The sequence below is a fragment of the Glycine max genome, chromosome 6 (genome assembly GCF_000004515.6).
Source record: "Glycine max cultivar Williams 82 chromosome 6, Glycine_max_v4.0, whole genome shotgun sequence".
In the NCBI taxonomy this organism is placed as follows: domain Eukaryota; kingdom Viridiplantae; phylum Streptophyta; class Magnoliopsida; order Fabales; family Fabaceae; genus Glycine; species Glycine max.
Window position 1 is genome coordinate 3,436,927 of NC_038242.2, and position 69,768 is coordinate 3,506,694.

The 69,768-nt window shown below is 33.3% G+C and overlaps 9 protein-coding genes and 1 pseudogene across 11 annotated transcripts; 8 read left to right on the forward strand and 2 right to left on the reverse strand.

Annotated features, from left to right (window-relative positions):
• Positions 1 to 2,767: 2,767 nt before the first annotated feature.
• SCTF-1 (zinc finger protein ZAT10) lies at positions 2,768 to 3,863 on the reverse strand. Its single transcript, XM_003525880.5, has one exon. It carries the CDS (start codon positions 3,652 to 3,654, stop codon positions 2,953 to 2,955), a length of 702 nt encoding a protein of 233 aa, XP_003525928.1. The 5' UTR covers positions 3,655 to 3,863; the 3' UTR covers positions 2,768 to 2,952.
• Positions 3,864 to 8,260: 4,397 nt separating this feature from the next.
• On the forward strand, positions 8,261 to 12,970 carry LOC100777103 (adenine phosphoribosyltransferase 1). The gene is made up of 7 exons (XM_003525881.5): positions 8,261 to 8,447; positions 8,546 to 8,647; positions 8,743 to 8,853; positions 9,671 to 9,763; positions 9,993 to 10,142; positions 10,647 to 10,705; positions 12,634 to 12,970. Exons 1-7 carry the CDS (start codon positions 8,312 to 8,314, stop codon positions 12,688 to 12,690), a joined length of 708 nt encoding a protein of 235 aa, XP_003525929.1. The 5' UTR covers positions 8,261 to 8,311; the 3' UTR covers positions 12,691 to 12,970.
• A 1,726-nt stretch (positions 12,971 to 14,696) lies between these two features.
• On the forward strand, positions 14,697 to 22,379 carry LOC100798202 (activating signal cointegrator 1 complex subunit 2). Its single transcript, XM_003527686.5, has 9 exons — positions 14,697 to 15,204; positions 15,386 to 15,545; positions 15,636 to 15,697; positions 16,284 to 16,378; positions 17,766 to 17,879; positions 18,920 to 18,985; positions 19,789 to 19,886; positions 20,143 to 20,561; positions 20,834 to 22,379. Exons 1-9 carry the CDS (start codon positions 14,847 to 14,849, stop codon positions 22,009 to 22,011), a joined length of 2,550 nt encoding a protein of 849 aa, XP_003527734.1. The 5' UTR covers positions 14,697 to 14,846; the 3' UTR covers positions 22,012 to 22,379.
• A 1,443-nt stretch (positions 22,380 to 23,822) lies between these two features.
• Positions 23,823 to 25,407, forward strand: LOC100779761 (F-box/kelch-repeat protein At5g43190). Its single transcript, XM_014777255.3, has one exon. The coding sequence runs from the start codon at positions 23,846 to 23,848 to the stop codon at positions 24,851 to 24,853; it is 1,008 nt and encodes a 335-aa protein (XP_014632741.3). The 5' UTR covers positions 23,823 to 23,845; the 3' UTR covers positions 24,854 to 25,407.
• Positions 25,408 to 27,167: 1,760 nt separating this feature from the next.
• LOC102668645 (transcription factor RSL3-like) lies at positions 27,168 to 28,825 on the forward strand (annotated as a pseudogene).
• Positions 28,826 to 29,774: 949 nt separating this feature from the next.
• LOC100782449 (U-box domain-containing protein 4) lies at positions 29,775 to 31,267 on the forward strand. Its single transcript, XM_003525887.5, has 2 exons — positions 29,775 to 30,974; positions 31,051 to 31,267. The coding sequence occupies exons 1-2, from the start codon at positions 30,078 to 30,080 to the stop codon at positions 31,135 to 31,137; spliced, it is 984 nt and encodes a 327-aa protein (XP_003525935.1). The 5' UTR covers positions 29,775 to 30,077; the 3' UTR covers positions 31,138 to 31,267.
• Positions 31,268 to 36,375: 5,108 nt separating this feature from the next.
• SCA2 (plasma membrane Ca2+-ATPase) lies at positions 36,376 to 43,830 on the forward strand. Of its 2 annotated transcripts, XR_001388589.3 has the most exons (9): positions 36,376 to 36,923; positions 38,019 to 38,073; positions 38,156 to 40,104; positions 40,513 to 40,671; positions 41,124 to 41,295; positions 41,417 to 41,715; positions 42,211 to 42,479; positions 43,280 to 43,353; positions 43,437 to 43,830. XR_001388589.3 is itself a non-coding variant. In NM_001250255.2 (8 exons), exons 1-7 carry the CDS (start codon positions 36,747 to 36,749, stop codon positions 42,457 to 42,459), a joined length of 3,060 nt encoding a protein of 1,019 aa, NP_001237184.2. In that variant the 5' UTR covers positions 36,427 to 36,746; the 3' UTR covers positions 42,460 to 42,479; positions 43,437 to 43,830. The 2 variants fall into 2 exon arrangements, 1 of the variants encoding a protein (NP_001237184.2); NM_001250255.2 differs by lacking the exon at positions 43,280 to 43,353 and having other exon boundaries at positions 36,427 to 36,923.
• A 1,454-nt stretch (positions 43,831 to 45,284) lies between these two features.
• Positions 45,285 to 47,719, reverse strand: LOC100798728 (cyclin-D5-1). 2 transcript variants are annotated; one of them, XM_003527687.5, is made up of 5 exons: positions 47,122 to 47,716; positions 46,913 to 46,999; positions 46,502 to 46,793; positions 46,245 to 46,378; positions 45,285 to 46,129 (listed from the first exon to the last, which is right to left on the reverse strand). In XM_003527687.5, exons 1-5 carry the CDS (start codon positions 47,362 to 47,364, stop codon positions 45,941 to 45,943), a joined length of 945 nt encoding a protein of 314 aa, XP_003527735.1. In that variant the 5' UTR covers positions 47,365 to 47,716; the 3' UTR covers positions 45,285 to 45,940. The 2 variants fall into 2 exon arrangements, with proteins under 2 accessions (XP_003527735.1, XP_006581265.1); XM_006581202.4 differs by lacking the exon at positions 46,913 to 46,999 and having other exon boundaries at positions 47,122 to 47,719.
• An 11,579-nt stretch (positions 47,720 to 59,298) lies between these two features.
• Positions 59,299 to 64,337, forward strand: LOC100787252 (interferon-related developmental regulator 1). Its single transcript, XM_003525888.5, has 13 exons — positions 59,299 to 59,706; positions 59,810 to 59,978; positions 60,071 to 60,151; positions 60,597 to 60,691; positions 60,768 to 60,883; positions 60,971 to 61,081; positions 61,212 to 61,321; positions 62,702 to 63,008; positions 63,106 to 63,183; positions 63,264 to 63,314; positions 63,415 to 63,504; positions 63,627 to 63,704; positions 64,087 to 64,337. Exons 1-13 carry the CDS (start codon positions 59,697 to 59,699, stop codon positions 64,135 to 64,137), a joined length of 1,347 nt encoding a protein of 448 aa, XP_003525936.1. The 5' UTR covers positions 59,299 to 59,696; the 3' UTR covers positions 64,138 to 64,337.
• A 152-nt stretch (positions 64,338 to 64,489) lies between these two features.
• On the forward strand, positions 64,490 to 69,071 carry LOC100790433 (WD repeat-containing protein ATCSA-1). The gene is made up of 8 exons (XM_006581203.4): positions 64,490 to 65,759; positions 65,989 to 66,148; positions 66,715 to 66,893; positions 67,070 to 67,280; positions 67,482 to 67,636; positions 67,729 to 67,818; positions 68,658 to 68,729; positions 68,811 to 69,071. The coding sequence occupies exons 1-8, from the start codon at positions 65,325 to 65,327 to the stop codon at positions 68,850 to 68,852; spliced, it is 1,344 nt and encodes a 447-aa protein (XP_006581266.1). The 5' UTR covers positions 64,490 to 65,324; the 3' UTR covers positions 68,853 to 69,071.
• Positions 69,072 to 69,768: the final 697 nt, after the last annotated feature.

Genomic DNA, 69,768 nt, shown 5'->3' on the forward strand with positions numbered 1-69,768 from the left:
ACCAATCCATGAGTGTATTAAAGGATTATTAGAATATTTTTTTACATAATTATTTAAATATTTAATTTTAATAAATAATAATTTTTAAAAATATTTATTATTAATTTTATGAATAAAATTAGAAATATGATATACTACTAAAAAAATTTAAACAAATATCAACTCAAAAATTTAATTTTCTTATATTTTCCACTATTAATATTTTTTAATTTAAATTTTATTTTCTTGGTATATGTACACAAAGGATCTTAACGGAGGAGGGGTCAAAACCCCTTGGCCCGTTGGATCCATCCTCACAAATATTATATGTTAGTTTTTTAATACAATATTAAAGAGTTTATAATATTCATACATCTTATTTAATTATTTCTTGGTTAAATATATGTTAATGTTTCAGTCACCGGTGTTGGTGATGGTAATTTTTTATGATTTAAACTAACTTAATATTTATTAGGTTTAGTGGCTCATTATTCTAATTTAAGTTGAATTCGTAACATGTAAATATTTTTAAATTTTCACATTTTTTATAAAAAAAAATCATATGTTTCTGATGGAGATTGTTTAACATTAGAAAAATACCAACATGCATGTCATTGTTCGATTTTAAAATTGAATGGGTGATTTAAGAAATTTGATCCAAGTTTTGTCTTAAAAACAATCTAATTGCAAGTTAGGTGCTAGACCTACCCAGCAAAATCAAATTACATGGCTGATTTCTTATTCTTTATCTATCGAAAAATAATACTTCATAAAAATATTAATAAGTATATGTAAGATGAAGATTCTCAATTAGAAATACGAAGTTGTCAATCATAACGATGTATTATTCTAAAATAAGTTAACGCATAACATTATCGAATATCTTCGAATGAGTTGTCAATTAGAATTAGTTAACTATGGCATCGAACAATGATCATTCATTAATAACTCAGAGCCATATAAATATCTATACACATTTTGAACGCGAGCCTTGTTTGAATAATTTGCTCTTAATCTAAATTTACTCTTTAAAATAAAATTTATTTACAATTATAGTTTAATTTTAATATTGGGATATAAAAAATGCACCATCAATCAATAATAGGTTTTTTTCTTCTTCTGATAAACGGTCAATAATGTGTTATATATTAGCATTCGTGAAAAAGACCGCTCAAATATCAAATTCATTGCTGTAAAAAAGATATCAAATTCATTAAATTACGTATATATGATAATACATCACTAAATCTAAATGACAGTAAGACTGCTTTTATGGGCTTGTAAAATCATGTATTTAAATTTAATAAAAATATATAAATTTTAGGCTTAATTGTAATTTTTTATTACTAACTTTTTAATTTTGATAAATTTTATCCTACAAATTAATTTGACGCATTTTATTCTAATTTTTTTAAAAAATTTAAATTTTATCGTTTATCATTCTACTTCTAACACAATTATCCTTTTTACCTCAATTTTATTATTTTTTTGGTAAATTTTACCCATTTTTATACTTATTAATGAAAAAATGATTGAGATAAAATTTATAAATATTTTAAAAACTAGATTAAAATATGTCAAATTAAAAAGTTAAAATAAAATTCTGCAAAATTAAAAAATTAGAAATAAAAAATATAATTAAACCTACAAAATATCTGAGTCTAGAACAAACGCAATGATCACTCAAGTCAAGAGAAGTAAAAGCTGTCTAACGTGTGAAGTGTGTGAACCATAATTGGAAAAAAAAAAACGCGTTATGCACGAGTTAGTTGATTGCCAAAAAGATTGACATTCCAAATTTCCCGTATGAACACTGATAATGGGTCTCTTGGTGGACTTTTTTTCTCTAATGAAGACGCAAAGGGAGAAGGCATATATCCATAGAGTTGAAACTAGAAAACCAAAAATCCAAAATGGAATATGGTTCATTTAACGCGAATCTTCGAGTACTCCACCAGAGTTTGGTATAAAATTGGGCACCTCCTTGCCCAACTAAAAGACGAACTTTCTTTTACTAATTCTAATTTTGGGATACCGCGTGTAATTGCCGCATGACAATTGTGAATTGCGAGTGTGAACTCCATCTTAAAAGATAAGTATGGTAAAATACTAATTGACACGTACAATAAAACGAATCACACGGCAAGTTTACTACTTCTTACTCCTGCAAATTAAAGGAAGCTTCAACACTCATTTCTGTTCATGCTACTGTAAAACGTATCACACCAACTTTGGCATTCAGCGATCGTAGGACCATTCAATAACGCGTCACAAGACCAATCGAACACAATAGGAATGCTACGTTGCTTTCTTAAAAAATCCTATAAAACCATTACAATGTAAGGATAAGTAATTCACGTGTCGTTATCATCACAGCGTGTAAAAGGCCAATGCCTCGTTCTTATCCGCACATCAAACACGAAACATCCGGTGTGTTCATCCCATGTCATCCATCCACCCAGGCCAGCTACCAATTGCTCATTTAATCACTATTCACTCACAATCTTAATCATCAAAATTATAAAAAAAAATGTTCATTTATTTTCTTAAAAGGAAAATTCAAAAAATTAGAATCGTGGATCACCAACAGTAAAAACGGTCACACACCCAACAGAAAAGAAAAGAAAAAAAAACACGCGCAAGTGGCCTCAACTGAACTAAAACAAACTTGCCGCACCGTTCACGCGGTTCTGCTGTTTCATGATGTCTATTCCATTCCGAGGCATATTCTTCTGGATCAATCATACTACTACGCTATGATGATAAAAGGCAAAGTGAGAGGCATCGATTTCATTCTTACAAATAAAAATAAATGAATTGAATTGAATCACCACTGTCAAAAGTATACTACAATCTAAAAGCTAAAACTAGCGAATAAGGCCCAAGTACTATATATGTACAAGAACAAATTAATCCCAAATAACTTAAAAAAATATATAAAAAAACACTGAATAATTTTTTTGGATCTATGGATCAGTATTGAGGGATTTCAATCTTGGGTATGGTCAAATTGAAACGGGACTTCTTGGATGGATGAGGACTGGTAACCTCGTCATCGACGAAGAACCTTGCTGAGAAGTCCGGAAAAGCCGGGAGGTTGAGATCGAAATCGCGGTGGCTTCCTGTGTGAGTGGACCCCACTCCCTCAGAGGCGGTTACGGCGCTGTTACCGCCTTCGTAGTGACAACGTTTGTGTCCTCCCAAGGCCTGTCCTGTCGAAAACGTCTTGTGGCAGATGGAGCACTCGTGGGTCCTACCACCACCGTTCGACGCCGAACTCGTCGTCACGGCGGAGGAGGTCGGGTGGTTTTCTCCGGCGAGCTTCCGGTGGCTGGCCTTGTGTCCTCCGAGTGCTTGGTAAGAGGAGAAGGCTTTGTTGCAAACCGAACATTTGTAGCTCAGTTTGGCGGCGGATAGCGGCGCAGAATTGTTGTCGGAGACAGCGGGTTTGGCGGTGGAGACACTGCCGGCGCCGCCGCGAGCGAGCATGATGAGACAAAGAGCGAGGTACTCTTCCTCGGTGCATGAAGGGTGTTGCAGTTGTTGCTCCGTGCGGCTACGCTTAGAACGCTTTCCTTTCGTCCACGGTGTCTCTAAGTAACTGAGACTGGTTTCTTCAAAGGGACTAAACGATGGAGTGGCTGTGGTGGGTGATTGAAGAGCTTCCAAAGCCATTTGAAGTGTAAGCACTTGTGAAATCTGTAATAGAGTGTGAAAGGGAATTAGAGAAGTGCTTGTGCTTGTGCTTGTGCTTATGCTTGTGGTTAATTTTGAGTGAGAGTGAAGAATGGGGTTGAAGGGGATTTATATAAGGAGGGTGAGGAAATGAGGGAAGTTGCGTGACAATTGCTGAGAAAAGTAGGCGCAACGAAGTGTAATACTATAATACAGGTGGAAAAAGAGTGGAGCACGTGTTTTAATTAGTCATGAGAATAGTTTTCTTGGTGGCTAGTGGACCTCTAAGTCGGTCAAATTAATTGCTACTAACTGCGAGTATTTATTTATTTTTAGCAAAAAGAGAAATAAAAAACAAGACCAAGTGAACAGTTCCAATCCAAGTTCAAAAAGTCAAAATCCGCAAAAAAGTAAAAGAACAATTTTTCTATTTTTTTAATAAATAAAAAAACTTAAATAGAGTTCGTCCACAGCAGCCGGTAGGCAAGTGTAAGTAGCAAGCCACCAACGACTTTTCTCGGTCAATATCTTAGGGTGTGACTTGAAATCGAATAGTTGAACAACGACGAAAGTGAGTCATTCATGCATCATTCAGGGTGTGTATGCACTATCCACTATGCAATGCAAATTACCGAGGGAATTAAATTAAAAAAAAAAAATGAGAAGATAATTGGGGCACCGCCATTTGGTTTGTTACGAGGTTTTCTTTGTTGTTGTTGTGGTGGGGAAAACAAGTGGAGTGGGATGTTACCACTAATTTTCAATTCTATTTTTTCACGCCATTCAGACAAGTGGAGGCTGTGGAGCACATTATAGCTGTTCAAAGAAGGTTCAAGAATATATGCAGCAGAATTAATTTCTCAGCACAAGGAGCCCAGGATCATTTGAACTTGTGGCTATCGTACCTCCCGAACCGAGTTCGGATTCGTCCAGCTCCATCGCTCCACGTACATTGCTCGTAGTTTTGAGCTACATACACACAATTCAAACTTAGTTCAGCTAACTCAACTGAAGGTTTGTTTGGGTAATAATTGAATGGGAGTTTTAAAGTAAAATGATGCCTCAACAATAAGTGTTGAATCTAGCATTCGCGACAAGTTCTTATAACGTGGCGAATTACGTTTTAAATTTTTGTTAAAAGATGTATTTATATTCAATGTTTCATCATGCCTTCAATAAAATTGTTTCAAAAATAGATATTATGAAAAACAAAATAATGACTCATGAAATTTAGTTTGAACATGAATCTCAAACTTCAAAATACATAGTGGAATTCTCTCAAAACAAAAATTTATTTTCAATCAAGGGATATGCTAAACATAAAAACAAATCCTAAGTTTTTAGTGATTTTGAAAATCAGTTTGGACCTTTTAAATGAAAATTTTCACATTTTAAACTATGATAGATAGTTATTCCTTATCCTTTATCATAAAATTTACACATTTCATGTTGGGGAATGCCAAAAAGAAAGAATGAAAGATCCTAAGTTTAAAAACTTTGTATAAATATTTTTAATTCTGTCTAACCATGAATTTAAGGAGGGCATTATCCCCTCCTCTATTTAAATTGTGTGTCTTTCAATAAAAAATTTCATGTATGTTTCTTTCTGATTAGTCCTTAAGGTCACACATCTATGTACTTAGTTTTGTCAACTCTATACTCAAGTACTAAAGTGTATGAACACATTATTTTGCTTGTTTCACAAGTCACAAAACACAATGTATCTTTTAACATGTTACCGTGTTCCAATGGTTTGGTGGTTTTGTCAACTAGTGGTATAGAGTCCATCTAAAGAGTGTTATGAGGATTTGTGGTATTCTTTTCAAGAGGTACCTACACATTTCTTCTTGATTGATCAATATGTATATGTTTGTGCATTCACTGTTAGGAAGATTTTCGATATAAGGTCATCAATTCAAACTATCGACTCTGATATCAATTGTTAGGGAATTGAGAGGAATAAATATGGGAAAGATTTACATCAATGAGCAACCACGTAAGAAAACTTAATATCATACTTTAACCCAAAACTTTAAGACTCAGGTCTATAAATTTACTATTCACTTATATGATGTTTAATTTTTTTAGTTCTATTTAATATGAAGTTTCACCTCACATTACTCCAACATGAACTTATAAGTTATAATTGTTTAATCTCAACCCAATGATTCAAGTAAAGTCAATCTAAACTAAGTCAATTTTCATTACCAGAATTAAATAGCTTACACATAAAATTTTAAAAACATATGTGGAAAAATACTGTAAAAATGCTTTTCATTATTCATCATGTTGACTTGTTTTAGTAAGCAGAAAGGAAAGGAAGATGTTTGTGATTAATGTTATTAGAATTTGTGTCATTGATTATTTTTTCTTACCATTGAATGTTAATTTTCACGTGGATGAAAATTTAATCTTATTATTACTACTTGATGACAGAATTTTTGGAGGTAGGACGCAAGTGAAGAAGCTCAAATTTTTTTTTGGACGAGAGTTTTGTCATTTAATTTGACTTTTGAACCGCGTGCGTGTTAGTGTCAGTACAAGGCCGATTAACCAATTGGGTAACAAGGAACAACCACTGCTTTTGAAGTCCTTCGTTTAGACAAATATCTAGACCAGGAGTATAAACTATTGGATTGAGCAAGCAACGCGAAGCATTCAAATTCACACGTGCACTTGTCAAAACATTTTTCTATGGTTTCTAGATAAGAACCAAAATTAGTTTACCAAAGAACACTTGATATTCATGCACCAAAAGAGAAAACATTGAACATTGTACGTACTTTTGACTTTTTTTTCTTAACTAAAATATTCTAGTTCTGGTTAGTAGTACGTTTTTTGATCCATATTTAATTTAAGAATACACTTAAACTGTTAAAAGTGACAATTGTGCATGATGCAGAAAAAAAACTTTACAGAATACAAAGAGATACAACTTCATGGATTGTGTATTTGTTTTTTTTTTTTTTGGTACAGAGCATACATTGTGTATATTTCAGCACATCAAGTTTCATCAAAATTCGCAAATTTTGCATTTTTTAAAAGTAGTAAACTATTTTTTAAAATTATAATCCATTCTTAAATTTTAATTTTCAATAAAATTTATTTATGTTATAATTTAAACTTACAAGAAAAATGGCAGCGATACTCTATTTTTTTTTCAAAAATAAAGGTGGGATTGTGGATTTTCCAAAAATAAAATATACAGATGATTAATTATTTTATAACAACCGTGTGATAAATTTTTCTCTAGACTAAAAAAAATATTCGTGAAATAAATGCTGCCTAAGTATTTATAGAAAAATATGAGTTTGATTCATGCATAATATATCCTTCGGGAAAAGCAAGTAAGTTTAAGTATATCAAAGTCAAATATTAAGAATTAATCTTACAATCATCCTAAACGAGAGAATGTTATAAAATATATCAGAGTCTTATGTGAAGTTAAAAGCCCCGATTATAATGGTAAAATAAATGTTTTGTCTTCCATTATTGTTAAATTGAGTTCCTATCACAAATATACTAAAACTTCTAATTATAGTGGTAAAAAATAGGTGTTGAACTCGGCATAACTTAAATTCCTATCAAAAGTATTTTGCTGCTTGTATTAATAGGATAAAAATGAGGATTGGAAAGGAAATTTGTAGCTATGCTTTGGTGATTAGCGAGAATGGAGAAAGAAACAAAAAATAATTAGAAAAATTAGACTTTTAGTTTTAGGAATGACAAAGTAGGAGTCAATAATAAAAAAAGACAGGATATGTTAAGTAATTTAACCCATCAACCCGCTTGATCCGATGAGTTGGGGTGGGTTAATTGTTGGGCTGGCCCCTTTCCCATCAATTCATATATTTTTTTTTTTTTACATTTTTAAGGATTAATAATGTGTGGTTAGATTAATTTGTTTTTATGAATGTGTTTGTAATTAGTTAAAGTATTTGGTTTCTTAAAATATTATTATTTAATGTCTGTGTGTTAAGAAATGTCATTTTATTTTTAAATATCATTTTAATGTTTCCTTTTTATTCTTGTGTGCTAGTTGAATTTGCTTAGTATATCACATATGGCTATTTGATTAAAATTAAAATTACAGGAGTTTATGAGTATCAAGATGAATTTTTAATGGATTTTGGTGGGTCAACGCACTACTCTCTTCAGACTCATTTTTTTTCCTTGAAAGGAGTCTTCAGACTCAGATATAAACTAAAAAAAACGCACAAGTTTAGTGGAATAAAATAAAAATATAAATAAATTTTAACTAATTTAACTTTATTTATTGTCATTATTTCTCAAATAATTTTAAATTAATTTAAATGCTGCATCATCTTTAATAAATATAATTAAAGAGAGTTTAAAAATAACAAACTATATTTTTTTTTAAAATCCTAAATAAAATAACGTCATTTTCCCGAACATGCACCTCTCCTCACCACATCAAGGGCAAATTGGAGGAGTGAGTGGTAAAAACCAAAAGGGAAAGGGAACACTAGTAGCAGACTTGCGGTTGGACGAAATTGCCCTTTGGCAGATTATTTAATTTTATTTATATTTCAATAATAGAAAAACGAATAAAAAATAAAATAAAAGCCTTGGTGAGTATTATTACAATATTACCCAATTGTTTTGCGTTCCAATGGAAAAGTGAGAAGTGAAGAGAATGCGGGTTGTTTGTTGCTCCAATTCAGGCGTGAGTGCCACTCTTCCATCTTTCCCTTGTCCCAGATTCCCTCCACTCATTGCAATTTCTTCGATCCGCTTTCTAAATTCCACACCCCTCCGTTCCACTGCTTCGCGTAATCTTCAATCTTTAATCTTCAATCGCAACTATTATTCTCGTCTTTCTTCCAACATAATAAGATTTCTTTCTTTGTGTTTGTGTTTGGTTGCCCAGCGCGACAAGTTACAAGAATGGCTTCGAAGAATGCTCAACAAGACACGCGCTTAGCCAGAATCGCCTCTGCGATCCGAGTCATCCCCGACTTTCCTAAGCCAGGTCGCTACTCTCTTCTTCTCTGATCCGACGACGTCCTGCCCTCGTTTTCGTTGTACCATGTGCTTATGTTATGTTGCATTCCTTGTTTGTGTCAGGAATTTTGTTTCAGGACATAACCACGCTGCTTCTTGATACAAAGGCTTTCAAAGACACCGTTGACTTGTTTGTTGAGAGGTACAGAGATCAAAACATCAATGTTGTCGCAGGTACTCTACACTCCCACACTTCACTCACTCACTCGCTACTTCTATTCTATCCTTAATTTCATGCTTTGTTGCTCTTCGTCAATTATGTATTAATGCATACTTCTCATCAAATGAATTATGTGTATCTATATCACCTCACGATCTTTCATCTGCCTCGTGGAGCCAACTTATTTATTGCAAAATTGGGTATAGTGAGGGTGTGATAGTGATTTAAGGATTAAGACTTCATGTTACGAAAGAAAAAAGACATAATGGGCCCTTTTCCTATGTAAATCACGGTGGGTCTTACACCTCTTACCATTGTAGTTCTGCACCTTTCCCGTAACATGACATGACATTGTCATGTTCTTTATTAACTCGAGGACGTGATCCTATACCGTGAGTTTAGTGCTAGGTGAACAAGAGTTTTACTGTTATGTTCTTCAGCTTTTTATATTATAAGAATAAATGCCTTTTTTTTTTCCTTCCAATTCTAGGAATCTAGTCTGCAATTTGTGATGGATGGCGGCATTGTTTCCTTGTCTATGGTCACAAGTCATAATTATGTCTTTCTCTTGACCTGTTTCAAGTACAATGCCGATACTATTTACTGGAATGATCTCTTGAATAGCAAAAATTCATTAATTTACCGAGTTCCATACAAATTACTAAACTGGGTTTTTTTTTTAAACTCCCAACATCAGAAGATAGTGGAAGCATAATTAGATACCTATCAGCAATAATGTTGCTCCCATTCTGGATGGTTCATTTTCCTTTACTTTTCGTTAAAATGAGTTACTAATTTGTGTTTGATACCTGTATCTATGACCCAATGCAGGAGTTGAAGCAAGGGGCTTTATATTTGGTCCACCCATTGCATTAGCTATTGGAGCAAAATTTGTCCCCATGAGGAAACCCAATAAATTGCCTGGTATACATGTTTTGTATCTCTCTTTTGAAGTAATTGCATATAATACTGGCAGAATTTTCTACTTAGCTGATAATTATGATTTGAGATCTTTGAATTGCTGTGTTGTGTATGTTCCTCTAATTCTAAGTTTTGTACTTCTTCAATGTGGTCATTAAATGCTCTTAAAGTTTCTATGACAGAGAAGATGTTTTGATTTATTTGAATGGTCATGTTTCAATTATCTTTACAGGGGAGGTTATCTCAGAAGAGTATTCTTTGGAGTATGGAACAGACAAAATGGAGATGCATGTAGGGGCTGTACAACCTGGAGAACGAGCCTTAATCATAGATGATCTTATTGCCACTGGGGGAACGTTAGGTGCAGCAATTAAGCTTCTAGGTAAACTTGTCAATATTAATATTTTATGGGCTAGCAAAGAAAATCCTTTGAGTGAAAGTTAATGTTTCTGCCTTCTTAAAGCTATCCTTGAGTGGGTCCTGACTCCCATCCTAATCACACTTATTGGTTTCATATGATGTGCCTCTCTCCTTAAAAGTAAGAGCTGTAGTAAAGAGGCTTTGTTGTACCTTAGAAAGAACTTGTATTTTTTTGTTTATGAATTAAAAAAAAAGTCTTTAGAGGTTGTGCAAATGACCAAATCTGGACTTAGGACCTATTGAGCCACAAAAGAGATCATCCTATCAATGATTTTAGCATTCACGATTATCATTTTTCTTTCTATTTATTTATACATTCAGAAAAATAATGCATGCATGATGTACTATAATGGTGTTTTCAAGTGACTGTTTAACTTGGAAGCGTGTTTTGTAGTGTTTAATGCTTAACACTATCAGCATTTCAATACATTCTTTGTTGTTCTGTTTGTTACTCTCTTTATTGCAGAACGTGTTGGGGTGCATGTTGTGGAGTGTGCTTGTGTGATTGAATTACCAGAGTTAAAGGTACAGCCTTAACATATACTTATCCTCACCTTGGCTAATTGTTTGGCTTAATTTATTTCTTACATATATAATACATGTTGTAACTTTAAAAAGTTATCTTTGTAAGTTACAGTTTGCTTTTTAGGAACTCAAGCAACATTAGCAAAACTAAAGAATGTCAGTAAAAGTTGAATTATATGTTTGAAAATTTTGTTTTGAGATACATTAATCTAAAAAATTCTTGTGTAGGCACTGTGTGCAAAGTAATTTGTGTACTGAGCTAATGGATAATGACTTGATTTGAAATTTTCAAATTTAAGTACCACCTAATAGGACTTGTCAAATAAATTGGATTTTTTTTAAGGTAATGTTTGAATAAACTTCTCGACAAACACTTATAGGAGAAAAAAGTAAATAAGTAAAATAAATCAAATTTCTCTCTTAAGTTAAAAATCAACTTATGCACCACTTGAATCTTAATGCTTCATTTATATTTTATAGGGATATGTATGTGTATTTATACAAATGAGCATAAACCAAACTATAAAATAATTAATCCTATTATTTTGGATCAAATCATTGTCCTATTAATGATAATTTGGAAAGCTAATAAGAAAAATAAAAGCTGATAACAATCAATACTTCCCTTCAAACTGGAGCATATTTGTCAGATGCATCCAGCTTCTTACATATATAAGTTATCCTAGGACCATAAGGACTTTGTCAACATGTTAGCAAGTTGTTCCTTAGAGCTCACAAAAGTAGTCTTGAGCTCACTAAACATCTATATGTTTAGTCTTCTAATGAAAGATAGCATTTGAAATGCCATGAAGTCCATCTCCCAAAACTTCAACTCTTGAAGCATATGCTTTAACCACAGTAGTTCACAAGTTGTATTAGCCACCGCCCAATACTCTTCTTCTGTACTTGATCTTGCAGCTTAAATTTGCTTCTTACTTTTCCTCAATATCAAGTCCCCACCAATAAGAACACAATAGCCTATCGTGGATATTCTATCACTAGCATCTCTTTCCCAATTTGCATTTGTATGTACAATGATGTTAGCCTTGTTCATATCAATAAGCCCTTTGCCAGGTAATCCTTTGATGCATCTCAGGATCTGAACAACTACATACCAATGACTATCACATGGTGCATTGAGAAATTGACTGACAGCATTAACATGAAAGGAAATGTATGTTATTATCATTGTGAGATAATTTAACTTTCCAACTTTTTTTTATATCTGCTAGGGCTCCCCCTAAGTTGGTAGAAACTTGTCATCTAGTTTCTCTAAAGATGAGAGAATTTCTACAAATTATTTTGTACATAAGATAATTTTCACTTATGGAGAAGATCATTTCATTTTTTTCTTCTCCTAGAAGTTCTTCTGGATAAGCTTATCCAAACAGGTCCTTCGGAGGTCATCAGTAGTCGTGTGGTGCCTTGATTTAACATGTTTGATTTTAAAATAATGCAAGTACAAATCTTGCTGGAGGCTCATAGAAAGTTCTGTCACCACTTGAATTCCTCTCTATTTTGGGAAAAATGTAAATTATATTAAACCCAAAATGATACAATAATAAACGGAACATACCCCGCTGTTAAAGAAAATCAAAAGTCTCCCTAATACAAGAAGACCTATATTGATTATATTCTACATGGTTTATTAGAGCTTCTGGACTCTGGTTCTGAAGTTTTGTAGGCACTAATGATTCTTAACGTACGTCCATGTAGGTGTTTTCTATTTTTTACTTATCAGAAATGCCATAACTTTCGCATTCTTTTGGTCTGGCTATTGACTAGTTTTAAAAATGTTTTGTTGTGCATTATATGCATTGGTTATAGTGTATTCTTTTTGCTGTGCATTGCATTGCTAATTTGAATACCGAATCTTAAAAAGAGTTGCGACAGAAAATTCATTTCTATAAACTATTTTTCCTTTTCAGGGGCGGGATAGGCTGGGAGACAAGTCGCTGTTTGTCTTGATTAAAGGGGGAGCCTGATTTTGTGTTTTTATTATTTTAGCTGGCTCTTGTTAGGAGCTTTATTGATGGCTGCTTAGATTTCCTCAAGATATATATTTTGATGCTGCGGAAACGGAAAGCTCAGTTCTGCTCAATTATTGTTATTATCATTATCTGTGACGATTGACGAATGAGAGAACGACGGCTATAATATAGGACTTGCTTGCCCCTTGGCAGCGGAAACTTAAATTTAATGACACATGTAAAAGGAACGGAACTCCATCTGATGCTCGTTTGGAGTGTGCTTCCTTAAAACTGATATGCTCATAACGTATAGCCACAGATATGCATCAAGTCACGATCAAATTAATTTAATTAATCACTTCGTGCTTAAATTTAAATATTGTAAAATCAATGGTAAATTGCACATAACTTCACTGTAGTTTCGACATTTTTTCAACTTCTGAATATTTTGTAATTCTTTTGTTGAAAAAAAAAATCTGTATCTTATTTCATTTTTATAGAGAATTTATTGGTAGAAGCTTTTAAAGAAATAAATCTATAAAATATTAAATAACAATAAAGTAACATATCAAATAAATCACAATCTTAATGGCATATTTGATCACTTAATCATTATTTTTCAAATTTTACCGAAGTTTTCTTTTTTTTTTTTTGTGAATTTTACCTGATAAGTTTTTAGTTCTTGTGTATTTTGTCATCTAAGTTTATTTTTCATGAATTTTATCATCCTAATTATTTAATTTATGTGCATTTTTATCATCATGTTGATAAAAAAATATTATTTTAGAAAAATTGGTAAAATGTACAAATTGAAAAGTTAAGTGATAAAATTTACATAATGATAAAAGTTTGATGGTAAAATGTGTAATTAAGCTTAAATCATAAATGAAAAAAATATTTTAAAATTCATAATTTAAAACTTTTACACGGATGTGTTTGACACAATTAACTTACAAACTAGGATGGTGATTAGGGTGGGTACCTTGGCATGTTCTCCTTTCTGGAAAAGTTATTGTAGTCACCAATAGATCTTACATTTATCACTTTTCACTTATCTTTTATCATATTAAATTTGGTCCTGGAAAAATAATTATCGACCTCCATAATATCAAATCTTTTGCAAACACCATATCATTGACAATCTCTCTTTTATGACCTTGTATCCAATCCTTTTTCCTAGTAATTGAAGGACAATAGAATCATGTTAGGATTGCAAAGTACCTTGAAGACACTATCCACCAAAAACACCTTTCAAAGTAACTTGTTATCTCCTTCATGTTTATGTGAATTAGCTTATGGGTAGAGGTGACAATATGTGTTGGATTAGTCGGACCAACCCAAACCCGTATGATAAAATATAGGACTTGGATTTAAAATTGAGGTTGAATTACATGTGGTCTTTTTAACCCGATTCAATCATGGCCTAATGCGGAATTAACTTGCAAACTTTCTTTAAAAGTCCATAAAATTGGACTTTTATAAAGTTTAAGCTTCATTTTAAAGACATGGGTTGAATTTATTTTTTGTCTGACTTATTATAGGCTACACCTCACATAATAATCTATTTTGTAAGCTTTACTTATGTTATGGGTGATAAGATTTATTTTCTATCTAATGGGACCACTTATTATTACTAGAAATTTTGTTTTGAGAAGAAACTTTTTTTCTTGGGACGTGCAAGACTGCAAGGTGATGGTTGTAAATAATTTTTTTAGCAAAAAAAAAAAAGAGATACCATCCACTAATTAGTTTCATTGTATGTTTATTTTTAAATGAATGATTCTAAATTATTATCTTGCAATACCAATTCCTTCTTAATTTGTCTACTTTCTAAAATATAGAAAACATTAAGTTATCATTTAGTTATGCTCAAATAGAGAAGAATTAATAAAAAAAATTCAAATTTTTGTGAAGTCTTAAATATTTTTTTTCTAACTCTCTTCTCTTTCATTCCTCACCACCAAACCATAGCAAAACGTTTATTTTTATGTTTTAAGATGTTAAAAAAATATACTGAAAGAACACTTAAAACTTTCATAAAAGGTTTTTGTCCAGTATGAACCCACCCTATGAACCCACAGTGACTTTCCATCGAGGAGTTTATAGACCCTGCCTGCCGCTTACTAGCAACTCTTGCGCCACTTTGGTCGATCGTTTCCTTTACGATTAAAATGTCGAATCGATCCAGTCAGGGTAGACACCATGACAACAACAATAACCATAACAAGGGTTTCTCCAAAACCCATAGTCAGAAGAAATTCGCCCCCAAAACTCAAAATCCCAATCCTAACCCCACTCCAACCCTCTCAACCTCCCTCAGACAAACACAATCATCTGTCTCTTCCACCAGTAGCAGAGGCCAGAATGGGAATTTCGTTAAATACTTGCCACAAGACGAGGCCGTGGCAGCGGGTCTCGGCGCCGAAGATGGAGCATTGGATCCCCTCGAATCTCAGAGAGTCGTTGATCTTTTGAACACACACTTGTCACTCTTGCTCAAGTTCAAACCCAAGGAATTCTGGACACAAGGTTACTACTTCCACACTCGTCTAATTATTCTTTTATTTATTCCTTTTTCAATCAAATCAAATCCCATATAATACTAATAATATTCAATTTGCTCTTTAATTTTGTAATGTACTACTGTTACGTTTGGAGTGCTTATTTATTTGTATAATCTCCGTGTTAATGTTGCTAATTGTATTTGCAGTGGCTACTGACACCTCCCTGCATGAGTTTTTGGACAGCTTCTTGCAGTTCAGGAGCAGGTGGTACGATTTCCCTCATCGCGGGGTGAGAGGGATTGTTGCCGGTGTTATTGTTGGAGAGCTCGAGTTGAGTCGCCGCGTTTTCATGGTATTGTATCGAATGTAAGTTTCTCATAAGTTGGAATCATGCTCTCTGCTTTGGACTCTCTTTTCTTTAATGATGTGTGATTTTTTGATGCGCGCGACTTGCAGTTCTTCAAATAAAGACCCCGGTGCTCGACCAGCTGATGCCCTCAGTTTGAGAGACCATGAAGGTGGGATATCCCTTATCCTTGTTTGTGTTCTGGACAATGGGATACATTTTTGTTTGAATCACTACTACAGCTTGTTACTGATTACCTGGAAAAACAGTGCATACTTTACGATGCATGCGCATGTGGGCTTCATTTGTATGCCTTGGCACAGGCAGCATTTGGGCTCACATTGGAACAACGTTTTCGTACATGTTCCATAAATGTTATGTGTATATAAGAAATAGGACGTGTCTGGAACTGCGCCTAGACTCTTGTTAATGCAAATCCTACAATGTATAACGTATGGTTTGAAACGTGTTTTTTTGCTTATAGACGCAATTCTATACACCCATATAATTGCTTGTAGTTGATAAAACTGGTCATTTACAGCCTTACAGGCAAAGGTGGTATTTTATTCTTAAAAAATGTGTTTGGACATATTGCTTACCTTATCAGCGGTGTGTGCATTTATTGGTATACTAATTAAACATCTTGCATTTATTGATGTTTGGGAAAATTATTTCCATTGCGGATTCATGTTAGGTAATTACCTCATATATTGTATTCTGTATTGTGATTCACCGTTGTTCTATAATTTTGCCTGTAGTTCTTTTGCAGGAGAAGAAGTTGCTTGAGTTGCCGAAGTTGTTGGATATATGTGCCATATACTATCATGAAAATGAAGAACTGACAAGATCACTGGTGAGAATTTCTATTTAATAGTGGATTACTTAGTATGAGGGCCAGCCCTGGCACAATGGTAAAGTTGCGCCTTAGTGACCTGTTGGCCATGGGTTCGAATCCGGAAACAGTCTCTTTTATATGCAAGGGGAAGGTTGCGTACAATAACTCCTTGTTATGTTCCTTTTCTGTAATTTCACTTTAATCTTTCATTTTTTGATTCATTACTATGTTCTTAACTTCTTATTGCTCCTTGATTGATGGTGATTTTATGTGTAAATTTTGACTTATTATTTATTATAAAATTCTTTAACTTTGCATTTTTTGTTTTTGAGCATCCATATATGTATATAATGTAGTATAAACTATTTAGTTTGTATTATAATATTTAAAATAACAGCCATCTCGCTTCCCACTATCTTGCTATAGCATTTTTGAGCTGGCCACTACGCACTACTATCTGAGAATGAGATTGATTACTATGTTTATAGGTATATATTATAACTTATGTTGGATTTATAATCCTTAGAATAGCTGCTGTCCCAATATTTGCTATAGTGCTTTTGGGACTAGCTTCTCTGCTGCTATCCAAGATTGATAACTGTGGTAATAGAAAAGGGAATTTGCATTATTTCACCTACAGGTGCATAATCAGCCAACTGATATGACATTTTCTGTGGAATGGACAGAATCATTATTATCATGGTGATGTTAATCAGTAGATCATTTTCCATGTGGCTTCCAGATGTTAATCTCTTAATAGAATTTTTCATTGCCTAGTATTGAGAATAAAACAGAGTAGAGATTTAAGGTTCTGTATGCAATACAATGAATTGTTTATTAGCATTGTCTATTTCTTGATGCCGATGGTTGTCATTCCAGTAATATGTAGAAATCTATAATAACTAATAATCACTTAAAACAACAAGTTAGATTCTGTTTTTTCTTTTTTGTCACAGGTGTCTTTGTTGCAAGTTTATATCTTTGATGCTTTTTTGGTTTTATTTTCACAAAATAATAGATGAAGTTCATTAAGATGTTTTCCCTTATTGTTGATTGTGAAATGGAATGCATGATAGTTTTTGGTGTTCCGTCTTCCTCTCTCCTGAATTGACCAGTCTATTTAATTCTGTTGCTCTCTGTTTTATTTTACTCTCAATCTTTGTGTTTTTTGGTTCAGTTGAGTTGTACCGTCTCTAGAAGGTCCTATTACTTTATTGGTCAAGAAAAATATAGAAGGATAATCCAACCTTGTAATTTTGTGTGCATTACACCCGTACACATATTATGTTTGTATAGCTATCTCAATCTAAGGGGTTGTTCTATGTAAACTTTGTTGTGGAATTGAACTGCTTCCTGCTGTGCATTTAACTTGCCTTGCTGACTTTTCTCTTTCTCTGTGTCTCAGGTTAGAAATTCTTTGAATGCTCAGCCTTGGATCCATAATAATCTGACTGCAGTAATATCGCATTTTCTAGGAATTGTCAGCAAAATGCATGAACGTTGTAGTTCGTCATTGGAGGTATTCTTGTAATTTGACTTCGTATAATTGAATATCCATAATGTTAATTACTTTCTATTTTGCTTTGAGTTTTTATACTGACTTTGGGTTAACTAGTTAAGTTTTTTGAGAAAATAAGTTTTGGTTGTTACTTGTTATTACAAGTAGATATTACATCATGAATCATATTATTGGTTAGATTGATAAGGTTAGTTTTGACGTTCAACAAACTGTTTTGTTTCATGAGAATTCTGAAAGTTACTTGATGGACATCTTCTCGATATTTCAATATTTCATCCCTTTTCTTTTGTTTGTTTAGGTGCTGTTATTTAATTTATTCATTCATTTGCAGATTAATGAAATATAATAGAAATTGTTTTTTCATATTTGTATGTTTGTGACCAATGCATTTCATAAGGAAATCATAATATAAAGTCCAACAACATTTTTTATGTCTTGCTGTTAGAATTTATATTATGCTGAAGAGCATTTCGATTTTATTGTTAGAATTTATACTTTGAACATAACAAAAAGATAATCTTGGACTCTGTCAAAAAAAAAAAAGAAGATAATCTTGGACAGGCACATGCCTCCACACATGCCAAAGAAAAGGAAATGGGACCTGTGGCAGAGACATACTTCACCAGACTTTGTTGGGTGATATGTGTTGAGAGAAACTTGTTTACAATATGTGCATACATTACTGTTTCTGTATTATTTGGATGTATGTAAAGAACATACATATTTTGATCTTATAAATTTAAATGATTAATTAATCATTTTTTGGTTAGAATAATATAGTATCTAAGTATGACTCCTTCACTTTTATCTTTTGAGTTCCCTTTGAACATCCTGTAGACCAATAATGTTCCTGATGTTCTTCTTTCCATAAAATATTTGACTTATTTAAAATGCATTGATGGATAGAAATGTCTTTCAGAAAACCGTTGATAATTGACCGCATGTCTAAATCTTGATAGAAAGTTCATGTGTATAATTATAGTATAAAGGAAACAATTACAATTAAAATTGACAACTTCCTTTTTGGGGATTATGTGCAGGTCTTATTTTCTTCTGGAAATCTCGATCACCATAATGCTGCTTTTCTTCAAGCTGATCTGCTGGAGGTGAGTCACTTTATTTTTTCCCCTCTCTTTGACATTGAATTGTAACCCAATCTTCTTTTATGGGGGTGATAAACCAGTATCTTTGTAACCTCCTAAAGTATGGGATAATTAATTGGCTTAGTTCCGCTAAGAAAGTTGATTGAATTTATATTCCCCATCTCTAATGGTCCATTTATTGGAAAAGAGCCAAGAGGGAAAATACATCTACAGAAAGGCAGCATACAAGTGCAACTTTAAGTGGACAGTATTTACAAGAAAAGTGGGAATTCCAGAGAGAATGACCATCTCATGTGCTCTTTAGCATTTGTGTTGAGCTTCCATGATTCTGGAATGACCACACTTTCTTTTCCAACCAGATACTCTCCATTGTACGGGTACACTAGTCTTAGCCATTTGTTTAACCTTGACTTGTGAAGTTACCTGCTACTGCAGCCAATCCCTCAAACTGTCTTGGGCATACTCCAGCTAACCCTAGACATTATACAATAGCTACATAAAGCTTTGAATATATGGCATTTACAGCAAATCAATCATAAGTAATATTTTCCCTATCTCACTTATAAAGCCCTATTTCTACAACCTCAGATATTTCATGTACAATAACTACTGCCCATATTTCAAGGTGATTGAAGTGTAATTTTGCTGAGGCAAATGACATGCCAGGGAATTGTGTATTGGCCCTGCCATAATTTTTTAAAAATAAGTAGCATTTAGTTTATTCACATTGAAAAATGTTGAGCCACAATTTATCTAGTTCTTCAACATATGCAGCATAATATTAATGCCATTTGTTTGTGTGATAGGTAATGGACTTTATAAATGATGCAATTGTATCAATGGACTCTTTTGTTAGTGCATACGAACCAGCAGCTGTTTTCTTCTCTTGCCCAGTTGAAATGAGGTATTTTTTAATTATTTTTTTTACTGCAAAATGAGGTATTCTTTACCACTGAAACTTTGTTTTTCATGATGAGTTAAGGCTGAATGCAATAAATTTCCATGGGAAAAATATGACTTACCAAACATTGCATTTGGTGTATCATGCGTTACATATTTGTGTTGATTGATTTATCTAAACAGAATCAATAATTAAGTTTTCTAATTGATTTTTTTTTTGGAAGACTTCAATGTTTTTTCTGTTCTGTATAATTGTGTAGTTATGGGAATGAGGAACTGCTGAGCCTCCTTGCCCGATTGCATGATTCACTTATTCCATCATTGCAAAAGGGATTCCGTATGATTTTTGCTGACAAACAAGATGGCACAGTATCTAATATCTTAGTAAGTTTGAAGATGTTAAAAATTAGATTGGTAAAGTTTGGTTGGCAACTATTGCACTTGTGCTATCTAAGTGATGAAGTGTTCAGAGATAGCATCCCTCTTCTAGCTGCCACAAAGATGTTTCCTGCCAATGTAGAGGACCCAGTCATCAGAGCTGATATTCTGGTTCAAACATTTAGAGAGATCAATTCAGTATCAGTACATTCTCAGGAAAGCCATCAGAAGGAAACATTTCTTCAAGATGTTGAAAGAAATTTCAATATACTAAGCAGGATTGAGAGATTAAAGGATAGCGGTAATGATCTTATTTGCACAGTAGTATAAATCATTACATGTGTTTGTAGCATAAATTGCCTGGCTTAGTATGGTTTATGGCGAAAAGCTTGATCCAACAAAGTTTTTTAGTTGGCTAATCCTTCATTCCCCTTTGAGATGTAAGGCATAATTACTTCTCTCTGATCCTTCAAAATTATACTGTACACTGTTGCACTTTTTCCATTAGTCATGGTTTGTTGTGTAACATATGCTTGCTCCTTTTCTTTTTCTAATCCAGTTGCTCTGATACAGGATGGATATTCATTGATGATGAACAGTTTCAATATATATCTGGGATGTTGAGTTCTGTTTATAAGGAGCTGTATTCTGCCACAACCCCTGCGCCAAACCAAACATTGCTGATGGATGAAAATGCTGCAATTACAGAGTCAAACATCAGTCAGATTAGGGACCTGTTCCCTGATTATGGTAAAGATTTTTTAGCTGCGTGTCTTGAGGTCTATGACCAGAAGCCAGAAGAGGTTATTCAAAGAATTTTAGAGGGAACCCTTCATGAAGATCTGCAGAAGCTGGACACCTCGCTAGAGACATTGCCTCCAGCCAAGGCTACCACTGTGGGTGGTAATGATAAAGGAAAAGGTAAATTAATTGATTCTACGTCAGCATCCTCAAATCCAGTTGTTAGGGGGAAACAACAGGCAGAGGGGACAGTGATGTCATCCTCTGCTTCACTAGGAAAATTTGTGAGGAAATCTAGAGCTAACTTGCCTGATCGCAGTATTCTGGATAAAAAGGATGAAAAAGATACATCAAAAACTGCTGCTATGATTTTACAATATGAATATGAAGATGAGTATGACGACTCTTTTGATGACTTGGGTCTAAGTGTAGCAGACTCTGGAGTAGAAGAAAATGAGACATTGAGCGACCAAATAAACGCAAAGTCAGGGAATTCGTGGGCAACAGGGGGTAACTCTGTCAAAAATGCCCCTGATTCAAAATGGGGCTCCAGGAAAAGACCGCAGTACTTTGTAAAGGATGGTAAGAATTACAGCTACAAAGTGGCTGGTGCAGTAGCAGTGGCAAATTCTGATGAAGCTTCGCTAGTAACGCAAGCTCAGAAAGAATTGATACATGGCCTTGGATGTGGAGGCAACCTTCCTCTTGGCGCGGTAAAGAAAGTGATGGATTCCTACAAGGAGGATGATAACCAATCCCAGTCTTCTGAAATGGAAGGGAGAGGGATTTCGGGCAATTCGTTTGGTAGGGGAAGGAAGGAAAGTGGAAAACAAATTGCATCTCATCAGCAGCAGGAGAAACAATCTGATGATTCCGAGGTGGATGGCAATAATCAAAGGGGGAGAGGGAGAGGAAGTGGCAGGGGAAGGGGGGGAGGAGGAGGAAGAAACAATCATTACCAGAAGGACCGAGCCATGAAGAAGCATTTCTCTGGAATGAGTGGTTATTAAGCGCACAAGAGAATATTTCTTACATGCTAAGATACCATACTTCATCTTCTCGGTAACTATTTGGCTTTTGCCCAAAACCTTATATTTTTGCAAGGTTAAGGTTCAATGAGGTGCATAGATATAGTGCTACATAGCTCATACATAGTGGCATTATCGAAAGCACAATCAGTTCTTGATACCAACATCCTCTACAACAGCAAGAATAGTATAATGTCTGTAAAGGTTGATTTAAACTCCATCCCGGGATCACATTTTGTTTAGAAGGATTTGGGTGTATTTTAGCCTACATTTCCTTTCAAGTAGGGCATATGAATAACTTATACAGGTACATATAGCTTTCAAATACAATAAATGGGTAATGGTGTTCATCTGGCAGTACACAAATTAATTTCAGTTCAAATCTCAACATGAAAACAATATATTCGGTCGCCCCACTGGCCACTAGTAAACTGTGCCTCATAAAAGACTTTACTCTTTCACACTATCATGACACTAATTAGTGTCAGTTGCTAATGTACTTTCGAACGATTAGCAGCAACCAATTCTGTTACGTATTCAGTCTTTTAGTGAGTTTGTAATGGGTATGGAGTAAGCTGTCGAGTATTTCGGTGTCATTTTTTTTTATAAAATTAATGTAATATTTTGATGTAATTAAGGCTTCTCTACTCGTGGATTCCTATGGGTCACTTTCAAAGACCTTTTCTTTCTTTAAGTTTTTCATAAAAAAATAACAATAGAATAATTAGATAATCAACATCAAGTTAATTGCAAAGAATCAAATCTATTTTTATTTGTTTCACTCAAATTTTTATAGTTGTTTTCAGCATTGCAATTGTAATTATATTGGATATTTTCATTAGATGTATTATATGGAACTTTGTTCCTGGCTTTGCAATTTATCTTTGATATTCTTTTTATTTAGAAGGTAATAATCTAATAGTTCATTTTTCTTCTAATTTTTCAAAACCACTAGAATTTTAATAGATTTCCTTTACGCATTAGACGAGCTATGACTTTTGAAAACGTAAATTGACGTCAGTTTTCACTAATTGGTGTCATTAATATAGTAATATTTTTTTTTCTGCGTCATTAATATAATATTAAATATCGTTAAAAATTGACAGCACAATAATGTGTTAATTTCATTGTGAATATAATTTTACAAATATTATAATAAGTTTATTTTAACATTAAAATTGCTCTAATAACAAATGAAGGCGTATTTTCAATATTCTCTTACCACCCAAATAGCAGTCACATTTGTGACACTTTTCATTTCTCTAAAACTTTCTTATTGTCACGTTACATAACCAATCATAGAATTCCATGTTTGGATATGAAAAAAAAATGCTCTAACACATGTTACTTTTGAATTAAAGTGGAGGAAAGTCGTTGATCTAAACACACTCTTGTCTTGCTTTTTTTTTTTTTTTAACGATTATATTTAAAGTTTTGACTCTCAGATAAAATCTTAAGGTATTTTTGTAAACTGTAACTTTTGAATTAACTATGAAAATAGTAATTTTTAGTGAAGCTTAGTGACAATTAAAATTTATGTCTCTTCTCCAAAACCTGTAGGGAATCTAAGTCCAAACTTAAAATTAATATATGGCCCCATCTAAGCCACACTTGTAGACTTATTTCTCATGATTGGATTGATATCTGCAGCCAATCCGTTAATTTTGTGAATGTTACTTTTGTGAACAATATAATTCTTTTTCAATAAAAAAACTACTTTCCAAATAAAAATTGCTAGACTATTAAAATAAAATAAAAAACAAAGTCGAGTCGTACCTCATGCTTTTAATTATTTTTCTTCTAGTCAAAACTGATCATGGTGCCGCATCCATACCATAAGGGACACCTGCTTCTCTTTTATTACAGCACTCTCAAAACACATTATAGGAAACTCCAAAGAAGAACCCTTCCTTATTCAGAAACAACAATAATGGACCCTAGAATATGGAGCAAACTACCTCCTGATGTTGTAGAACACATACTTTTGTTACTTCCTCTCAAAACACTCTTGAATCTCAGACCCACTTGCAAGGCCTTCACCTGTCTCCTCTTTTCACCTTCATTTGTTTCCAAACACTCTTCTTCTTTATCTTCTTCCTCTTTATCACCCTTCTCTTCCTTTCTCTTACTCTCCCATCCTCAATTCCCTCACTATTTCCGTCTCTACGATTCCAACCTTTGCTCTTGGCGAACCCTCTCTCTCTCCCTCTCCAACTCTCTACCCTTCTCTTCTTCCTTCACTCTTGTTTCCTCCTCTGGTGGCCTCTTTTGTCTCTTCAACCCCACCTCTTCTACCTTTCTTGTGTACAACCTCTTTGTCAAGTCCTTCAGAAAAATCGAATCCCCAACAAGTCTTTCTCTTTATTTGGGACATGTCACTTTTGTTACCACCCCTCTTGGCTACTACATAGTACTTCTTCGTTCAAAGTCAACTTCCAACACTAGTGTCTTTGTTTATGATTCTAACGAACTCTCTTGTCGGTCTTTTGAGGGTTTCAATGCTGTTCTCAGCGGCAGTATTCACCAGCAGGGTACTTTCTTCGATGGGGGCTTGTATTTCACAACCCCGGAACCATTTTCAGTGGTGCCTATTGATTTGGATAGTGGAAGATGGGAGAGACACGTTGCTGAGTTGCCACAACAAGTCACTTTCATGAGGCTGGTGAGTGATGGAGAAGGGAAGTTGTACTTGCTTAGTGGTATTGGGAACGATGGAATCTTGAGGAGCATCAAGTTGTGGGAATTAACAAAGGGTGAAAGGGTTTGGGTGGAAGTGGTGGTGTTGCCTGAGATTAGGTGTAGGAAATTTGTGTGGGTTTGTTAACATAGCTAGGAGCATGTTTATTGCTTCTGGCATGAGGGAATGATCTTCGTTTGCTGCTATATGTGGCCAGAGATATTGTATTACAGTGTTTTGAAGAGGACTTGGGATTGGCTTCCAAGGTGCCCCTATTTGCCTCTCAAATCTAGCTGTGGTTTCAAGTGGTTTTCTTTTGTTCCAAAGCTCTATGCTTCGGTGTGAGTTGTTAATTAGAGAAATTATTACACAATCTAAGACTATCATGTGATGGTTATGGTCTTCACCAATCTTTATGTGATGTATAATTGGAATCTTCAGTTTACAAAGATATATAGTAAGACTTAATTATGTATCACATAGAAGTTGGTCAAGAACATATGTAGTAGGCTTAGATCATATAGTAATTTTTCGAGTGAGTAAGTTCTCCTGTTTAGTGATAAGTAGTAGTGTTGGAATATTGGATCCTGTTTGTTTCGTGTAGTCACGAACTCATGCTGTTGTTTTGGATATATAATAATAATGCGTGTAAGTTCTGTGTGATAACTTTTGGAATTTAATTTTGTGCAAGGTGCAGTGCAGGACTTCTGATTTTGCTCTGGTGGCTTACTGCAAGCAATTAAGAAGCTATCGCCAACCATAACTCCAGCTAAATTACAAAAAAAAAAAAAAACTTGCTCGTTTTTCCTTTCTGAGTAATGGCTTATTTTTCAAAATAATAGCTTATTCTAGTCAAAATGCATGTTTGCTATTTTTTTTATGAAAAATAATAGTTTATTTTTAAAAAACTTTCTGGAAGATTTCTCAATCTAAACATTTTTTTAACATTTTTCACATTAATTTTAGGTTGATTCTCAGCATTACATATCACTTATTTTATTTTATTTTATTTTATAATTTAAATAATTATTTAATCTATTCCAACAATTGTAATTCTTCTTTAAGTTTTACTAAATAGACTCCTCAAGTAGCCTTTTGTCGTTATATTTCATTCAATATTATATAGAAAATGTCAACGGATACATTAAGGAATACTAACATTATTATTATTATTATTATTATACATTAAGGAATACTAACATTATTATTATTACGTGTAGGGCCCATAAAAACTTTTAATACCAATGCTTAAATTAGCAGGGAATGTTTCACTGAAATTTGTCAAACATGTGCTCTTATAAAACTAACAAAGATAAACTGTATTAGTGCTATATATAAAAGGGCCCTAAACTTAATTTGTAAACAAAATTTAAAGTTATAGACCTACATTTCATTTGGTAGCTTTGGATCAGTTGATTGTTCATTTTATCACCTCTAGCGAAAGTTGGATGAGAGGCGAAGTAGATTAGGTGAGAAGTGGAGAAGAGTGAGAAAAAAAAAGTACCAAAAGATATGAGAGAACTTTTAATAATTTAAAATTATAATTAGAAATTAATTTTAGTAAAAATCAATTTCATAAATGCTCATCTAAACACACTCGATAAGAGAAAAGCTAGAGAGGAAAGGCTTAGACAGTTTGATCTGACAGATATAGAATTTGAAAAGCTTAGACGTAGTTAAACAAAATGAATCTGGAAAACATGTACAGTATATACTATTTTTGATATGGAATGATATAGTTAATAGAACGAACGGAGTGTACATTGATCCTTAATCTTAATCTTATACACAGGAGACAATGAATGAGATTCTTTAAAGTAGTAATTTAAAGAATGTCTGACTCATCCCCACAATGTGGCACCCATGAACTGCTTTTTTGTTATTTCTTGATGAAAATTTCTGTTTATACATTCATGGAGACTCCCACGTTCCTACAACAATATTAAAAGGGGGGGGGGGCGCATGATATTCATCAACAATACTTAAGAGTTAAGAGAGCTTTCTTGAGTTCTTACAAGATCGCTATCAATCTGCTGTAACCATTAATCACAATTAGTCATCTCCCAATGATTACGCTTAGACCCAATTGCCCTTTCGATGACAGTTTCAAGTTTTATTGAGTCTAAGGTGTTTCAAGTAACATTATTCTAAATTATCATGGCATGGATTTTAATTCCCTAGAGTTGTCGTGTGCCTGGCATTGGCCCCACAGAGGACTCCTCAGTTTAGTTACAGGAAACTAGGGCCAACCCTGACAATGACTAATAATTAAAATAAGATTTGCAAAGGAAATCAGCTCTAGTACTAACATTTTTCTTCTTCTTGGAATTGGGTATAAATATGTCTGAACTCTCAAGCTTTTGCTGAAGCAGCAAGCACCAATTAACTTCTCTTTGCAGTGGCATTAGACCAAAAAATAATACCGTAGGCTTCTAAGCAAACAGAAAAATAAAAATAAAAAATGGGACCTGTTGGTGTTGGAGCCTTCCCTGATGGAGAATGGGATTGCTTTGGCAAAATGTTGGCTAATGAATCCCATTATTGCTCACCACAATTACTCGGGGAAGATGATGGGAGTGTTGGAATGCAATCCATGTTTTTCGCCACTCTTGATGTTGGGGGAAATAAGAGTATGTTTTACTCTTTTGACTCTCACAACTCTAATTTGCAGTATATTTCTCAAGAAAGCAGTCACAATAATAGCACTTGTAGTGACCATAGTGTCTTCATGATCAATCCGGAGGATCATACAAACTACCATTTTGGTTATGTTGATCATGTGCTAGCAAATAGTACATCCATGGATTTTTGCATGATGGATGAGAAAAACCCTGGCTCTTGTGTCCAATCTGACATTGTCATGAAAGACAATGTCAGTTTGAATGAAGATGAGGGAAGTGGCAAATCAGAGAATGTTTTCCTGCCAAACATTTGAAGCTCAAAAGGAAGCCTGATGTGTCCAAACTCAAAGTGCATGTAGAAGATAAAATAAACTCACATGGGAATGGTAACAAAAAACCTCGTGATTCAAAAGATGTAAGCTTTGTCTATACTTATCTAAATTCTGATAACTCGTATTTGGATCTTTCAATTTGTAACTACATTTTGTGTGTGGCTTCCAACTTCAGGTGCAACATTGCATGAAGAACCAGAAACTTGAGAAAAATGGGAATCAGGCAGAAGAGATTAATGCCGGTTCAGATCATGGATGTAGTTCTAGTAGTAACACTCTAGAGGATGATAATGCTTCTCAAGCAAACAGTGGAGGAGCCACTTCTGCTCTCAACTTAAAAGGGAAATTAAACAAAAGTTAGTAGGGGATCAGCAACAGATCCTCAAAGCCTTTATGCAAGGGTAATTAATGTCTTGAAATACAATTTCTCTCTTGCTTTGATAATGTGGTGCGATTGGATATCATACTAAACAAAATTGTTTGTTTTGAATCTTGAAGAAAAGAAGACTTAGAATAAATGAGAGGCTAAGAATTCTGCAGAATCTTGTCCCCAACGGAACAAAGGTAATATAATATTTTTATTTTTATTTTTTCATTTTAAGGAATAGTTGGTTGGAGAATATGCACAGTGTAATACTGGAGATGTAACAAAAGATTTATTTCATGTATGATCACGCAGGTAGATAGAAGCAGTATGCTTGAAGAAGCAGTCCAATACATGAAATTTTTGCAGCTCCAGATCAAGGTAATACCAGACAAATCGCGTAAAATTGACAAGTAATTATTTAATTTCTTAGAAAGATTTTGGAACATATATACAATGAAACTAATTTTTTTCGGGAAAAAAAATTAATGTTTTGTAGCTTTTAAGCTCTGATGATTTGTGGATGTACGCTCCGATAGCTTATAATGGACTTGACCTCGTACTCAATCTCAATCACCAAGAGTTCCCCACCTTTGTGACCTTATAAACATCCAAAGAGTTGTCCAAGTCAACTAAATCAATCATTGTTAGTAAAATATACAGGTATCTGGATAGTAGATACATTTTAATCCACTTTGAGTTTTAATTTATAATCAGATTTATTTATATTTAATTAAAAATAGAGAATATTCTAGTACCATATATAGTTTGGCTTGCATTTGATTGTATGGAAGCTATTGAATTGAAAACGGTGCATTACGGTTCCATTTGGATACATCTAAACCTTAATGGATCTTGGGATCAGAACCCTACTGGATTTTGTGTTCACATGTTCAAGTTCATCACATCATAGTTCACAAGGCTTGAACCTAAATGGTCAGCTCAGTTGCTTTTCGTGAATATAAACGTTTATCTTGCTCAAGTGATTTCCTTTATGATGGACCCAATAAAAAGTGGTTTTCCTTTATCTTGACCCCAAAAAGAACAAAGGAAAAAGATAAAGCGATCCCCTTAATTTAAGTCTGTTACAGTTAATCTCGTTATTATCTTAGTTGATTGAATTTAAAATAGTTAATAAAATTAATTATTTAACTAAATGATTAGTGAAAACCGTAAAGTAATAGTATAAGAAACCATACTTAATCATTTAGCTATAACTTAAGTAAAATTTAATTATTATAGTAGATATTTTCAAATAATTGTTATTTTTTTATTTTAATTTAATTAAAATGAGTTATCCTCTTAAACTTAGGATAATACTTCATTTTTAAATATTTCTTAAATGAAATGAGATGATGAAAATGTATTATAAATTATAATATACTGTAACTTTTATCATATTTTTAATTTGTTTTTCTTGTACTTCATTAATGTTTAGAATAATATACTTCAGGGCTTCTGCTCCTCACATTCAGAATATATATATATATATATATATATATATATATTCACTAGTTGGGGACTCACCATTAATAAAGTCCCAATAGGAGGACTCAAGGTCTCTGTCAGACTGTCACCCAACAATAGGCCATAGCAACATTAGGAACATCCTAAAATTGCTAGTGCCAGAGATGCATGCCTCTATATTGAAATTTTTTGTTTGAAAACAGAGTGAATTTCGCTAGTGCTAAAGTCACTGAAGCAAAACAGAGAGTGGAGTCTAGAAAAATCATTTACCAATAAAAAGAGAAGGAGAAGTTGAGCATTGTGTAAGAAAAAAGTCTGGCAAAAACATTAGGAAGGTTCCATTTTAGTATAGAAATATAGAAACATTACGAAAATGATTTGTCCAAATAATAATGGTGAAGCAAAGCAAGGTTGATATAAAATGACCGGAGTCCTAAGTTGAAACACGAAAAAGCTAAGCTTGTGGAAAAAGAAAAAGTCTTTTAGCTTGAATAGACGCGTTTAAAGAGACCGATGGCACGTGCTTCTCCTTTTCCGGCTTCATATAAGGGCTAAGTCGAAAACCAACAATTACTTTAGGGAGGGCCATGTTCAACCATGATTCCTTCTCCGCTTTCAGCGACTGCAACAGCGACAGATCCGCCGAATTTCCCACGCCGTCTTCTGAGAATTCCGACGAACTCATTCGGCAACTTGTTCTCAAATTGGTCTCCTGTTCCATTGAGGAACAAAAACAAGCGACGATGGAAATCAGGTTACTCGCCAAGAACAAGCAAGAGAACCGCCCCAAAATCGCAAAAGCCGGCGCCATTCAGCCCTTGATTTCACTCTTACCATCATCAGACCTTCAGCTTCAGGAATACGTGGTGACCGCGATTCTGAATCTCTCCCTCTGCGACGAGAACAAGGAGCTCATCGCTTCTCATGGAGCGGTGAAGGCGCTGGTGGCGCCGCTGGAGAGAGGGACGGCGACGGCGAAGGAGAACGCGGCGTGCGCCTTGGTTCGTTTATCGCACAACAGGGAGGAAGAGAAGGTGGCGATAGGGAGGGCGGGGGCGATTCCGCATCTGGTGAAGCTTCTAGAAGGAGGGGGATTGCGCGGGAAGAAGGACGCGGCGACTGCGCTCTACGCGCTGTGTTCGGCCAAGGAGAATAAGGTGAGGGCGGTGAGGGCGGGGATTATGAGGGGGCTGGTGGAGCTGATGGCGGACTTGGGGTCGAGCATGGTGGACAAGGCGGTGTACGTGGTGAGCGTGGTGGTGGGGGTGGCGGAGGCGAGGGCGGCGCTGGTGGAGGAAGGAGGGATTCCGGTGCTGGTGGAGATAGTGGAGGTGGGGACGCAGAGGCAGAAGGATATTGCGGCTGGGGTGTTGTTGCAGATTTGTGAGGAGAGTGTGGTGTACCGTACTATGGTGTCCCGCGAAGGAGCCATTCCTCCATTGGTTGCTTTGTCCCAGTCAAATTCCAATCGCGCCAAGCAAAAGGTCACATTACTCCCTCTTCTGTCTTCTCTCATGCCGCGGGACTTAAGCTTTTTTTGTTCTTGTACTTTGCCGACAGGCTCAGAAACTAATACAACTTCTACCACAACCAAGATCCGCCAATGGCGCTGCTCCCACCTCGGAAATGCCACCAATCCAACACTGAAACTCCAAAAACTTGTAAATAAAGCTTTCTTGTATATGTGTGTGATTTAAATTATGCCAGCTTAGTACTTTGTTTTGATTCCCTTTTGCCAATCTCTCTTGAATTATGGAGTAATATTTTACACTTTTTATTTCTCGCCGTGTAATTCATTATGCCTTATTTTAAGATTCCAAAGAACCATAATTGATTGGGTATAACCAACAAGTTTTTTTTCTTTAAGATAAATCATTAGTATAACTTTGTCACAAGTTTGAACTTTTAAATCTATTATGATGGTCAACGTAATCCATACATTCGATTAAATTATGAAATAAAATTTACTAAGTAAACACAAAGACTTAACTATATAGCCTTGTAAAAATGGCACTAGTTGTATTTAATTTTTAAAATGAAAGCATGAGTATAAAATTAAAGAAAGGGAAATGTTAAGGGACTGTTTTTGGTTTGTTCATTTTCTGTTTTATTCATTTCATTGAAAATGAAAAACAGTATTGAAAATGTGTTTGTCGCAGTTTTAGAAATGTATAAGAAGAAACTAGTAGTTATGGTAAAAAAAACAATAATATAATATATATATATATATATATATATATATATATATATATATATATCACGTATAGCGTCAAAGCAAATAGATAGACAACGTTAGTAAAAGAAAAAGATAAAACTCATGTACAATTCAATAAATTCCTTAATATTACTTTTTAGTTGAAATTCAAAATTTTATTTGGGTAATAAATTTAGTGTGTCATTTTGGGTTTCAAAGGAATTTAACGATGGTTTGAACTTGGAACTTTGAAGCGGTATAACCAGAGAAGTTAAAATAGGAGGCAAGAAGGGGGGAACGACGAATGGCAATTCAAGTTTGACATGAACAAGTCAACAAGGTTCTCACTCGCGGAAAAAAACGAAAATCAAATAGCAATTGGGATTTCGTAAGCTGTTTTCTTTTGGGGTTCCACTTCTCGACAGTTGACACTGGTCTACGTGTGCTACATTTTTCCTGTGCTCCAAATTCGATTCGGTACTTTTCATGCTAAAAAAATGTTTGTTTTTAAGATAAAAATAAATATTAAATACTTTTAATAAAAAATAGAAGTGATCAAAATTAAATATAAACAGAAAATAATATGAAAGTAAAAAAAAAGTATACTTCAATCATACAATATTATATAAATAATAGGTATAATATCAATGCATTGCACTGTTTATTTAAATATGAAAAAGTATGATTTAATTATGTAAAAAAATGTTAATAAATAAAGTTTTATCAATTCATACTTTATCGTAAATAATTTATTATATGAATGATAATCTTAATTTAAATGTGTAATTTTTAAGATTAATATCATTGGATGTGCTGTATTATAGATACGGAATTTCGGTGTTGTCAGGATCATTAGCAATTAAAATTAGGATACAGGAGTAAAAGTTACTAGCCCAAAATATGTTTACCTACTAGACGTTACAGGGAGGCCCATGTTAGAGTGAATAAGGCCGGTCCAATTCGTAAAGGGTTTCAATTGAAAAGCGATGGACTTTGAAATATCGAAACCTTGAAATAAACAATAAACAGTAAGTTTATTTTTTATGTACTGTTAGTTAAATATAACTTTTTTTAGTATACTTTATAAAATAATCATTAAATAATTCAATAAATTTATTATACAGCAGTTTGTATTTAAATAAAAATATAAAAACTGTTTTATATTATCATTGCATATATTATTTGCTTGTTAATTATAGAAAGAACTATTTGTATACAGCGTATTAACATTTAACAGAAAATAAAATATAAGTAATTGATACCGTACTGTAACTTTTTTTGGCATGGAAAAATTGATTTTAATGCAAGATATTTCAGGAATTTATAAAAAAATTACGTTTTAAATAACGTGACAATTGAAGTCAATGTTACTATAATTTTTTTTGTGAGGATGTTACTATAATTTTATTAGTTATCACTAAATTATTATTTTGATGAATAAGAGATATGGGCATATGACCGAAATAAATGGATATTTAAAGAATTTAACTTTAATTTGGAAGGGTAATGATAATTTTTTTTTAAAAAAAAGATCTTTTTCATCTATCAAATCATATTACTTATTATATTTATAGTTTTTTCTCTTAAAATGTCTAATAGCATGCAGTGTCCCGTGCATCCTTATCCAATTTTGAATCAACACAAAAAGAAAAAAAGGCAACCTATAAAAAGAAAACTTTAATTTTGAATTAGCAAACTGCAAGCATCCCCTTGAAAGACTCCCTTGGGTAGGACTTTTATTTAGCGCTTGGAAGGCCATTAATTTTTTTATTGTTATTATTTACTCCATTTGTATTGGAAATGACCTAGGAACCCTTCAACCAAGGAAAGGTAACCATAAAATATGAGTTACCTCCTTATTTAACTGAGGCATGGTCAACTCGTCAACTTTAGCAAGGATAAGATTTTTTAAGTAACGCAAACCACAATTCGAGGAGGGCAAATAAAATTTGCATCATGTGTTACCTATTTCTCCAAAGCCAAAGTAAATGTGTAAACCTATGCAAAAGCTCAACTCCATTTATTACGGGAACTAAGCTCTGATTTGAGGTTTAGAAGAATCCAAGTTTTTATGTCTTGGGTGAAAAAGATTGATCTATGATAATAAGAAAAAACACTATTTTGTTAGTTTATTTATGGGAAAACAAGCGAGATTACTAACATATAATCTTTGTTTTCCCTTTTCAGATAAAAAAGAAACTTATTTTGAGTGGGGGATGAATTTCAGTGTAAACAGACGTTCAAATTGAAGGAATTGAAATTAGGAGAGCTTATTTGGAGACAAATGAGTAATAATGAAAAATTTGGATAGTTTTTTTTAAGTTTCAATGAGCATGACCATATCAAAGTGTGTATGTTCGTATTAACCATCTAGCAAGACAAAAACAAAAGTAAAGCACAACCAAATCTAACCATTTGTCCACATGCCTGTGCAAGAATAAGCACAATTGTGCCCCAAATTATACACGTTTGTGTAAGTTAGGTGTCAACATGATCACATCAAAGCAAAATTATTCGTTGACTCAAGCACGACAAAAAAAAAAACAAATCATGCATTTCAATGACTTTTGGATTAGATTATAGTATAATATTGCATTTCAATGTTTTACATTATAAGTACATAATTTTTTTCTCATATATATAAATTATTTTTTCTTAAACATTTTCCAATATCAATGACTTTGAACATTTTTTTTATATAAACTGCATTTCACACACGCATTTATAAATTATATTTTTTTCCTCTTCTAAATTTATTTCAGATCCCACTAGTTTTAGGACGCATTAAGAATGTTTGTTAGTTAGGTGTAAAAGTCAATTCCTACCGAACCATACAAATAACCATATTATACTTTTTTGGCGTGATTTGCATTGTCATTGTGTATGCAACTATGCATATACTTTACTTGATCAGAGAAAAGAAAGGCGCCATACTCCAGCATTTTTATGCTTTAGATTATATTTTTTTTGTTCACTTTTAAAAAAACATTTAATTATTTGTCTACAAATAAGATAACATCATTTATTTACCTTTTTATTTATATATAGTTTTCAAATATTTTATATATTTATAATAAATAAAAGTAACAGAAATTGTGTTAAGAAACTAAAAACATTTTAACACAAACAAAGTTATTAGTTATATATATTTTTTAATTTATTTTACTTATACAATAAATAAATAAAAAATAAAGAAATTATTAGTGCATATTTGATTGTCCGTTTAACTTGTTATTACACAAATTTTGAAATGAGTTTAACGGTCGAATGCAAAGAAAGAGTATGAGTGTTTAACAAACCTTTAACTTTTTAAAATTTATACCGTATTACACATTTTTTTGTTAACATGTATTCCACTTTTGTCAGTATCTGTATACCTAAGTATTCATACTTTTTCTAATCATAATTAATAATTAACAAGTAAGAAAAATTGAAGCGAGGGTCCCATGTCTGACATAGGATGCGCTGTCCGCATGGTCCCTGCTAACGTGCAGACATCAAAAACGGAATCCCGTTTCAGTAACCAAACACGTCCGGCGAAAACCGTTTCTCCTATCATAGTCCTCTTTCTTAGACAACAACAATAGATATTTTTCAGATTCCACTGTTCTGCTATCTTTTTCATTAAAATAATAATATTAATATTTAAAAAATCGCTAGTTTTAATGGACATGAAAAAGTACACTATAGAAACCAAATCCATATTTTCCTTTCATTGCATTCCAGAACTCACATCTCACATTTCACATTGGACGTGCTGTAGTGTCCAAAGCTAACTTGCTGTCCATCTATTTCTGAGTGTCTTTATGATTAATTTTTGTCAACAAATTTAATTCATTAATCTTTGCAAAAAATTTGGTGGACCGATTTTAATGGAATCTACTTTCATAATTATGACTTTTTTTATTTAAGTATTATTTATGAGACTCAAATAAAAAATTTGATTATTCATAAAAAAACAAAAACTTGATTAAAGATTAAGCTTTGTTTTACTTGGATCAAGATTTTTTTTTAAAAAAAAATACTAACATTACAACACACTCTTTAAATGTACATTTTTTTTATTAAAATTTATTAGATATCATGAAATTTCTTAAATCTTACATCTTATTTAATAAGTTAATAAATATATCTTATAATTTTATAATTTTTAATAAATATTGAATAATATTTTATCAAAATAAATAAATAAATATTGATTAATAAGAGTGTGTATTAAAAAAAAACACATGTTAGAGAGTGTTTATTAACCCTCCCCTTTCTTTTCTCTTATTTTTTCTGGTTTGCATAGTTAATGTTTTTTTTTTTTGACACCGGAAGGAAAATCAGTTACTTTTCTCTTATTAAAATAGTTGGGTTTAGTTACTTTGGAAGTGTCAGACTGTTAGGTTTAGAATTTTTGCACAATTAATAGCGATTTTATTATAATTATAAGAATATGTTAACATCAGTATCAAATTTAAGTATTTGAATCTTGTCTTGGAAACAGTTATTTGAAACTCGAAAGTGACACAAGAAGAAACCATTCCTTATGTAAAATATATGAAAGTGTAATAAATAGTTTTAATACAATTTCAATACTAAATAAATTATTCTAGTTATTTTATTAAAAATATTCAATAAAAAGTTGAAAAAATATATTTGATGTTTTAAAATCATAAATATAATTTGTTTTAATAAATTAATAAAAAAAAGCTATGTAAAATCAGCATGAAAATCGTAATCATGGATTATTATTAGGCACACAAAGGTAGATGCAGATCTGCATATAACATAATACTACACTTTGCTTTTAATTAAATTAAATTTTAGCAGGGTCACACAGTGTTCGTGGGAGAGTAAAGCGTGGGTTAGTGTTAGTGAAGTTGACGATTGCCTGCCTTGTTTGCCGTGTGTCTCTGATTCTGTTTCAACTCTATAGAAGAAGAAGAAGAAGAAGAAGAAGAAGAAGAAGAAACGTAGTTAAAAAATCTCAGTCCGTTCCAAAACGCTTTTTGTTGTTGTGTGGTGAGGTTGGTTGAATGAGCTAAAGTGGAAAGTTGAGTTGAAAGCAAGAGAATAGATGGAGATTTACCTGAGTGAGAATTTCGGAGATGTGAAGCCAAAGAACTCATCGGAAGAAGCGCTTCAGAGATGGAGGAAGGCTTGTTGGCTCGTTAAGAATCACAAGAGGAGGTTCCGTTTCACTGCTAATCTCTCCAAGAGATTCGAAGCTGAGGCTATTAGACGCTCCAATCAGGTTTTCTTCTTTATTTTTATTTTTTTTTTTCTCCCTCACTTTACTTTTCGTTTTCTCCTTCCTGCCAGATCAAGACAAGCCAAAACTGAAATGTACTTTCAGTTCTGGTTTTGGCGTTTTCTGTCCGCAAATATGAATATGTTTACACTTTTAACGCTTTTATGGTAAGTATTTATAAATGATCAAAAAATGGTAAGTGTTTATAATTAATCTTGAAAGTTGAAATGGTAAATCAGTGTATTTATTGTTTTGATTATCTTAAATGAAAGGCTGATGATATGGTTTGAGTTGAGCCAGACATTTTTTTTTTTTTTTTGGTTAGCGGAATGATCGGTGATTAAAATGGTTCCCTAATATTAAGTTATCTTGATGCTAATTCAACACCAGTCGAGACAGCATTGTTTACTTTGATCCAGAAATTTAAAGTTGATGCCTAATGCTTATGGTAGTTCTGGTGGCATGGTTTTTGAAACTATCGTTGTTGCCAAGCACTTATAACGTTGACTATGCTTCGCAGTTTTGCTTGGTTGGACTGAGATAAAGAACCTTTAACTTGAATATGGATTACTTGAAAACTGCCAAGTTGTTCTTCTTCCCTTATCCTTTTGTCTGCAAAAGAAGGAAATTGAATGAATATTAGCTGTGGGTCTAAACATTATACTTGCATTTGTCTATTTTATTGCCAATTTTTACCCCTTGCCTTTTCTTTCGGTCTATGCTTTTAAGACTATAGCCTATGTTGCATATTGTTTTGGCTTTGGGGTTATTTGAGTAATGACTTTTAATTTTAGGTTAATAAATAATAATCAAATGACAATGAATAACTATAAATTGCAATCTAAAGTTAAAGAACATCCTACGTTTCATGGTTGGCTGCGATTTGTATCGTGGGTGATAAATTACTAATTTTTCTCAAACTTGCATAGCCAGTTATTATTTACATATTTCAGCAATCATACTTAAGTTTGAGCGGATTCTCTGAATCTGAATAAATAAACAAGTTTCGTCCCCTCACTGTCCTGGTACATTCCAAGATTACTCTGATAGCTTAATTCCATAATCTCTTAATTCCTCTGCGCTCACTATACGTTACAGGAGAAATTCAGAGTTGCAGTGTTGGTTTCACAAGCTGCTATTCAGTTTATCCACGGTAAGAAAGTCAACCTGCATGTACTTTAATATTGTTGTGAAGTTTTCACTTTTATACAATAAGCAAGTCTTTGCTCCTCCAGGTCTAAATTTGTCGAGTGAGTACACTGTACCAGAAGAAGTTAAAGCAGCAGGCTTTGAAATTTGTGCTGATGAGCTGGGATCAATTGTTGAGGGACGTGATTCGAAGAAGTTGAAAAGTCATGGTGGGGTTGATGCTATCACAAACAAACTCAATACCTCAGTTGATGATGGTATATCAACATCTGAGCACTTGGTGAATCAGAGAAAAGAAATTTATGGAGTTAATAAATTCGCTGAAAGTCCAGCCCGTGGATTTTGGGTTTATGTATGGGAATCCCTTCAAGATACAACCCTCATGATACTTGCTGTCTGTGCCTTGGTCTCTTTGGTGGTTGGTATAATAATGGAAGGGTGGCCCAAGGGTGCACAGGATGGAATTGGTATTGTTGCAAGCATATTGCTTGTAGTGTTCGTCACTGCCACAAGTGACTACAGACAATCACTGCAGTTTAAGGATCTGGATAAAGAGAAGAAGAAAATTACAGTTCAGGTCACGAGAAATAGTTGTAGGCAGAAGCTTTCAATGTATGATCTGCTTCCTGGTGATATTGTCCATCTAAATATTGGAGATCAGGTCCCTGCCGATGGCCTTTTTGTGTCTGGTTTCTCTGTGTTAATAAATGAATCAAGCTTGACAGGAGAAAGTGAACCGGTGAATGTCAGTGAACTTAATCCTTTTCTTCTGTCTGGAACCAAAGTTCAAGATGGATCATGCAAGATGCTTGTGACTACTGTTGGAATGAGGACCCAGTGGGGTAAACTAATGGCTACTCTAAGTGAAGGGGGAGATGATGAAACACCTTTGCAGGTAAAGCTCAATGGTGTTGCTACCATTATTGGGAAAATAGGCCTCTTTTTCGCAGTTGTGACCTTTTCTGTGTTGGTCCAAGGGCTTTTTAGCCGCAAGCTGCGAGAGGGATCCCAATGGATGTGGTCTGGTGACGATGCAATGCAAATTGTGGAATTCTTTGCTATTGCTGTTACTATTGTTGTTGTGGCTGTTCCTGAAGGTTTACCTTTAGCTGTAACATTAAGCCTTGCTTTTGCAATGAAAAAGATGATGAATGATAAGGCACTTGTTCGTCACTTGGCTGCTTGTGAGACAATGGGATCTGCCACTACTATCTGCAGTGACAAGACTGGCACACTAACTACTAACCATATGACTGTTGTAAAAGCTTATATATGTGGGAAGATTAAAGAAGTAAATGGTTCTAAGGTCTACTCTGATTTCTCATCTGATATTCATGATTCTGCTCTAGCAATTCTACTTGAATCAATATTTAACAACACTGGAGGAGAAGTTGTCAAAAACAAAGATGAGAAGATTGAAATTCTAGGATCACCGACTGAGACTGCACTGTTGGAATTTGGGCTGTCACTTGGTGGTGATTTCCATAAGGAACGACAAAGGTCAAAACTTGTGAAAGTTGAGCCATTTAATTCTATAAAGAAGCGCATGGGGGTGGTTCTCCAGCTTCCTGATGGTGGTTTCAGAGCACATTGCAAAGGTGCCTCTGAAATAATTCTAGCTTCATGTGACAAAGTTGTGGACTCAAGTGGCGAGGTTGTTGCCCTCAATGAAGACTCCATAAATCACTTGAATAATATGATTGAAACATTTGCTGGTGAAGCTCTCCGAACACTTTGCCTTGCTTACTTGGATATTCATGATGAATTTTCTGTTGGAACTGCTATTCCTACTAGAGGTTACACTTGTATTGGAATTGTGGGTATTAAAGATCCAGTTCGCCCTGGTGTTCGAGAGTCAGTCGCCATTTGTAGGTCAGCTGGTATTGCTGTTAGGATGGTTACTGGAGACAACATAAATACAGCAAAGGCTATTGCTAGAGAATGTGGAATTTTAACAGATGGTATCGCAATTGAAGGCCCCGAGTTTCGTGAGAAGAGTGAGGAGGAGTTGCTTGATATCATTCCAAAAATTCAGGTACATACATGTCATTTAATCAAACTTTATGGCGTCTCACTTCTTGTCCTGGACTTGAAAAGTTTAGTTAGAGAATTCTAAGAACTATGCCAATATCTTAAAAGAACAATTCATCAAAACTTCCATTTGAAGTTTGATATTTTCTTTTACAGCTTAATGCAAGATTAGTGTTCTGCTTGTTCCTGCTTTATATATGCTATGAATCACAGTTTGTTAATTTAAATCTTCCATCTATCTAAATTTATGCCAACTATCATTAGAACTAATATATTGGTAATAAATGGATGTCAGTGATGGACTATTAGAATTTAGAGTATACTGGGTAACTCTTGAACCTTGAAAGTGAGGGTTTGGACCTTTGGGACCTACACTACTCTTCACTGAGAATAAATTCTTCTATATCTGCAGGTAATGGCCCGATCTTCACCAATGGATAAGCATACCCTGGTGAAACACTTGAGGACAACATTTCAAGAGGTTGTTTCAGTAACTGGTGATGGTACAAATGATGCTCCAGCACTTCATGAAGCAGATATTGGACTTGCAATGGGCATTGCTGGAACTGAGGTATGCCAAGACACCTCTGTTGATCTTGTTTTAGTAAAATTATTCTTTTCTAGAAATTTGAAAACACAATTGGTTTTGTTTGAGATGTTATATTTGGTTCTACTTTTCACAGAGGAATTAGATAATTGGATTTATTGGGTATGCCTCCCCATCTTCATTCCCAAATGCAACTTGACTATATGTATTACTAAATGTAAAGTGCTTTGATTTGCATATTTGTTTTAGCTTAATATTGGGAACAATAATTTTTTAAAATCTATTTCAGGAAGTTGCAAAAAGAAGTTATTATTTCCTTAAAATAAGCTGATACAAATGCTTTGCTCTGTATTCATAATACTCTGATTCCAGACCATTTCATTAGTTGCTAGCAGAGATCTTGATTCTTGGACTTATTCTTATGCCAAATTGTACTTGATGATATATTTATACTCCTTTTTTTTTGTCAATTTCAGGTAGCAAAAGAAAGCGCTGATGTAATAATTCTAGATGATAACTTTTCGACTATTGTGACTGTAGCTAAATGGGGCCGCTCGGTCTACGTAAACATTCAGAAATTTGTGCAGTTTCAGCTAACTGTAAATGTTGTTGCTTTGATCGTCAATTTCTCTTCTGCTTGTTTGACTGGTAATCGTGATGCTGCCCCTGTTATTATCTTCCTAATCAAAGTTATCCTTTTATTTTATTTGAACTAGTTTATTAGTTTTTTTTTGTCTCATTTACCCCCTCATCATATATGAATTACTAGGAAATGCTCCCCTCACTGCGGTTCAACTTCTATGGGTCAACATGATTATGGACACTCTTGGAGCACTTGCACTAGCCACTGAACCTCCTAACGAGGAGTTGATGAAAAGACCACCTGTTGGTAGGAAAGGAAACTTTATCAGTAATGTGATGTGGAGAAATATCTTGGGGCAGTCTATATATCAATTTGTTGTAATATGGTTCCTCCAGACCAGAGGAAAAGTAACGTTTCATCTTGATGGACCAGATTCTGATCTGATATTGAATACACTTATTTTCAACTCGTTTGTGTTCTGCCAGGTAAAGTTAAAACCATCACTGTATTGTACATAACTCAGTGTCTTTGTTTTCGCTAATATGCTCCTGAAATTGAAAGGAAAGAAGCTACATTCATTGCAAATTCTCGCTGGCTTTAGAGATCTGTTTTTTATTCAAGTTGCTGACTTCTTTTGCTTTGTCCATTTATTTTTCTTGTTAAACGCATAGGGCAAAATTTAAATTCTGTATAATCTGTGTTGAATGCAGAATGTTTGTTTTGCCTTCTCCTCCTAACCTTGTAATTTGTACATAGTGGAAGTCTGTTTTCCTCTTGTCAACTATAAAATATTAACAATATTTTTTCAAAAACGATGTTCTGACTTCTTACTTTTGAAATATTAAGATATTGTGGTAAAATATTTTCTAAAGGCCAACCCAAGTGTATGAGTAGTGAAATTCCCTGGATAAAAGGTTCTAACTGTAATTCCTTGTATTAGGTTTTCTGATTGTGTTTTTCATGATCAAATATCTTGATAGGTTTTCAATGAGATTAGTTCGAGGGATATGGAGAGGATAAATGTTTTTGAAGGTATACTGAAGAATTATGTCTTCGTTGCTGTCCTCACTTCCACTGTCGTCTTCCAAATTATAATTGTTGAATTCTTGGGCACCTTTGCAAACACATCTCCACTTAGTTTGAAGCAGTGGTTTGGTAGTGTTCTCTTTGGAGTCCTTGGCATGCCAATTGCAGCAGCTCTAAAGATGATCCCTGTGGGATCTGTCTGAAATCAATGCAGACAAATTAGGTACATTGTTGCTCGTTCTCTGTTCTCACACATAAATCAAGGGTCTTGTTTGCTCCTAGCCTCTTTAAAAAGATGCCTATTAAACCTACAAGAGTTTTATATGCATGAAGTTCCATGGGCTAACAAATAAAAGGCTAGATTTGGTATTTGTTGCTGGTGTCAGATTTGCTTGATTGTTGTCAAATCTCAAAATGATTTATATTCTATAAATTAAATCCTTCTACATAAGGAGATGAGTTTTAAGTATATAGATTGTAATTTCAGTTTGTTTCAATGTTTTATTATTATGGCAATGACCACATTGGCAGCAGTGGCCACGTCAACCACCTTCAATTTCATTCTATTTATTCTCTAAGTCATAGAATAGAAGAGTTATTTATGAAAGGCTTCTTGTGCATGTTCTTTTTTGCATCTTTGTTCGATCATTGGTTGCTTCTGGTGTTTAAATTGTGTTTCCTTTTTGCCGGACCTTGGTAATTATAGTGCAAGGTTTTAGTTATTATCATGGCTGTCAGTTTATCTAATGGAGGAGCTTATCCAGGTTGGATTCTTCTAGGAACTGAGATTCGAGATCAAAATTTCTGATAATGCCAATTAGGATTTTCAGCTCACGCTGAACTCATTGTGGATGACCATGTATCAAAACTAAAATGATAAAGATAATTAATGCATTATTTTCCTCTTCTTAGCTTGTAGTAATTATGAAAGCATCCCTTTTTCTAAGCATTTTAGACTAGAGTAATATACTTGCTTGAGTTACCGCTGTGCAATTATAACTGGGGAAGTTCTTGTGGTTCGAGGTATTGGTTTGGGGAGGCATCTACTATGATGGAAAATGTACTTGGATGTTTAAGGGAAGTTCTTTCTATTAAGTGTGCGTGTTTTGCCGTTTCGTTATCAGTTCATCTCTGGCAGATTGATTCGGCTATCTGATTGAAGTTAATTTTGATTATGCAGTTAGCCAGGAAAATTTGTGGATGCCTATTATTTTGTTGGTGAAGACCAGAAGAGCAATGCCCAGAAGTAGAAAGTGCTTCTATTCAATCCTAATGCAGTGGCTATTGACGAAAAGTTTGGCTTCTCAGAGCCTAAGGTACTCAATGGATGGGAGTTTATTAGGTCTGTTGTAAGAGAATTGCATTTGCTCTTGTTCAGCACAATGTACATTGTTCTGTGAATTGGGCAGCTCCCGCTAGTGTATCTGGTTTAATATTTTTTTTCTTCGGTACTCAACATTCTCAGTGATGAGGCCGTTGGAACAAAATTATTTGATTGTTTGAAATAGCAGGTCAAGATTTTAATCTTGAACTAACTAAAATACAAAGCCGTTAAAAGATTTCAACACAGCTCATTCCAAGATCTACCTTGGCTTCTTTGTGCTTTCACCTGGCTACAAACAGGTTAGAAGATAACTTCGAATGCAAATTCAAACGTCCCTACCCTTTCTTTCCTACTTTAATAACTTCATTCTCTTAGTCCAAACATAGGGTTAATGATTATCTCTTGCAATTAACAAATTAACTTTATTTATTAAATTAGCAAATCTACTTTGATGGATGGTTAATGAAAAGAGTAAGAACGAAAACTATAAGAACATGAACATGATTACCAAAGACCCTAAATAAGAAACAAAATAATATATATGAGAGGATAAAAAGGATAAGACGAGCTTCTCTCTATATGAGAGGATAAAATAATATATATTTTATCTTCTACGCTGAATATTAGGCCGTAAATTTTTATTGTTTCTAAAAAGGGTGCACTGTATTTGGTTTATTGTTACTATTATTAACTTGTTGACCGTATCGGTGTCTGATGTTTTGGTGGTTAATTTCATGTGGGCAAGGTTTTAAGTGTACTTACAGTCATATCACGCTGAAGCCGCATTACACGGATTTTTCGTTTGTATATCAAGATCATGTGTCATCTCAAGCCAACCTATAGTTGAGTTAGTAAAAAAATCATGATGAATAGTTATTTTTTTGGCTCAACCACGAACCATCTGCATCAAAGAAGCTTCTCCTATGCAGCTTGACAGCTTGTTCAGTAGAAGTACTACTTTGACTGCCGACACCACTCATTTCTCACGGACTTCAAGTTGACCCTTCAACATTTCTAAATTCATTCTTTGTTTGTTCCAAAACTATGGAGTAAGGAGCAATTTGGTCTCTGACCGTGGACTTAGAGTTATTTCAAACTCGTGGAAAAATCAATTTTAAGTGTGACAAAATGTTTTCCTCCTAGTTATCAAATAAAAGAAATAAATTATGGATCACATGAATAAATTAATCTGAAATTATTTCAATTTAATAATTATGTTAAATAATTAAAGGAAAATTTTTATCATTCATAATAATTTTATTCAATTTAAACATAAATATCTTCTCTAAAATAAATTGAAATAAACAAACAAACTTCTCAATGCAAGTGCCCTATTTCTTTCTCAAGTGGTCAAATTTGCAAGCATTACAAGTATCCCAGCGACCAAATGGTATTGATATTCTTCTCTATCTTAACCAAGTAAAAGAAGTAAAGAACTTGTTTTGGACAAAACCGTTGAAAACACTCATTTTTATAGTTTCAGTGTTTTCTTTTTCATCGTAAATGGTGTCGTGTAATCCTAAACTAGAGTACACCAAGTTTAGGATGTTATAGAAGTTCATCGCTTCAAAAAGCATAATCAACATAGAAATGCTTTTTGATTCCACAAACGCTATTATATTGGGTTTCATGACCCAAGAACACAACGAAGCCATGTAAAATTTGCAGGCAAAAGGGTAGGTCCCGCCGTTAAAGGCAGTCTCAGACATTCAAACAAATCCAATCACATTCATCCTTACAAAACTTTTGTGATGGCCATTATGCAACACAGACCATGCATGCACCCAAACACACCAACAGAGTTTTCTCGCCCCCCCTTTCACCCTTTTTGAAGACATTACTTACTAAAGCATCCCAAGCATCCATCAAAAGGTAGGTTGCAAGAGATATATGACAAAACAAAATCCGTTGTGAATAGGCAATGAAGGTTAAAAAGATTAACCGAAATAACAAAAGAAAAAATAATAATAGTAAGAATGGAGCAAAATCACAAGAAAATATAAGGGTAAAAAAGGAAAAAACAATGGGCTAAGTCCTAACTTGCTGTTTCTGATTCTGCAGCTTTCTAGATCAGCACCTGGCTTTTGTTGTGATTTGATTTGAACATCTCAACCAACATATGTATCTTTATTCTTGCTTCCTCCTTTGTTCCTCTTTTCCTTGCTGGTTTCTGAGGAAGACACCAAATCTATGCTAAACAATTTTTCTTGCAGTAACAATCAATACCTTTCTCATGTGAGTTTCACTTTCACTCCCTCTGTCTCTGGGTGAGATTCATGCTAGAAGTAATCAAGAATATCAATACATAATCTTCACAAAAATAATTAGACCTTAAAAAAATTCAGAATTTTGGATTTTTGCTAGCCCGGTGGTCCCTTCCCATGACTACTTCCTTCATCATCACTGAATGTGAGTCGTCTTCTCTTTGTCATTGCAGCAGAAGAAGTAACTCGAGAGCTCTCTGTCATCTCAATTGGCGTATGGGTGTCGCTTTTGGTATTCTCCTCGTATAATCTTTGAATTAGATTGTAGTACTCAAATACATCTTTCTGTGAAGAAGAAAAAACCAAAAAAAAAAAAAGGCTAAAAGTTAATTCACAGTTTCATATTAGCTAAAATATGTTTTGGTATAAGTTTTTTTAAAAAAATAAACACAGAACTTACAGATTCTAGAAGCCTATGTTGTGGAATTGAACTCATCTTCAACTCCACCGCGTCTCTCGTTAATTGTTGATCCATTGCCACCAAAGTAGCTGCCACAGCAATAACTGATGGTTTGTGATCCATTAAATTGACCTCTGCACAAGGGGACAAATAATGCTAAATGCATGTGGAAATATGACACATTGAAAAAAATTGGTCAAAAAGTTCATTTAAAAGACAAAAAAGATTGAAAGGAAATTCCAGTGCTCATGGTTCACCTTTCATTGTGGTGAAGATGAGTTGCATGGTCTTGTAAAAAATAGGACTTGGCGGGGATTCTTTGCAGAACTTTGTGATGAAATAGGAAAGAAAATCAAAGGGAGTTATGATACCCATTTCCCACTCCAACGTGCTGAGTACCAAAAGCTCCATTTTCTGAATCACTTTTCCCTCAAAGGAATAATCATCCAATTTGAACTCTGATAGCCCTGGCACATTGCATTCCTCCATCTTTGCAGCCAGAGAGAGGCATGCAATTGACAGCAACCGAATTGCCCAACTCTTTTCACTCTGCACAAAACGGGGCATTAAGCCAAAAGGGTAAGTAAGGAATAATTAAGATCAATGAAGAGTGATCAAAGATTCAATGTTGCCATTAATTAGAAGATTAACATAACATTTGGGCTTACATCAATGGAACGTCTGGAAAGAAATCGATCGAAGTATGTGACTGACAAATAGGCCGTTTCGAAGCGAAAACCCAATGTTGCTCTTGTCTAATGAACAACAAAATTAAAAAGGAAAAAGAAAACATAAAATCAAGATCGATTTTCTTATGGCAGTTTCATTAATGGAAGCTCAATGGAAAGTACAAGAAAGAATGGGTCGTTGGACTAACTTTGAGAATCCAATTGATTGCTTCCACGCGTGCGCGTTTCACCCAGTCCCCAAACACCATACTTTCGTCCCTTTTGAACCCAAGAACGATCTCTCTCTCGATCAAAATTCCCACACGTTCATCCTCCGAAACCCCACAATCATGCTGTGATCCTGCGAATTGGTATTCTAACTCTTCACCTCCTTCTTTCAAACACGTTTCGTTTTCATGGCACAGAAGGCTGGACGAAAGATCATCATCCATTTGAAAGGAAAAAAAAAAGATTTTCGAAAAGAGATTCGGCTACCCAATTGAACAACAATGCGAAAAAAGTCGTCTCTGAAGTGTTTTATGTGATATATGATTAAGCCACTTAACCAAAGAGTTTAGAATTAAGGAAGATGAGGCTATGAAGAGTTTAGGTGGAAATCGTAGAGCTGTTGTAGCGGTTACCGTTTGGGAACATTGATTATGTTGTCTTGGGTTAGTGAGAAAAAGGCGAGATTTTAGTTCCGAGGAAGTGAGTGAGTGTGTGAGTGTGTTGTTGTTGTTATGTTTCGGTGTTCAAGGTGTGATGTTGGGTTGGGTGAGTGTTGAGGATGATGAGGTTTTGATTTCAGTTTGACCCATAAAGTCTTTGCGTTTTGAGTACTACTGTCTCACTCACGCGATCTTTATGGCGCGTGGAACTTAACTCATCATGGGTCGGGTCGGGTCGGGTTAACCCGTGAGTGGGTCTATGAAGTGGGCCGGGCTTTTAATACATAGGCATGCCGGAGGGTCCGGAAATCGTGACCCTGATGGCTTGACCAGTCAAACATGGCCATTTCTGTTTCAACAAATAAGAACTTTCCTGTTCCACGAGATCCATCCATCATCCATAGCAACAGACTAATAAAGTGCCAAATTTCGTACAGTATACGCATTACTTATGATTCAGTCAAAAAATTTAAATACATACACGGAGAATAATCCTAGTAAAAGATGATGGTCAAACATAGTATAACTACCTTTAAATGTTTTATTTAGCTACCTTTTTTAAACCGTATTTATTATAATTGGAAAAGAATATTTAATAAATCTTTGAATTTTAGGATTTTTTTTAAACTTACAAGCAAAAACTAAATAAATAATTGGAAAAGAATGTTTAATAAATCTTTGAATTTTAGGATTTTTTTTAAACTTACAAGCAAAAACTAAATAAAGGAGAAAATAAGGCTACGTTTGTTTATCGATTACAAAGGGTTAAATTTATACTATAAAAAAATATTAAATTTATTTGTAAGTCCATAAATTATTTTTTAATTTTTAATCAGGTTTTGAAACTATCTTTTTATTACATCTATGAACTTGTATTTCATTTTTAATTAGATTTTTCTCTCTAATTATTGTTATACAAAAATAACTTCACTGACTTGCTTAGTTCCTTAATCCAGTATCATCATCTTTATAATTTTACACTAAGTCTTCACATTTCTTCTGGTAAGGTCAATATGCTTACATTTACAAGTTCTATATTTAGTGTTATCAGTCGGGTTCTTCAACCAATAATTTCATCTTTATAGATCCATTAGACTCTAAACTTCCTTGGACTTCACCCTACAACAACTTATGGCAATCTCACCCAAGTGACTTAAATAATTAATTTTTTGGTGATAATAGTTAGACAAAAAGACCCAATTAAAAAACTAACACAAGTTCAAAAATGAAGGATTCAATTAAAAAAACAGTTTAAGAAATTTAAAATTATCAGATATTTCAAGAATTTACAAATTAATTTAACCTTTTCAAACATAGTTATTTATTGTTTTAAATTTTGTTTGTTTTTTAAAAGTATTTGACCACTTAAAATGCTTCTATTTTTTAAAAGACCTAATTATATTTTTAGTCTTACAAATTTTTGGAATTTTTTTTTTAGTTTTTTAAATTGAAAATTTGCATTTTCTACTCCTCAAATTCATGATGTAAATAAGAATATTTTTTATTTTTTTATAAAAAAAACTTCTTTCATTCCTCTTCCCTCCAAATTGGGAAGGAATATAAGATTAGAGTGCCCAAATGATTTTTTTCTTTTTCTGAATTTTTCCTTCTCTTCCGAATTTGTCCTCTTACTTTCCTTCAAAATACTCCGGTCACCCGTTTTACCACTCATAAGTATTTTGCAGCAAATTGAAGTCAGAAAACTTATCTTGGATTTTACTCATTTAATAAGTGGACTCTAATGGGTGGGTAGTTTAAAATGTGTGGGCAGATGGCACGAAATCCTGATATCCCACTATAATTAAATTCCAAAGTATTTCCGCATTCTAATTAATGTGGTTTGTTCAGTCTAATAAACAATAAAAAGAAGGAAGAATACTGCTTTTTTTGTTTTTCTTTTTGAGTAAAAAATATTCGTCAATTAGCATGCCTAAAAAAAATTGCATCATTTGCTTGCCAGTAAATTAACTTTTCAAAATTTATTCACATTTAATAGTAGGGACGGATGCTCGCCGTCAAAATTTGTAACGTCTTTTAAAATTCATATATTTCTTTTGGTACATATTAAAATTCATATAAAGTATACTTTGGCACCCTGAGGAAAAAAAGAATAGAAAATGAAAAACTTATTTTTGGTCCCCTCTAAACCAAATGCTACCTCAGCCATTGTTCAGGATGCAGTCGGCATGTTTAAAATAAGATTACTCTTTAAAAAAAATACATGGGAAAAAATATAGAAGGTTTATGAATAATTTGATAAAAAAAAATCGTTGTAAATTAAAAAATGTCATTTGTAATTTTATTAATTTGATATTATAGAAATAAAATTGAAATATTATAAAAATATCCATTAAATTTTATAAAATTAAATAAGAATAAAAATATAATCGAATGGTCTTTATTTTTATATATTTCAACTATATATCATGTTAATGTTAATGATGAAATATTAATTAATATTAAATAAATTGTCATTAATAAAATTTTAATATATGTTTAGTGAAATATAATTTATATGATAAAAACTTTCAAATAATTTTTTATAATAATTAATCACTAAAAAAGTTATTATATATATATATATATATATATATATATATATATATATATATATATATATATATGTGTGTGTGTGTCGGACTGAAAACATAGGTTTGCCATGTCTCATTTAAATTCAATTTTTTATTTAAAAATAAAGGACAGTAAAAAAATATTTAAACTGTTATAAAATATGAATTTATAAGATTTGAAAGAAAAATATACATTTTTTAGATTTTAAAGGATTTAATGAACTTAAAAAAATCAAAATTATTGATAAAGATTTATTAATTAATTTTTCTCACCTAACACTTTAAATAAAATTCATCTTATACAAAAAATTCTAAACATGTTATGTAACAAATTAGTTTTTTCTAACATATTTACAAACACAATAAATTTATTCTCTTTTAATCGTTAATTATATAAAACATATCTTATATATTATTTCTACACTCTTTTTTCATATATTTCACTTAAAACAAATAACCCAACATATCATTTTGGACTAATTTGTTTAAGCATATTTTTTATTTTTTTTTATAAAAAAAAGCTTATATTTCTATCAATTTTATTTCTTTCCTCCAAACCAAACACAGCATTAACCTTAAGTATAGTTGAAAGGGTAAAAATTTAATTATTCATAAAAAAATAGAGTGAAGTTTTCACTCTTTCAAATAAACATTTTTAATATCTCATTTTGAATGGATTGAATTGGTCCATTTAAGCTGCCAAACAGATTAAATTGAGTTGTAACTTTTAATTCACTTTCAAAATAAATTCAACTCAACTCAACTTGCTTTTTGAACATATCAAATACGAGTTTGGATCAATATGTTGTGTCGTCTTTCTATTTGGTTTTAAAAAAATATTGTAATTCACCAAGAGTACATATATGTTGTAGCCATTTTGGTAATTTGAGCAAATTTCCTTCCTAATCTATATCATAATATCATATAGTTAAGAAAATTTCCTTGCAACTAAACGAACTTTATATTGTCCAACTAATGCATCATAACAACAGGACTGTTTGCTGCCTAAGATTTATATTTACTAAATATTTGTTTCTTTGATGATTAAAAAGTGAAATAAAGTTTATAGAGAAATGCTTTTAAAGGGGAAAACTTTATGCTACATTTCATTTAAGAAAGTGAAAGGAAGGAAGGGGAGTGGAAATTAGAAAATACATGTGATGATCTTTTAAGATTGTTATTTTGATAAGAAAGAAAATAAAATAAAATAATTTATTTTTCCTTTTTTTCGATCGTGTAGAAAATGAGAAGAAAATTTAAAAAAATACAAAATAACATAAATACCTCAAATGAAGGATGAAATATAATATAAATAAGAATATTTTGTCATTATATTAAAATAAAACACTCTTTCTTCCATTTTTGGAAGAAAGACAAAAATAACATGCATGGAATCCACTTGCAACCATCTATATACTTCTTCTTTTGATCTCTCAACCAAACAAAGAAAGGTTTGATCTTTCAACCAAACAAAGACAGGATTAAGAATTTGAACAAGTTTCTTCCTTCCTAAATCCACCCTCCACTTTTATGCTACCAAACAAAGCCTGATCAGTTTTATAAATAAAAATTAACCCCGCTCTAAAATTGCGAAGAAATCTTTGTTAAAAAGTTTCAAATTATTGCTCTCGTTGTGTGTTAAAATGCAAGTTATAATTAAATACAGTATATAACATGTTCTGCTCAAAGAGAACTTGCATATAATGAATTCGTAGAGATGCCTTGGGTTTAGCAATGTACCATGTTGCCTGCCCTACCTTGGGTTTATCAACGTGTAACACGTGTTCATATTGGATTTACTCTACTGGCATCCCATATTTATTTGTAACTTTCAGATCGCATCCACCAAAAATAATTCATATTTAATTTGGTTGGTCTTCGTCAAAAGCTTGAAATGTATGCATTTGCACCCTCTCTCTATATATTTAATCCCTTGATTGTGCGTTTATTATTTTTGGGTATAGATTTAGTGTTAGCAAAATATTTTGTATTTAACTAATGAACCAGTACTCTAGCTAGCCGCTTTGATTATAGCTAGCCAATTCATGAGAAGTAATATATGATCAAGTTAATTAACTAACATTTATGTGTCATGGTGAAAAATTAAACAAGTGGTAGAGAGAGATGGATGTTATAGGAATCGTGCATGCAATGCAATGCAGCGAACTGGATCGATCCAGGAATTAAAATTGTTACCCAGAGGTTGGAGGAATAATTTATTGATGAGAAACTACCAGGGAGAAAGGTCCATGCATTCCCATAATACCGAACTTTGTGAAATGTCATGGCTAAGTTTGTGTCCCCGTGAGTGGGGCTTAGTTCCACTTAACTACAAAACTTAATTATGAAAGTCTTCCCCCTCTGCGCAAAACGTACTGCGCTCTGCTCATGCTATGTAATGTTGCTATCCCTCTTCGTCTCTTTCCCAGCTCTTACTGTAAAAACGATATTATCAACATCCACATGCATTTTGTTCCCAGCCCGCAAGCAGTGCAAAGAAAACGATAAATTCAAAGTATGCCTTTTTATTTCAATTTTTTTTCGACACAGCTAGCTAAGATGGTTGGGTACCCATTGATGTTATGTTATATGATAAGCTTTTTCCGCAGTTAATGACAATAAAGTCTTTCTGCAATGTTTAACGTGCCCTCACTTTTCTTTGTTCTTTTTTCAAATACACAGCTGGAAACTAAATACGTCTAAAATGGAGACATATCATAATCATACATATGTGCAAAATTAAATGGTTTTACATTCAGCTAGCCTCCCAACCACAATAGATAGTGCATGCCAACTCAAGTCTTACCATTTGAAAAAAAGAAACGCGAAAACTAAATCTTTCTAGCTTTTTCTAACTAGACGTGGATTCATCAATAACCAAATACTTGTTAGCAGACTGAAGTTCATCACTTCATAACAGTGATGAATCCAGAATTATTATTTAGTGGAAGCAAAATATAATCTAATATTTTTTCAGACAAAAGATATTATAAAGTCTATTAAAAGAGTATTGGAAAAATTTAAAATAAGAAAAAATTATAGGATAAATTGAATAAAATTAATATCAATTTATTTTTTCCGGTGTCTTTTTCAATTTTTTACATTTATCTTTTTAAAATAATTTTCTAATGGAAATAACACCTATTTTTTATATGGATAAAAAATATTTATTTGATATATTAAGTAAAAAAATTTACTTAGAGGGGACAATTGTCCCATTACTTTCTACATAGATCTGTCCATGCTTCATAAGAGGAGTCTTCAAATCAAAGTGGACCCGTGAGAGTGAGAGTATTTTTTTAAAAGGCAGGGAGAGTGAAGAAACAAATATATATATATATATATATATATATATATATATATATATATATATATATATATATATATATATATATATAAAGGCTTTTTTTGTCACCATAACATCAATACAAATATACAAAATATCTATTAAATTTGTTGATGATTAGTATTCTTCGGATCTGCTGGTCACCTTTTATGAAATTTCTATTTTAAATATATATTTTTATCCTCAAAAGTTAAATTTGAAATTTTACTTAAAGATATCAAATTCAAATTTATTCAGATCAATAATTTATTGGTAAAGAGATATGCTGATAATATTATTTTTAGTTATTGCAATATCTTCAAAAAAATTTGTCGTGTTTAAGTGTACACTGCAAATAAATTTTTTTAAAATTTATAATTATTTTTTAGTAGAACTAATAGAAATGAGTATGTTAATATAGAGATTATAAACTTATGTTTATCGGTGTAATATATATTAATAGTGTAATGTCTTGATAGCGTAATATTGAATTTTATATTAATAAAATTGTTTATTAATTAAAATATAATATGTTATTGTTTAATATTGATCTGGGATGTTTATAGTGAATTCTAATTTTGTTTAGATTATATATATGCACCCACACTACTAAATGCATACACATTGTAGGGTAAGGTACATTTTTTTTGGAAGGGAAAGTGTAATTTTATACATATGCATGTAATGTAAAAGAAATAGAAGAGATTACAAAAACTGTACAAGATGTACAGAATAAACCCCCATATAATACCAAAAAATCGCCCACAAGAACCCATTTCATGACAGTGTAAAGGTACATACAGGACTACGAAAAAAACTACATCAACTTAATTTATTATTTACTTAGTTTCATAATGCATTTTTAACAACTAAGGCCCCAAAACACCTAAAGTAGTGCAAATATTAACTTATTATAATATATCTCTAGTTGTTCACAAATCTTTCTCACTTGGGATCATTTCCCCTTAAGTCACCAACGATTATATATATATATATATATATATATATATATATATATATAATCAACGGGACAGTTCATTAATGTCTCATTTTGGACTATAATAATTTGAGTGAAAGGGAAGACTAATTAAGACAAGCAACAACAGATGGGTATGGGTTTGAAGTATTTGATGAAGAAACTTGTGGAAGGCAAAAATAGCTTGAGAGAGCAGAGAAGGGGACAGTTAAGTTATACTATATGTCACGCGCATTATTATTTCTGAATTCTGATCCCAATTATATTATGAATAATAGCCTAGCATTATTGTCGTAGTAGTTAAGAATATTGCGGCTAGGTTTCTTCACTCTTTGAATCCGTCTAAAGTGTAAACATATTTGTTTACATTAGATTTAGTCTATTCACGAAACCTTTACTTCTTTAACTAGTTAACAAATTTCTGCTCGAAAGTATCTAAAAAAACTAATTTCTGCTCGATATATAATACGATGAAGAATGCTGATTTATAAGTCAACGTCTAATAAGTCCACATTTTTATTCAATACTCAACAAGAATAATTAAAATCCTTAATGATACACACCTGCCAAAATCTCTCTCTATATATATGGACAGGTGTTTGCAATGTATATATCTTGATGACCTGTTTCCATCGGTCGATAGACTGTTGCATTATGTAAGTAGGGATTTACCGGTAACCTAGCTGAACAAGTTTTGGACAAGACATAAATTATTGATGAGATATACTTTTAGTCTCCTTACTCTCCCGTTGTTTATTTATTACAAATTGATTTTGATGCTTGTCGGTGATAGCTGATTAATAATATGTTAAAAAGGAGTTAAATTACTAATTACTAGCTTTAACTTAAGGTTTTTGATAAATTACCCTTCGAGATTATTCACTATTTATTTGGTTTTAAGCACTTAGCAAGTCGCATTTTTAAAAAAATATATAACGATGTCATGTCACACTTGATGTTAACAAGTAAAAAGTGAATGATAGAAATCATAAATCATAATTTAGCGAAGGCACCCAATAGTGAAGCAACATCACATTCAAGTAGGTCATATCATATATGCCTAGCCTGATATATTATATGAAGTGATCGTGCAGAGCATAGAGGTGATATGGCAGTATCGATGGATAGTGAAGCTAAGAAGATTAACGTACGCATTGAAAAGGAAAGCCTGACGCAAAAACACTTGGGACATATGTATATGGGACTCAGGACATGTCTGTAAGTCACCCTTATAAAAGGAAATGTTAGGTACGGATTCATGGGGCAGCATATATCGATTTCCCAACCTTACCTCCCTCATCCATTCAATTTTCCCTTCATTTACTCCAATTACGCTTTTTCGACCCATTCATTTCACCTTTTTTTCCCTTCAATTATCTCATGCTACATATTGCTAATCTTTGATTAGAAAAACTAAATAATTCATCGTATTCTTTAATTGGTGGCAAAGTAAATTAATTGATCTCAAGAAGTGATCCCGGTAAAGGATAAGTTATTTGACTACAGTAATACCAGAAATAATACTTATAAATTATAAGGTTGAAGAATTAATGAAAAAGATAGAGATTGTGAATTTGAATATTTTTTATTGACAAAAATTAATAAATTATCAATTAATATTGGTCAATAAAAAAAATAATGATATGAGGGAATTTTTAGAAATTAAGGTAGAGCATTGAAGGCTTACATGCATAGCTTAGTTAATCATCTACATAGCTATCTAGTTGATGATGAGGCAGAGATGAGCACACGCATCGCTTATATGTACAATAAAGGGAAATAAAATCATAGTAGACAGAACTCAGAAGTGAAATTTGTGAAGTGGCTACATGTCACTCTTCTATTTTATATTTATTTAAATATGTACGTCGTGCACTAAAAAGAATTCTTCTCTTTTATTGAAATTAATTATTTTACAGAAGCATACTAGGGTTTCGGGCAGATATTCATGTATTCTACTCTGCACAAAAAGAGGATCAGAAGCCCAAAACAAACAACTCAATTTCGAACTACTCTGTCACATTGCAAAAAATTCACATTAATTTGCCCTCATTGTCTGGTCAATGACACTGGTTGTACTATTTCATAAAAAATAAAACAGATCAGATAATGATATATGTACTATTGATTCACCAAATTATGAGAGATATCCAGATCGAGGGTGGTAAAAGCATGCATTAGTCAATATATAATCACTTTAATTCGTATCACTTTCTAGATTATACACGTACGTACCATAAAAAAGCATGCTGTATTTTAATCACTTTAATTTGTATCAATTTCTAGATTATATCTATATGGTCCTTATATACGGAAGTATATATAGAAGTTATTCCTATAATTACAACTACTGATTTTTTTTTTCTAGATTATAAATATGCTTCAGAAAAAACAATTTTGTATTAGTGATATAGAATTATTATGATTGATAAAATTATTTCTTAATATTTAATACAATTACATATCCATAAGTTGGATAGTTACTACAGCTGATTTTATATATCCAAATTAAACTACATTGATGACTATACTAATTAATAATAATGTCACCAAACTATTGCACAAAAATAAATTATCAAGATGGGGAGAGAGAATATAAAAAATAATAGAGGGTAAATTAGGATTGAAGGTAGCATATATGGAGGTTGGTGAATGAGGGATGTAGAATTGAAGGTGGAAAGAGCTGTCATGCAGGGGGTAAAAGTAAAATCTCAATGATGTGTAGGTACTGAATTTTGTTTTAGGGCCGCGAGGGCGAGGGAGGAGGGGGATGATTGTGTTGTGGTGGGTGCCTTATAAATTTTCTGACACACAAACCCCAAAGCCACTAACTCCCATACCAATTCTTTAAACAAAAGTGTCTGTTCATATTACCTTGCATATGTTTTTCACAGGGTCCTCAGAGAAGAGGAGTTTGGTATTCATTCCCAAATCCCGATGCTTTGACTGTCACTATCCCTTTCTATTGCTATTCAAATTTCCCACTCCCAAAACCCACCGGGCAGTGTGCTCACATGCCAATTTTTGCAACCACCATCACTTCCCCCTCCAAATCCAACACCCGGGCCTTCACATTTTAACGTGTTTGCATGTTTTGTAGCACCACAAAACAACAACTTTGTGACAACAGCATCCATCCCAAACGATTAGGGTTTATTGAACACAGATAAGAAGAGCAAACCCCATACCATATGATTTACTTATCGTTCATGGACCCGTATCATGCACCATCATTGTTTCTCTACCTGGCTGCAACTCTTTTTCCGCCCAAATGTTACTTTCATTCAATCAAAATAGTATATAATATTTAGTGAGAAAATGTAATTAAGGTGTGCACAGTTTGTTTTCTTTTTCTTTTTCTTTTTAGTTGATATGTAATAAAAAGTCACCCTGTATTTTTTGTTTAACTTTTTACTCTCTCTTTTTTTTTTTTGAAAGAAATGTTGAATGTAATAACATCTTTTTTTTTCACTAAATCATTACGATAATATAAACAAAATAAGAATAATATGATATCTTTCTTCCCACTCTTTTTTCACTTCAAATGGATTTTACACTAACACGAGAATATTAACCCTTAAAGGATCAAACAACTAATTTTAGTTATTTTTTAACTATGGTATCAATATATTCCTACAAACATTGAATTTTTATTATTATTATCAGACTAATTATCAATTTGAAACTTAAACATATTTACAATTCTTGACTCCTACCTAATGATGTGTTATGTGCGAATATGTTCTGCGGCTATGTGTGCCTGATTTAAATTGTCGATGAAAAATGAATAATCAAATTAAATGCATATTCTCAATTGGAAAGTCCTCCCTTATAGACATGGACAACACATGTTCCGCTCCTTCCGTCAATGCTCTCCTACAAAAGCCATGAAAAGCACTCCAATTTCTTGTTTTGGGTCAGTTATTTTCCCTTTGCCACGTGGAATGCCCACAAGCATCAGGGACGGATCACTCAGAGGCTTCAAGAGGAATAATGCCCATGCGCCCAATTGACGAGGAAAACCCAACGAGAATATACAACGAGGCCCAACGCAAGAGGTCCAAAAGCCCAATATCAGATGTTTGATAGTATTAAATAGGAAAAGTATTAAAATAACACATGTCTAACTTCTGTACAAAAAATAAGGAGTTTTCTTTTACAGTAGTATGTTACAAATGTTGGTTGCGGATTAATATCAATTAATAATTATTATATTATTTTTTATTTTTATTTTTAATTGACAATTATAGATATATATGATCATTTTTTAGAGGTAAAGATATGATCATTATCATATAAAAATTACGAATATATTAAATGAGAATGAGAATATGATAAGATTAAATAACTCATTAAGAGATTCTTATCTATTGCTAGGTTATTATAAATTTATTATTCTATTAAGCAATTTTTTTACCACTCTCTTAAACAATTATCTAAAATGGACAAGAAGCTCTCAAGTGAAATTAAAGGTTTATCATGTTAAGTGACTCTCATGTCTAACATGTGTTGGATGCTCCTAAGTCCTAACAAACAATTTTGTCTAAAACCCTCGAATGGTTTATCCAAACCTTCAGAACAATTCCAAGAAGGCAAGAATGGTCTTTCCTTACAAAAGCGTATAGAAAATTGGTGAAACTCAGGAGGATGTATAGCCGAATCATCAAATTCAAGGACCAAACGGCAAGGCAATCAAGGTAGACAAGACAACATTGTCACGTCACGTGTTCCACAGCCGCGGAAGCGAGTAATGCGATAGATCCAAGCCACGTGTCACAAGTCGTAAGGGGCAAAAATTATAAAATTACGGCTACAAATGCGCCACGCAACCATAAACCCACCGTATTCACATAATAGTACTAAAAATGACTTCATAAAACCTAATCAAAGCCTCGTTTTATTTATGTCCCGGTTTTATTTTTTTAGGGTTCCATCCCATCTATTCTATCTATTTAGATAAAACACGAAATCCCAATCTTAATCGCAAGCAATTCCTCTCTCTGAGAGAAGCTCTCGAAATTCTTCTGATACTCGTAGAATTTTAATGGCTTGTTCATCATCCGATTCAAAAAAACCAGTGACGTCGCTGTTGTTCTTTTCCTTCCTAATTCCGATACCTTCCGATTCTCTTTCCGCCCTACGCATACTCGATACTTGTTCATCTCTCTCTTTCTCAAATTCCGATTCCTTTTTGTAGCATACACACCGTACTAGCCCAACTAACAAACCAAACAAAACCGTTACCATGGGAAAACGTAAGCTCCTCAATTCCTAGGGTTTCCGCGATTATCGATCCAACTCAATTGAATTTTCTGTTTGTTTCATTCATTAATTAATTGTTTTTTGTGCTGTCATCAGGTAATTCTCAACGTAAAAGTGCTGCGATGTTCGATAGTGATGACGATAGTAGCGTGACTTCGTCGTCAACTGCTCGTTCTGATTTGATGTCGGTGTCTGGGGCTGAAGATGTTCAATTTGTTCAAGATTCCTTGCTCGACCAAGCTCTCGACGCATTAGATGAGAAAAGGTACTTTGGTATAGACATTATTCAAATTAAATTAACATTGAGGATGGAGCTTAAGGGGTTTTCTTATACGTTTTTTTTTTAAATTTATGAAGGGGTTCCACGAGGGAGAAAGCTTTGTCATCGATCATTGACGCTTTCAATAGCAACATGCAGCATGAGTTTGTGGAGAAGAAGTAAGCTTTTATCGTTATTTTCTTTAACTTGTTTCGTTTGCTATTGTTTTTTAGAATTTAATTGAAGTTCACTTACACTTCCATCCAATCACAACTTGTCAGATAATTTGTTGACTTTTATAATAACAATCTAAAAGTCAATTAAAGATGATTTTAATTGGTTGACAGAGTAAAAAAAATCATGACAGTTTAACTCTTGTTTTTATTGTAAAAGACAGATAAACTATTTTAGTTTGCTTTGCTAAACACAACATCGCGTGAGATCAACTTGGATATGTGTGTTCCAAACTTCCAATTATGATCCTTCTTTTTAAGATTTTGTTGCTGGCACTATTTATAAATTAACTTGCAATTTTACCTTACTATCTATGTATGATCACACTTGTATTTATTTGTCACTCTAAAGTGATTATTATCATAACCTTGAGGTGCTTTCTTTAATCAGATTTGCTACCTTACTACATCAATGTCTTGCTTCAATAAAAAAGGGATCCAAAAAGGCATCTGCTAAGGAGATAGCTTTGGCATCTCATGCCATTGGTAAGACTTTGATTAACTTGTGAATGTTTGATATTGACTTCATTTAATTGAATATTTAATGTCAGTCGTTTGTTAGGTTGTTTGGCCTTGACTGTCGGATGCGGTGACAATGCCCGTGAGATATTTGAAGAATCCATTCGTCCTTTGGATGAATCTCTCACATCTAGGATAGATGTTTCAAAGACACCATCAGTAAGTAGGAGTTGGAAATACTTGTATTCAAACTTCTTGTGATTCTTTACAGTCTTTAACACTGAATAATGCCATTAATGTTTACAGTTACTGGAGTGTTTGGCTATAATCACTTTTGTTGGAGGGAATGATCAAGAAGAAACAGAACGATCAATGGACATAATGTGGCGAGTGATTAATCCCAAATTAGGTTCTAATGTAGGTATCTGTTTCAAATATATAAATTTTTATTTTATTTGCTAATCATTGCTTCGTAGTAAGATTGACTCCTGATAATAGTTGTGTTAAATTAAGTAAAATGACAATAACTTTTTTTCCCTATGTTTAGGTAGTTGCTGTCAAACCTCCTGCTTCATTAATTGCCAATGTGGTGTCTGCATGGTCTTTTCTCCTCTCTACTGTGAGCAATTTGAAGCTAAATTCAAAAAACTGGCAGAAGTAAGAAGTCTGTCCTTTTGCATCTATTTATCATTTAATTCTACACCCATGCATCTTGTTAGATGCTACTGAGCTAAATTATTTTGCTCATAATATGATGTGGAATCACTTTAATCCAGTGTTTTAAATCCTGGATAGCGTTGCATTGCAGCCGGCCCAAAAAACATTATAGGGGGATAACTGCTATTCTAAATTCTTTTATTTAGTTTATATAATGTATGCTATATGCTTATACTCAAAATTCATGACATTCAATTAATAATAAAAACTCATAGCTGTCTTAAAAATATACACAAGTAAATACCACCTAAAATCAAATGCGAGTTTCCTGTATGTTGCCGTAACTGAGAACAAAAGGCAGCAATCTCTAACAGACCCAGTCTCTGGAGAGTAGAGAAACTGGAAACCAGTTGCCAAAGAAACCACAAACCAGTCACCGTAGAAGAGAAAACAGAGGCAGAGAAACCTGTCACCACTCACCAGTGAGAAACCAGTAGCCAGAGAAGATAAACCAATCACTGAAGAAGAGAAATCAGTTGCCAGAGACATTGTGCACAAAAATGAGGGGGTTTGGTCAAGAGAAAGTGAGAAACAGCAACTTTTTGATTGATTTTATAAGCAAAATATTGTTTTAGAAATTGGAATCCCCAAAATAGGCCCCCAAACAATCCCTTATGTTAGTGTTTAGAGGCCATTTTTGGAATCAAGAGATGTTTGCTGTGGCTGCCATTTTGTATGCAATGGCCATTACACTGAACTGCTGTGTAATTGCTACCCCTGTAGCATAGTGGATCTATTTAAAACCCTCCTTTAACCGTTTCCTAGACTCCGGAACTTGTTGATGCTTTTGTTGTTTGTCATTATAGAAAATAGCCAAGAGAGGAGGAAAAGCCTGCATATAATTTTTGCATGAGTGAAAGACAAAAATGTGCTGTTCAAAACGTGCAACCCATCTTTAATTAAGAAAAATGGATATATTAGTTGAATTTAAATATTTTCTAGCTACTCTGGACTTGAACTTTGAATTAAAACAGTTGAGAAAATTTGATATTTAAATTTTCAACCCTTGAGAAAATTTCGATCTTAATGGCCAACCATCATGCCTACTGCTATTTTGATTTTGTTGATTCTACCACTATTTTTTCATGAATTGTTTAGGTATTTCATTTTCTTATTTTTAGTAATTTTATGGTACTTATGATGTAAGTAGAATTATAGTAATATAGTCCCAGTAGGATATTTTATTATACATGATTAATTATTTTAATTTAAATTATATCTATGTTTTATTTGCAGTGACAATATATATCCTTATTATAGAGAATTGTATTCCATTTAGCAATGCCTGGGATCCAACTTACTATTTTGTTGTTGATGCAGTTCAATATCCTATTTATCTAGTCTTCTAGACAAGGAAGATAGGTCTGTACGAATTGCTGCTGGTGAAGCACTAGCTCTAATTTTTGAAATTGGAGTTATAGATAAATTTTCTGCTGAGTTAGACAGTGCAAGTGATACAACGCAAGGGAGTAAACCACTTGAAAGCTACATATTTTTACAAGGATTGAAAGGAAAGGTGATAAATCAATGCAAAAATCTTTCTACAGAGGCTGGTGGAAAAGGTTCTGCAAAGAAAGATCTTAATAGTCAGAGGAACTTGTTTCGAGATATCTTGGATTTTTTTGAGGTATTCTTTTACTACTACTGTTATTATTATTTGAGAATGAAAAATGTATTGCTCATGAAGCTGAAGCTTCTGTACTGATCTTACCTTTTGATACTAGTATGGTTACTCCCCGGATATTTCAATGAAGATTGGTGGTGATTCCCTGCAGGCATCATCATGGTCTGAAATGATGCAGGTTTTTCTCATGTGCTTTCTTTATATATACTGGCAGAAATCTCTTTTTATTTCAGCATTTTGACATCTAGATTTTTGCAGTTGAATTTTATCAAGCATTTTCTTGGGGGAGGATTCATCAAGCATATGCAGGTTGGCTTTCTCTGGCTTTTTTCTTTGGCATGCATCTGGTTATTGTATAATCTTGAGGTCATGTTTACCCCTTCTTTTCCTCTTCTCCCTTGGCAAACAGGAAAATGAGTTCCTACATGAAGTCTTTGGTTTCTCACCGAAGAGAAAGTATCTTAATACCAACGAACACAGAATGTCTGGTGGTGAAAAGGTAAGCTGTCCATGATTGTGCTCAATTATCTTGACTTTGTGCACATGACTTTCTTCTTTCGTTTCCCCCCCTCCCCTCACTTGTTATCATGCACTGACCTGCTCCATTCCCTCCACCTGCAGAGAATGTTTAAGTCTCCAAATTCGTTTTTGAACAAGGCTAGGACGCAATCACTTAATAAGCAGCGGATATTATCTGAGGTTGGCATTCTTACCATATGAAAGAACGTTTCCTTCCCGTTGAAATACTTGACTTGATAATAGGTTACTTGAATACAATTGAAATGTACACAATTATGACAAATTTTCCTTCAAAAACTAATGGGTAGAATGTACCATGTGTCTGTGTTTGCACCCGCGTAACTTAGGCTCTGGATGTCATGGTTGTCTTGTGCTTAGTTGGTTGTTCTTGCAATTAACCTATGATTATTATTATTATTATTATTATTATTATTATTATTATTATTATTATTTTGCCAATTGCCATTTACGTAATTATACGGTATGTTGTGGCCTTTCTTTAATCGGCATACCTATACTGTATCGATGCTTAGTTTTTTTTTTTCTTTTGTTAAATGAACAGGGCAGAAACTTCGGCCACTACGCTGTCGGTGTGGTTGACGAGGAGGCATGAATTTGACTGGAACAACAATAATTATGTCTCAATTAGAGATTCAATCTTTCATTTCATGTACAACATTCATATATTTTATCAGTGTTTATACTTTTGGTCTTGTTACTTTTATCAATTATACAGTATATTCCCATGACATGGGATTTATAATATGAATGGCAAATAGATACTAATAAGAACGGATTTCATTTGGTTCGAAATGTTTATTTTTCAAGGTTATGCGCAGGGTTTGAAGAGTTATTAAATGACTTTGAAATATGTTATTATATTTGTGGATAGTCTGAAATAGTTCAGACCAAATAAGAAAGAGTGGTTGTTTTAGTTTAAAAATAAGTAAAGATAAATAAAAATATGTAGACAATGTAGTTACTTTAAAATTAGCAGTGCGTGACTTCTAAGTCCAACTTTAGGGGTATCTAACTATCTAAGTAAGCACTTTTCAATTTTTATGGTTCATGAGACTTAAATAAATAGACTAGTCCCTATTGTAGCCCGTGTCCAAATTATGAGTTGATAATCATTTAGAAGGAATTGATGATCCTTCTAAATATTGTACTCCCTCATCCTTGATACAAGACATCATTCAGAAAGAATTGATTTCTTTTATAATTTTTTACAATATTTATGAAATATTTAATTTTTTATTATTTGTCGTTATTAAATATTTTAAAGTATGCATTTTTTTTATTGACAGTGATGGATAATGGTTTTAGATTTTAATGTCTTTACATCACTCAAGGATAAAATTGGTACACTATTAATATTTTTTTATTTAAAAAAATCTACTTTTGTTGGGTTGTCTAATTTAGTTAGAAGTGGACCGGAGTATGAATTATGAATTGTTATTAAATACAATTATTACTTAAGTTATTTTAATTTTATGGAGATATTACTAAAATTAATTAACTTAGTTTTAAAAAACTTGTTATTTGTTTCATTATTTTTTTTGGTGGTGTAGATGAAATAAAAAAACAAAGAAAACCTAAAAAGCTATAGAACCAGGATGTAGATCCTGCAACAGCGTCAGCATGACTGGATCATTTAAAGTAGAAGGGAAAATGGGCCTCCAAAAGTGAGACCTTGATTGGGCCGGCGAATGATGGAGTTGCAGATGTTGAGAAGTGTAAGACAGAGGTAGAGAGAGAGAGAGAGAGAGAGAAGAGGTGGCAATCAAAGATGCTCCGAACATGCACAAGCAAACGCATACGCATGTGTGGAAGCGGATCAGAGACAGGGAAGCTGGGAAACTGCATGCAAGCCATTTCGCCAACCGCATAAAATGGAATCGCATTTCGCAACTCCAATTATCCAATCACAAAGACATCGTCTCACCTCACAAAGGCGCCATCAACTCCCTTCAGATTGATTCCACGGAGGGAAGATATTTGCTATCCGCCGCCTCCGATGCCTCGGTAGCAGTCTACGACGTCCAACGACCCACCGTTTACGAAGCCGGCGGCGTCATTTCGAAACACAGCTCTATATTTGTCGTTGACAAGCAGCACCAGCAAGCCCATAAATATGCGGTTTCCTCAGCTATATGGTATCCCATTGACACCGGCTTGTTCGTCACTGGCTCATACGATCACCACATTAATGTTTGGGATACCAATACCACCCAGGTCTTCCTCTATTCTTACATAATAGGATAATATTATTGTTCACTTTTTAGTAATTATTTAAAGGGTCTTGCTATCTTCCTTATGATACTGATTAAAGAACTAAAAGGTGTAAGTATTTAGTGTAAAATTCATACCAGAAACTGAAAAAAGAACCAATGCTGATTAGCATTTGCCTCATTTTAAAAGTTGATATTTAATTGGTTGACACTTAGACACTTGAATTGTGCAGGTGGTGGTAAATTTCAAAATGCCTGGAAAGGTTCATAGGGCTGCAATGTCCAATTTATCAACATCTCACATGCTTATTGCTGCTGCCACTGAGGATGTCCAAGTTCGCCTTTGTGATATTGCTTCCGGAGCCTTTGCTCACACTTTGTCCGGTCACCGTGGTATGTATGTCAATGCTTACTCTGTTTCGTTTATTCAGTTAGCATATTAGGTTAGTTTAGTGGATCATTGGTTACTTACTGGGGTGTGTAGCTATACTATGCTTGCTCTGGCTTACCACTGTGTAATCTGACATGTTTGTTACAGGAAGTATAAAATGTAGGTTTAATTACTCATTTAGTTCCTATAGTTTTCAAACTTATCTCTTTTAGTCCCTATAGTTAATGAGTGAATTTTTTAGTCCTTGAAGTTTAATGAGTGAATTTTTTAGTCCCTGAAATTTACATTTTAATTCTCAATAAGTCCTTATCGTTAAATTTTTTTAACTCCATTAGTTAAAGAATTTTAACAGTAAGAACCTTTTGAAAATTAAAATGTAAATTTCAGGGATTAAACAATCTACTTATTAACTATAGGGATTAAAATGGATAAGTTTGAAAACTATAAGGAATAAATGGGTAATTAAACCTAAAATGTATTGTCTACCTAATTGATTCACAATTTAGATCTAATGTCATGGAAAATACTAGAAAAAGGGTTTTGTGTCACATGTTTTCTGTGATGACAGATGGAGTAATGACTGTTGAATGGTCTAATTCAAGTGAATGGGTCTTGGTTACTGGGGGATGTGATGGTGCAATACGATTTTGGGACATCAGACGCGCTGGCTGTTTCCAAGTTTTAGATCAATCTCGGACTCAGCTTGGAAGACGCCCAACCATACTCAATCACTCCATGATAACTAAGGTTTTCTTCTTCATTTTTTAGTTTAGCATATCTGCAGATAGTGAATCTAAGTAATGGTTATTGCTAGTCACGTCATGACTGTTTTAATCTTGTAGATGAAATAGCAACTAGTAGTGTTATGTGAGTTTTTATGCTTGTTTTGTTATAATAATCTCAAAGCCTTTATCGGTTCACAGGATTCAAGTACAAAATTGAGTGCTGCGCAGAAGAAACATGCTAATGGAAGTGGTAGCAGACAACAACTAATTGGCAGAGTTCCATCCAAGGGACCAATGAAGCAGAAATTACATCCAGGAATGTTGTCTACTCAGGATCGTGCGACTGCTCATTATGGTGCTGTGACAGGGTTAAAAGCCACAGAGGATGGCATGTATCTACTAAGTGCAGGTTGTTTTTCCATTACTTGTTATATTATAGAATTCAACGAAGTGTCTATGCAATAATCATGTTATATGGGACTATAAGAAACTTGTTTCTTACAAAAACAACAAAGCCTTATCTTTGCTTCTTGTTTTCAATAAATTCATCAAAATATTGTTCATATCTAAATTCTTCCCTCTCTCTAATTGATGTGATTTTGTATCACAGGGTCTGATTCAAGATTGAGGTTGTGGGATGTTGAATCTGGCTGTGACACACTTGTGAACTTCGAAACAGTTCGCCTGCAAGTAAACAAACCTCTTCAACTAGCCACCACTCAAGATTCAACCCTTGTTTTTGTTCCATGCATGAGATCTGTGAAAGTATGTATTTCCTTTAATATATTATTACTTATTTTAACTTTTAAATGTAAAAATGCAATTAGGAACACTTATATTTCTTTTTGATTCTTCAGGCATTTGACATGTGGTCTGGGAACACATACACGATATTACGTGGTCACTATGAATGTGTGAACTCTTGCTGGTTTAATCAACAAGATCAGGTATGTTCAAGAGGCGGTGGCCCATTTTCTTTCCCTGCTCTTTCCTTATATGAGGCTCATCAACTTCTGGTGTCAGTTGTGAAATCTGTTAGGGGCTAGTCAGGCCAACATGTTTAGTTTCCAATTAATTTCTTTTTCTGTGGTTATAAATCAAATGAAGGAAATGCAAAACTGAGTAGACATTTACATTTTTGTTCATTGAAATTTATTATTAGTTCATTATTCATCTCTTGTCCTGTGCGCATATACATCTAATCTTCTATCATCAACTCATACGAATACGAACCATGGTTTTCCTTACCTTCTTTTTTTTTTCCCATTTTTGTCTTCTAAATTTCACTCTTGTATGGGAAAGGCCAAAAAAATAGATGCAGATAGAATGAGTGTAAATTGTAAATATATGTGTCATTAGTCCGTTTCCTTCTTTGATAAAAGGAGTCTTTAGGAAGAAAAGAGATGAAATTATGATAAAGGTTAAAGATGAAAAGGAAGCCATTGGTTTGACAAATGAACTAGAAGCCAACTGACAAAACACAAGGTGAATCAAGGAGTCATCCCGGATTCCTGGTATTGATTACACTGAAAATATTCATCGCTGCTTCTTTGAAAGCCATGACTTGTCTGGACTGGAGTCAGTGTTCTGTTGGCAAGAATTGCAAGGTCCCCAAGAGAAAAATATTTATTAATTTTTTATTATTTATACTAACTATCGCAGGATAAAATAATGAACCCGTGAAACAGCAAGGGCCTATTATATTAAATGCAATACTGCCTCAGAACTTAGAAACCAAACTGCTTGTACTTATATTCTTTTTTAATGATTTTCTTTGTTGTCACAGGAACTGTACACTGGTGGAAATGATAGACAAATTCTTGTCTGGTCACCTGCTAGGTCAATGGCTGATGAAATGGTACACACTTTGAATAAATCTTGTTCAGATTATCATGTATATATTTTCTGTCATTGTCTGACCTCATTAAAATAACTGCAGGACGAAGGACCTGCTGAGGATCAGGATAACTGGAGTAGCTGAGTCTTGTCTCCATTTGGGTCACAGCTTTCTCTTGTTCGTCTTCTGCTTGCCACTTCTGTTAGATGTTTGGGGGATATTTGTAAATGTAGGCTTGTTCTGGTTTTGGAGCATATGTGAAATGCTACAAAGCACAAAAATGTATAGTAGTAGCCCATTTTTTGTGTAGATTAGAACTTTTTTTTTGTCATCTTTTAAATTTTAATCAGTGTGAATTTTGAATTGACTCCTTTCCTAGTTGTAAGTTACATCATAAACACATTTTGGATAATGTTTTGCAAATACAAAGTTGTGTACATATGTGCGGACTCAATCGACATTGGTATTAACCTTTATTTTGTTGCTGCTCTTAGTAACTTACTAGAAGAAGAAACTTTCATGAAGAGTCCTAAAAAAAGTACTAATCAAACATATATCAATAAACATGTGATTAATATAGTTTAATCACATATCTGATAGTTTCATGGAGATAGATCATTAATAGACATCGGCTCCAAATATTTGCGCACTGAGAAACTGAGTGCTAACTATTGCCTCTGTAAACGTAAGGAATATGCCTGTTTGTTATCCAGGACCAGTTGGCCTTACACAGTTTTTTTCAAGTGAGCATGACTAAAAATAAAATAAAATGGATGCTGCATCAACTAGTGAATAATTAATGTTGTCTGTTGCTGTTCAGATGACACTCAAATTACATGAATGAATTTAGGAAACTCCCGTTTCTTATGGTAAATTTGAGTATTATATATCTATCTAATTATATTAGCTATTTAATAAGCTTAAATTTAAGTGATCATCTTAGTAAACCCATAGACTTCCCAAATTGGTGTGAATTAAATGAGTAAATATTAATATTGTACCATTTGGAAATTATAAGAATTCTAATTGATATATATATATATATATATATATATATATA

Bases quoted from the DNA above. Each gene is read 5' to 3' on its own strand.
- SCTF-1 (XM_003525880.5), bottom strand. From the start codon at position 3,654: ATGGCTTTGGAAGCTCTTCAATCACCCACCACAGCCACTCCATCGTTT.
- LOC100777103 (XM_003525881.5), top strand. From the start codon at position 8,312: ATGCGGGTTGTTTGTTGCTCCAATTCAGGCGTGAGTGCCACTCTTCCA. The intron at 8,648-8,742 runs GTCGCTACTCTC...TGTTTGTGTCAG, and splicing joins CCCCGACTTTCCTAAGCCAG to GAATTTTGTTTCAGGACATA. The intron at 10,143-10,646 runs GTAAACTTGTCA...TCTTTATTGCAG, and splicing joins TGCAGCAATTAAGCTTCTAG to AACGTGTTGGGGTGCATGTT.
- LOC100798202 (XM_003527686.5), top strand. From the start codon at position 14,847: ATGTCGAATCGATCCAGTCAGGGTAGACACCATGACAACAACAATAAC. The intron at 19,887-20,142 runs GTATTTTTTAAT...ATAATTGTGTAG, and splicing joins TCTTGCCCAGTTGAAATGAG to TTATGGGAATGAGGAACTGC. The intron at 20,562-20,833 runs GTAATGATCTTA...GCTCTGATACAG, and splicing joins TGAGAGATTAAAGGATAGCG to GATGGATATTCATTGATGAT.
- LOC100779761 (XM_014777255.3), top strand. From the start codon at position 23,846: ATGGTGCCGCATCCATACCATAAGGGACACCTGCTTCTCTTTTATTAC.
- LOC100782449 (XM_003525887.5), top strand. From the start codon at position 30,078: ATGTTCAACCATGATTCCTTCTCCGCTTTCAGCGACTGCAACAGCGAC. The intron at 30,975-31,050 runs GTCACATTACTC...CTTTGCCGACAG, and splicing joins CCAATCGCGCCAAGCAAAAG to GCTCAGAAACTAATACAACT.
- SCA2 (NM_001250255.2), top strand. From the start codon at position 36,747: ATGGAGATTTACCTGAGTGAGAATTTCGGAGATGTGAAGCCAAAGAAC. The intron at 38,074-38,155 runs GTAAGAAAGTCA...TTGCTCCTCCAG, and splicing joins TGCTATTCAGTTTATCCACG to GTCTAAATTTGTCGAGTGAG. The intron at 41,296-41,416 runs GTAATCGTGATG...ATGAATTACTAG, and splicing joins CTCTTCTGCTTGTTTGACTG to GAAATGCTCCCCTCACTGCG.
- LOC100798728 (XM_003527687.5), bottom strand. From the start codon at position 47,364: ATGGATGATGATCTTTCGTCCAGCCTTCTGTGCCATGAAAACGAAACG. The intron at 47,000-47,121 runs GTTAGTCCAACG...GTTGTTCATTAG, and splicing joins CAATCAATTGGATTCTCAAA to ACAAGAGCAACATTGGGTTT. The intron at 46,794-46,912 runs GTAAGCCCAAAT...CGTTTTGTGCAG, and splicing joins TTTCCAGACGTTCCATTGAT to AGTGAAAAGAGTTGGGCAAT.
- LOC100787252 (XM_003525888.5), top strand. The intron at 60,692-60,767 runs GTAAGACTTTGA...GTCGTTTGTTAG, and splicing joins TTTGGCATCTCATGCCATTG to GTTGTTTGGCCTTGACTGTC. The intron at 63,705-64,086 runs GTTGGCATTCTT...TTAAATGAACAG, and splicing joins AGCAGCGGATATTATCTGAG to GGCAGAAACTTCGGCCACTA.
- LOC100790433 (XM_006581203.4), top strand. From the start codon at position 65,325: ATGCACAAGCAAACGCATACGCATGTGTGGAAGCGGATCAGAGACAGG. The intron at 66,149-66,714 runs GTATGTATGTCA...CTGTGATGACAG, and splicing joins CACTTTGTCCGGTCACCGTG to ATGGAGTAATGACTGTTGAA. The intron at 68,730-68,810 runs GTACACACTTTG...AAATAACTGCAG, and splicing joins GGTCAATGGCTGATGAAATG to GACGAAGGACCTGCTGAGGA.